Source organism: Nyctibius grandis, chromosome 2, assembly GCF_013368605.1.
Source record: "Nyctibius grandis isolate bNycGra1 chromosome 2, bNycGra1.pri, whole genome shotgun sequence".
Classification (NCBI taxonomy): Eukaryota; Metazoa; Chordata; class Aves; order Nyctibiiformes; family Nyctibiidae; genus Nyctibius; species Nyctibius grandis.
In genome coordinates, this window is record NC_090659.1 from 124,309,219 (window position 1) to 124,381,307 (window position 72,089).

Consider the following 72,089-nt stretch of genomic DNA (forward strand, 5'->3'; position numbering starts at 1 on the left):
ACCTTATTGCAGTCTACAACTACAGGAAGGGAGGTTGTAGCGGAGTGGGAGTCGGCCTCTTCTCCCAGGTAACTAGCGATAGGACAAGAGGACACAGCCTCAAGCTTCACCAGGGGAGGTTCAGGTTGGACATTAGGAAGCATTTCTTCTCAGCAAGGGTCATTAGCCATTGGAAGGGGCTGCCCAGGGAGGTGGTGGAGTCAGCATCTCTGGAGGTGTTTAAGAAAAGCCTGGACATGGCCCTTAGTGCCATGGTCTAGTTGACATGGTGGTGTCAGGGCAATGGTTGGACTCGATGATCCCAGAGGTCTCTTCCAACCTGGTTGATTCTGTGATTCTGTGATTCTGTGACTCTGTGAGCTTGCAACATGGCTGCAGAAGCCTGGCTTCATTCCTAGGGAGATTCACGCAGCTGGCATCCGATAAAGACACCTGACCCTTTTATTTGTCTTTTACGTCAATAAGTATATGTTTTTGAGGGGTGGAGGAGGGAATCATACGTTAAATTCAAGACTCATGTAAGTTTTCTGCCTGCTCAGTCCTTTAGCATCCATAAAAGAAAAAACCTAACGTACAACGTTATGGGCTCATGTTTCAGAAATGAAGCATCCAATTAAACGAGTCAGTCTTTCCCAAACAGCAGTCTTTCTACCCTTCCGTTATAATCAAGTTCTATTATTTTGGCAAAACAATATTTTTTTTTTTTTTATGAAACAATAAATTCTCAGTAGTCGAACCTAAAAGCAAACAGAAGTTGAAGCTGTGGCACAGAAACCCATGAAAATCCAAAGTAATTGTGGCTTTTAGTTTCTTGGTTTAACCCATTCACACTACATGTGGCCCTGAGCTCCTCATTGTCCTTAGTGCATTAGAAGTCTCAGGGACTCCTTGCTTTTTTATTACCACAAACCAGCAGCATCCTACGTAGTTCAGAAGACACTGGTGCCACCTAAATAGTAATGGAAAACTAAAATTGTGTGCTAATACAGGACCGTAAGGGAGAGGAAGCAGGAGCGAGTCCCAGAGTTTCTTTCGCACCATCCTCCATGGTGACTCCTCTCTGGCCGAGAGAATACGGACCAGCACAAGGCCCTAGCATTAAGAGGAAACTTTTCAAAAAACGGATGGTTTGTGGAAGAACAGGATGAATTCGAACACATCATGACAGCAAAGCAGGAACGTCACTGCCACAAACTCGGAGGAGCAAGAACATAGCCAAGACACCATGCTCAGCATGGAGCGTGTTGTGTCAACACACAGCTAGGCTGGGTCCCTGCCAAGCCAACCAGAAGGTATCTACACTAAGCTCTCTTGGGTTGGATTATTTATGTTTTGGTATTAAAATCTGACAAATAAACCTAACAATATTTTTGGCAAGACTCCAACAGCAGCAACAGTGAGTGTTATGTTAACATAAGTTACTACTTACTACACTGCAGTACACAACACATCTGGCCAAGAGAAGCAGAAGACAAGTCTGCTGGACAAGCCAGACTAGACAGTGTGAATTGCAGGAACAAGACTGCCCTGTTTCATTGGGCTTCTTGCAGTCGTTTGGTTGCAACAAGGGACACACAGTCTACAACAAAGAGTATGATATGAAGATGAACAGGATGGGTAGAACACAATAAAAGGAGGGCTCAAATCATAAGCATTTGAATTTCGACAAAACAACAAAAAAGGTTAGAAACAGAACAAAGGAATCGTAAGTCTATCGGAGAAACAATCACCATTTTCCATAGGAACAAAACCCAGGCTATCCAGGTGCATCCTGGCATTCCCACTGCCTGTTGTCTTCCAGGGCTCACGAGTGATCTCAAAAACCAACGATGGAGCTGTCAACAAGAGACACTCCACAGGATGTTGTATGAAGTGAGGCGTCCAGAGAGAGTGAAGTATTTGCAGCGCAGGCTTCATCATTTGCAGAGAATAGTGTAGTATCACCAAGAAGCACACAGACAAAAACCAAGGCAAAGGATGAAGACATGTTAGATTCCCCACAGGAGACTCCACAGGTCCTTGGAGGTTCGTATCATTTCTATCCTTGCTATCACAGAATCACAGAATCATTTTGGTTGGAAAGGACCTTTAAGATCGAGACCAACTGTTAACCTAGCACTGCCAAGTCCACCACCATGTCCCTAAGCACCATAAAATCTCATCACGTCCAGGACCCTTCACACATCCCACGGGACAGTGGTAGTGATTGCATGGTTGGTGTCACCACCTCTTGATGGCATGATTGACAACCTGAAGTTTAGAAGTTTGTCAGTTCACCTGCTGAGCTCACTAGTCCTGGGCCAGAAAAGAAGTCCTCTTTCTTCCTTCCTGCTTCTCAATGGCCCATAGGCTTCATCTACCTGTGGGGTAGCTCACGCGTCTCTCCAAAGACAATGCACACATGCAACACAACATCAACATCTTGCTTTGTGCCATGCAGTCAGCGTGCCACACACACTCCTCCCAAACGTCCCATCCCACAACAGACCTTTTTTCTGTGTGGTGGTCTCTGAGGCATGGGAATCCAGATCTTCTAGACCTATGGTGAAGAAGTGGCCTCATGCTTTTCCACAGCCATCCTAACCAACTAAGGAATTTCTTGCTGATTTCCAAGGGGGACTTTGATTTGACCTGGAAACCTCTATTCATTATGTTACAGCCATCCAGCTAATCTCTATGCTGCAGAGATTAGTGTAGCATGATCACAAAGTCTGAAGAAAAGGACAGCGAAGAAGGGAAAGGAAAATAATGAAGTCCTTTGGCAACCACACAAAGGACATCTTTTCTGCCAGAACCAAAAACAAGTGTGTGATTCATGATGAAAACAAACCTCACTGTCATAAGGAAGTTGCTGGACGGGAAAAGTGATTTTCTGTAGCTTTAAGAACAAAGTTGGAGAATTTAAAATTTATTTTCTAGAGGTGGAAGGTGAGGAGGAATGAAGTAATGGGGTGCTTAGCCCACTTCAGTCAGGAACTTGATAACTTTGTTCTACTTTGAGAACCTTTGTGAGCTTTGCAAACAAGTGTGCCACCACCAAATCAACCATCTGAGCACAAACCAGGGCTAACCGTGTCTCACTGTAACAGGAGCTGGAGCTCTCAGTAGGGGATTTCAGTAGCTTCCCTCCAGTTGCCCTGCTGGCACCTGCACACCATCGTTTCCCACGTCCCACTCACCATCCATAGACACCACATACATCCAAGGCAAGCAACTTCCCAGATCACTACTTCTGCTCAACTCTTGCAAGGGGCCTAAAGCTTCAGGGCCAGAGTTGTCCTTGTGTCTTCCTGCACCTTAATTGAGAGAACGGAAATGATCCAGGTTACATTTACCCTCAAGTTCTAAGTTTGCAACCCCCATTTTCCAACCCCAGTTTATTTCCACTTGAGGTTTCTGTTTTATTTCCACAATAATCTTCCATAAAGCACTCGTGCTAAGCCTAACCCAACGGTAACTCCGAGCTCCATGGTACATTCACCGTGTCTGATCAGACCAGGCAATTGCTCACTGAGTCCGTGCAATAATATCAGTCTACTTTCATAACAATTATTTGTAATAAAGCCACTTGACAAGAATTATTTGTAATAAAGCCCTATCCCGTGCCCTCTGTACTCAGTCAGCTCTGGTTTGCAGCATCTTCCTGGATTCTCTGTCTTAAGTAGCTTTGGCAGACATTTATTATTATTTTGGTCTCCTCAATCCCATCTATCGCAGGAGAACTCATCCACCCCCCAGGACAAATTCAGAGGGAGGCACTGAAGCAGTATCAGCAACCGAATGAGCACCTCTGCTATGGAGACAGGCTGAGAGAGTGGGGGCTGTTCAGCCTGGGAAGGAAGGCTCCAGGGAGACCTTCTAGCACCTTCCAGTACCTGAAAGCACTACAGGAAAGCTGGAGAGGGGCTTTTTACAAGGGCAGGTAGTGACAACACGAGGGGGGAACGGTTTTAAACTGAAAGAGGGGAGATTTAGATGAGATATTAGGAAGAAATTCTTTGCTGTGAGGGTGGTGAGACACTGGCACAGGTTGCCCAGAGAAGCTGTGGCTGCCCCCTCCCTGGCAGTGTTCAAGGCCAGGTTGGATGGGGCTTGGAGCAACCTGGTCTAGTGGAAGGTGTTCATGCCCATGGCAGGGGGGTTGGAACTAGATGATCTTTAAGGTCCCTTCCAACCCAAACCATCCTGTGATTCTATGAATGAGTTTGTATGTCCTCAAGGCAAAGCTAGCCAGGCTCCATCCTGACCAAAATCGCTGCTTTACAGGGAAGGCTGCCCTCCAGTTCTCAAATTCGTCCTTCTGGGCTTGGCATGTTGCACATTTACGTGGTAGGTTTGAGCAAAAGCCATAAATCAGAGCTAAAACCACGCCGTGGTCATGGATCTGTATTATATATTTTCATGCACAAAGGGGAGGAGGCGGCACAGTGCTCACCTAACAGCTATTGCATCCAGCCGCAGATTGATGCAGTTGAAAAAAAACATTTCTGAGCACCCAAGTCCTTCTCTCAAGACACTTTTATAAATATTAAGAAAAACTAGAAAGTGGGAGCTCACTACAGGGCTTTGTTAGTGCCTCGTGTCACCGCAGCCCGACGTGGCTGCAGTGAGAATGTGCGAGTAAGAGTCCGGAGAGGAAAACAAATATGCCTATTTCTGGGAACACTGCAGCTACAAAACTTTGTTCTCACTAAACTTGTGCTACTTCCTACTTCTTGTGGTTTGTTCTCATGCTGTTTTTAACCTCTTCTCAAACCAATATAGTATTTCTATTCCATGTCCAAAACAAACCAAGGAAAAAACAGAAAACACAGCGCATACAAAAAACAATTGAACAGAAACCTTTTCATTCCCAAAAGGATTTTAGCCACAATTTAGGTCAATTCTTTTCTTTTTTCTTTTTTTTTTTCCCCCAAATGAGTTCACATGTTCCTATTTTAACTTATTACAAAAAAAAGCAGCACCGTAGTGCCTCTAAATGAAGAGTAGGCTCTATTTTCCAGTTCAATAACAAAATGGTCAGGTTTGTGGGGAAAAAAAAAATCAGATAAATTTCTAGCTAGACAGTTTGCTTTAAAGATCATTTTTCTTATCTCTTTGCTACATCCTCATATTAAGAAAAAATGGTCAGATAGGATGAGAAGTGGATGTCCCTCAAGTGCTTTGAGAACATGCGTAACTGATGTATGCAGAGAAAAAATACTTTTTAAGAGCTATTGAAGCAGCACTATTTTTTCTTGACCCTTTATGTTGGACTTTCACTTCAACCACGGTGGGATCCTGTACCATGCCCGCTCCAAAGACCCTTCACGCTCAGTCCTTGCTAGGCTGGGATATCCCTTAAGGATGCCCTTTAATTCCTGAGTGCAGATGGCTTGCAGGAGGCTGCAGAATTCACTAAGCACCAGAAGAGAGATGGCAACATAGGACAATACATCCTACCATCGTGGACTATTGAAATAACTTATTATTCTGATAACCACTGAATAACTTCTACATTTTGATCTAAAAGCAACACGATCAAATGAACATGAACCAGCCACATTCCCAGCTGCAGCGGTAAAACACATCCACTCTTCACTGTGATGATGGAAATAACTTGCATTTTTTTCTTCCGGTGACCACCCTTCTCAGCAGATGCTTACAGGAGAAGGGCTGAAAATTGATGAAAGGAGAAAAGGTCCCAAAGGTGTAACTACAGAGGGAAGAGTGTCTTCTTCAATGTAAGAAGGACATGGAGCTGTTGGAATGAGTCCAGAGGAGGCCATGAAGATGCTCAGAGGGCTGGAGCCCCTCTGCTATGGAGACAGGCTGAGAGAGTTGGGGCTGTTCAGCCTGGAGAAGGGAAAGCTCTGGGGAGACCTTCTAGCAGCCTTCCAGTACCTGAAGGGGCTACAGGAAAGCTGGAGAGGGACTTTTTACAAGGGCATGGAGTGACAGGACAAAGGGGAATGGTTTTAAACTGAAAGAGGGGAGATTTAGATGAGATATTAGGAAGAAATTCCTTACTGTGAGGGTGGTGAGACACTGGAACAGGTTGCCCAGAGAAGCTGTGGCTGCCCCCTCCCTGGCAGTGTTCAAGGCCAGGTTGGATGGGGCTTGGAGCAACCTGGTCTAGTGGAAGGTGTCCCTGCCCGTGGCAGGGAGGTTGGAACTAGATGGTCTTTAAGGTCCCTTCCAACCCAAACCATTCTGTGATTCTATGATTCAACAACCTGTCAGGACAAAGAGAAAGGCAATTCCAACAGAAAAAAAAGAAAAAAAAAACAAAAAACCTCACTTTGGGCTCAGGATCAGCAATGCTTTATGCACACCTGGTGTTCAAAAGGCACTCCCCCTCCCTCACAGTACCCCAAAGTAGCTGTTTATACTACAGGCTCTGCTTTTACTGCTTATTTCAAAACAAACCTTTGCCATTTCCTGACCAGAAAAGTTGCACTTTTAATTCTGTGCTAGAGACTTTGAAAGTCAAGAGACTGCTGCTTTCCACTATAAATAGCCCAGGCTCGCTATGACATCTCACTGTGACATTTAGTTCAAACAAGGAAAAAAAACCTTGTCAGGAAACAAACAAACAAACAAACAGAAAAGATACAAAGAATAAAATGAAATTTAAAAAAAAAAACCACAAGATAATGAGTTCTTGTATCTCTGGGAAAAATTAATTTCTGGATAATTTCATAACCTTGAACAAAGTCCTGTTTTCCAGTCTTTGGGACACATAGACACCCCAAAGATCCTGACTTGGGAGGAGGCAGATCTTCTCCATGTGGTACACAACAGCAAAACCTTATTCCAGCCTCTCTGGCTATAATTTCGAACTATTTCCTGGTATTATTTTCATGCTCCCAAAAGCCCATGGCTATCATCCCTCCAAGCGGCCTTGACAATGGTTGTAATTGCATTTATTTCCCAGAGCCCTGAAAGAAGCAGATTTTGCATTGCTTGCAGTTGAAATCCTCCCACCACTCAAGTCTGAAGCCGAACATCCCAAGACAAGCGTCATGCCTTGGGCCAGGTTATTGAAAACTTAAAACAGAAGTCATTTCTCAAAGTACTTTATATCATTGGTTTTGCAACCATTCGGGTTTCTGGGCAGAAAGGGGGATCTTCTCCATGTGTTTAAATACCTGATGGGGATGTAAAGATGTAGCCAGACTCCTCTGAGTGGTAACCAAGAAAAGGACAAGACATAATGGGTATAAACTCAAACCCATGAAATTCCACTTAAATACTAGGAAAAAAAAAAAAGAATGTGTGGGTGGCCAAACACTGGAACAGGTTGAGTTTCCATCATGGGCGATTTCCAAAAAACCCAACTGGACATGGTCCTGAGCAGCCTGCCCCAGCTGACCCTGCTCTGAGCAGCAGGGTTGGACCAGACGATCTCCAGAGGTTCCTGCCAACCTCACTGACCCTGTGAGTGCACGAAGAACCATTCCCAACCCTTCGCTGTGTTCAGGTCTCAGGCACCGAGAAGTTTCTTGCAAGGAAGGGATGCGAGCATTCCCATTCTCTCCATGGAAATTATGGAATTTATACACAGTTTCATCTTCTTGCAAGAAGACCGGGAGATAGCAGAGCAGATTAGAGGTCTGAATTAAACTTACGGGGAAAGCAGCTTCCTAGGAGCAAATAGAATTAGGAAAACAGAGACCTGAAATAGACACCAAGCAAAACCCTGCACATTGGCTTGCTCTGCTGTTAAAAAAGGCTGCAGTACCAAAGAGTAACTTGGCAGTTAAGGATTAACTAGTCCGCAGGAAAAGTCTGGCCTGGCCAAACATCCAGCTCAAAGGGTTTACGCTTATGGAGACAGTCAACGGCCATGGTGATGGCTACAGGGCAGCAGTGACAGACTCATTGTCATCTCTAGAGACAACCAGCCTGTTATGCGCTCCATATGTATATATATAAAAAAAACCCATCACCCTTAACAGCAATAAAAGCCTGTGCAAAGAGACTTCCAGAGTCTTTAGTTGGCCTCTGGTAGAGACTGACATGAAGGACGTCCCAGAGTACTGGAGTCCTACAAGCCTCCAGGACAGTTCTGGCTGACAGCTGTGAAAAGCTGGATTTGTTACCATAAAAGACAGGAATTCCTGAGTAGCATTTGCTCTAACGAGTAACAAATTAGACAGGCTCTCACACTAGGAATTTTCGAAGTTTTAGCAAAAGCTCCATCACAGAGGATCCATGCTAGGTAGTTTGGGCATTCCAGTGACATGATTAGATGATCTTTAAAGGTCCATTCCAACCCAAACCATTCTATGGAATCTAAATCCACTACGCAGTCCATGAGAGACAGGCTGACGTGCCTACCACCCTCTGAAGGGTTCAATGATAACCCAAGCCCATGGTCCTCATCACCCACCCCCAGTTAGGCGATATAAGTATCTTTTCTTTATGACAAAATCCATTTAATAAAGGCAGCTATAGAAAATGAGATCCCAGAAATTTTCAAAACTGCTAAAAACTTACTGAGAGATGGAAAGCTGAGAAAAACATTGAGATATCATCACAAAAAATTATGTTTTTCAAAAGCGGCCAAGTACTGGGCAAAACCAAAATCATACGAAGTTTTGAGTAGGACCTGATCTGGAGTAGTATTTATTGAACAATTCGAACAGTCCCGGACTCCAAAAATAATTCAAGCTCATGCTGTTCCTCTTCAGCCCCCAATGCTCAAAAAACTCTTAGTATCTTTCCTGCCCCAAATAATTATAGAACCATAGAAGGTCCTTTCCAACCAAAACGATTCAAGATCATCGAGTCCAACCATTAACCCAGCACTGCCAAGGCCACCACTAACCCATGTCCCTCAGCACCACATCTACATGGCTTTTAAATCCCTCCAGGGATGGGGACTCCACCACTGCCCTGGGCAGCCTGTGCCAGTGCTTCTTTCAGGGAAGACATTGTCCCTGATCTCCAATCTAAACCTCCCCTGGCACAACTTGAGGCCATTTCCTCTCGTCCTATCGCTTGTTACCGGGGAGAAGAGACTGACCCCCACCTCGCTACACCCTCCTTTCAGGCAGTTGTAGAGAGCGAGAAGGTCTCCCCTCAGCCTCCTTTTCTCCAGACTAAACACCCCCACGTCCCTCAGCCGCTCCTCATCACACTTGTGCTCCAGACCCTTCACCAGCTCCATTGCCCTTCTCTGGACTCGCTCCAGCACCTCAAGGTCTTTCTTGTAGTGAGGGGCCCAAAACTGAACACAGGATTCGAGGTGCGGCCTCACCAGTGCCGAGTACAGGGGGATGATCACTGCCCTAGTCCTGCTGGCCACACTGTTCAAAGACATTTTCTCTAGAAATGATTTAACAAGTTCCCAGGTACTCATTATCCTATTTACAACACTTCAGCAACTTGTCACCCAAGTACAGTGAAAGAGAAAATAACCCACCACAATCACAACCCAAGATGACCAATTACCTCCACTTGCCAGTCCCAGCCCCAGCTGCCTCAAGGTACCACCAAATGCTATTTTTATTAATAGTTTAAAACCTTAAGATATCAACGCAGCTGTCAGTTCATTACCACCATATGAGATATGAGGTTACTGGATTTCAACCTGCAGCCCCTGTGCTTCTTGGAGCGAAGACTCCAAGTGACACAAAACGACACTCCCTGGTAACCCTAATTAATTATCCTCAACCTTGGTATTGACTTTTTCAAGTTTCCATTTCTACACCTCTATACCAGAATAAAATGCCCCTAATGACAATTTATTCTTGCACAGGAACCCACAAATACATCTTAAGGCACTTCTTTCCTATCTTTCTCTTAGCTAAATTTAGGGCTTAACATCATTTACCAATGTGTTGCATTTCTACTGGAAGAAACCAGATGCACAGATTTTCAGGACAGACTTTGGGTAGGGGAAAAACTCTAAGCCCCATAGCACGGAAAGAAACTTCACACAGGCTGTTAGCAATCATTCTTAATGGTTTACATCAAACCTAGGGAAAGGAGCAAGTCTGGGGCACAGCATAGACACACAGGTGCTAAACATACTATTTTTGCAGTACAGGCAAACCTATAGTATGATTTTTCTAGTTCCTTATCTTAAATTATGATCAGTCTTTTCTGGATCGAACATTGCCAGGCTGAAACCATCTGCCTTTGCAGGGTACCTATGGGGATGCACAACCACCTTCATCTGTGAAACCCTTAGACTTCAGGAACTATTTATACACTAGAGACAAAAGCACATAGTCTCAGGTTTCCCTGACTTTTGATTATTTTAAGGGTCTTAGGTGGTTTGGTTTTTTTTAAATCCCATCTATTTAGTCATTACCTGCTAATTCCCAGCACCAAAGATTATCGTCATCACCACAGCTCACCTTCCTTCTATTCCAAGGAGGGACATCAAATTCATTTCAGGAAGGAAGATGCAGCTTATTAGCGAGAAGGGATATGCAAATGTTACCTTACACACTGATGTTTTATTTTTAGCAGCTCAGTGATATTTATAGGGCTGTGAGGAGTGGATACACGGCTGCAGTAGGATGAAGTCAGTATCCCAGGGGCAGGTATGAAAAACCTGCACATCTGCAGGGCAGCACAAGGGACAGGCAGTGCTGCCTGGAGTTCAGGAAAAGGGGGAGAAGGTCAAACCCTCTGAGCATGTCTTCTTACGGTTGTTCTTAAAAATCAAGTAACTAGGAAAAAAATTAACATCTTGACCCTAAATTTTAGCTCATCTTGTATATTCCTTATTAATTTTTCCGTATTATTAAAGGTATTTATACGGTGACGTGCTAGAACAGACAAGTTAAAGAAACAAATCTGAAAAAATTCAGCTCAGTTTGGGAAAGCATCAAGTTTCAGGAATGAATGCATCGATTACAAAAGTCCTTTTTCTAAATTTCTTACACAGCCCCTAGATACCCCCACCACGTGCTCCGATTTGCCCATCTGAAAACAACTACCTCTCATAGCAACACTAAAACCTTTCATGTTTTTAAGAGATTGGCTGTCTTCAAGGAACTGTCAAAGAGTTCACTGTAGTTGTTCATTCCTTTGCTGTAAAGTCACCAGTAAAGATGCAAACAGAAAAGTCTTACATAAAACATTGAAATAAATTGGACCAGAACTTAACAATGTACTTAATGCATCAGGAGTGCTGAATTCTTGCTATCTTGGTAATTCTTAGTATCTCTTTTTGGCTGGAAAGAGCATATATATTCGCTTCAACCCGAAACCATAATTTAAGGCAATGTTTTTGGGCAAGACCACTTAAGAAAAATCCTGCTCTACTTTATATTCTCATGGTCTTTCAGTCCTAGATATGCTGGGGACACTTAAAGTACTGTAAGACCCCAGGTGACAATGAAAATTTGATACAAGCCAGGAGAACTGTGTGCCATGTGCTTTGGGCTTTTCATAACTGTGTATGAAAAACTACAGACTAGGCCTTACACGCTGGTATCCACAAAGCACAACAGACTGTCCAGTCCCACGGGCAGTAAAATCTGTATTAAATCGCTTTTTGTCATTTCAGGACTTAAGATCATTACTTGGTCACTCTTGTTGGTCACTGTTATTTTACTAAAACAAGAGTAAAAGCTCCCAAGTGACTGTCAAAACCTGAACCACCTCGACTGGCATAGTGGTAGGGTCATTTTTTTTTTACTAGAGCAAAAAATACAGTATGTTTCATTTCATATATACTATTCTCTTCTCTCATGAGCACTAAGTACAGCAGAAATCAAACTAATACCTACTCCAACATAAAGGTAACGCAAAAATAATTCATTTCCTACTCCACTAGTCCAGCATCTGCCCATTGAATTTATCAGGACACTCCTCCACCATAATAAACTACATTATTTTGGAACTAATGCTGATGGAAAAGAAAAAAGAAGGAAAAATGTGTATGAAAGTCATAGGGGATTGATTTAAAAGAGAAGTCAGGTTAGATGAAAAAACAACAGCACCATCTACGGGTTACTGCGTGTTCTGACATAGGTGGATACTCGGGACAAGTAAGATAAATGGGTTTTTAGGCTTTGTATTTTTAGTTTTGAGTTAGTCTAGTTGGAATTTAATCTTCACTACAATATCAACAGTAAGATCACAGCTTAAAAAAAAAAAAGACTGACGCAAAAAGCTGTATTAGACTTTGGATGAAATCTACTTACAGTAGTACTTCAGCACCAAAAAGTGGGCAGTTAGGCTGATAGATGTATATACAATTAAATGATATGTCAAAGTCTTAAAATGCTTAGTTATTTATAATGAAATCTATACAAAACAGTTAAAAACATGTTTTTATATACATTTGAAAAAGAAAGTATTGTCTTCATTAGCAGAATGTATTAAAACTGGTTCTCTTATCCCATCTGAACCCAACCCTCTCTCTGTGGCTTGTTAACCACAAAAACCCCATGTATTGCTTCAACAATTCAAGGCTGATTTCCGAAACCTACCACTGTACACTGATTTAAGCTTTTAAACTCCCCAAATGGTTACTTTAGAAACAGCATGTAAGAGTAAAATCCAGATTTTTAAAAGCCTTAGCTCACTCCTAAATTCGGAGGTTCAACTTCAACAGATGCTGAACCACTTATCCCCAATTTTGACAAACTGATTTATAGCAAAATACGTCCCCCCTCACCCCGTTTGTGTTAGAATTAACACACCTGCCTGTTTCACAGGAACTTTTTAAACAACTTGGCCTCACTTTAGATTTTATATTTAAATAAATAATCAAAGATTAACTAGAGTAGATGAGCATTTCATGTGCTTACGGCACAAAGAAATGCCTTGTACATCATTACCCTACTTCTTGTAAAGCGTGAAAACAAAAATCCACTAGCAAATCCACTTTGCTACCAGTTAGTGATTTTGATTATTCCCAAACATTCACCAACTAGAATTTGAAAAAAATAAACTGTATTTTTAGGCTTATGAAAAAAATCTTAATTCTTAAGTGAGCACAAGTGCAAGAAAGCTAACCAATTCCAAAATTCTTGGGGCTTTTCCAGCACTGTCAGAGACACTTTTTCTCTCACATGCTATTTAAAAATACAAGTATTTATTAAACATTCTCTTTTTTTGATGGTGTTTTGCTCAACAGCTAATAAAAAGACACAGCAAAATAACGATCCCTTTTCACTGAAAGCTGTTTCAGCATCTGGGCAAGAGCTTCAACAGCACGAGCTGTAGAATTCATTGCAGCTTTGCTTTTTAACAGGAGTACATTCCACTGTCACAGGTTTACTAAATCTCGGTAACTACATCTTGGGGGTTTTTATTTTTTTCTGGAAATAATTTTTAAGATGCAGCTTTTGCAATACCGTCTTGTTAAAACACACTGATGCTTCAAGGGTCCAATGAACAACTCTAACAGGCAAAGTGCTCTAAGACATCACAATACAAGGGCATCTTGGATACTCAAAATCCCAAGATATTTTAAAGTGCACTCCAGTGTCCCAATTCCTTAGGATTGCTCAGCAGAACTTTGAGAGGGGCTGGGCTCAGTGCCGTCCTCTGTGCTACTGTCCACATCTTGCTCCATTGCCGTCTCCTCATCGTCGAGGCGCTGACTGGTGAAGTTGTTGAGCTCCAGGAGCCCGCTGGGTTCCACTACCACGTTGGAGCTGGAGTGACAAGGGATGGAGTAGTGAGGGATAGTCTGGAAGAAAGAAAAGATTGAAGTTTTAACACGTGCTGTTTTCACAGGTAAACGCATCTGCGCAAGCGCGGGTACTCATGGAAAAGGGAAATTCGGTTTCCAAGAGCAATCTTCCCTAGCTAAGGCTCTCTGCATGTTACATTACGTTAGCTGAAGCTTCAAAGCACCCTTTCACGGGATTAGGTTGGGAAAGATAAAATTTGAATAATCTTGCTCTTAAGGCACTGATCTTGGCCTTGGATCTTCACTAAAAGTCTGTGCCAGCATAACCAACAGCTAAACCACCAATGCCCGCCATCCATCACTCCTCAAATGCAAAGCAGAGAGAATACTTTCTTCAGCCTTATCTTTTTCTTATCTTTTTCAGACAAGACATTGAGATATAAGGACTAGTTATGTTTTCTGTACATGATACAATACAAGCTCTGGCCCTCCTCAGAGCTGCAGCAGCAGAGGCTGAGGAAACACAATGGATCTAAGCTATTTCTTTCTGCTTATACTTTCATGGGTTCTAGACACTAAATCTAAAACTTTATACAACTGAAATTCTAGGCAATATTTTACTTTTGAAACAGTTCGTAGCATGCCACAATGATAAACAATACAAATTCTCAAAATATACACATTCAAAGTAAAACAGAAATCTACTTTTGTCTATTTAGGGAAATGAGGACTAAAAATGAGTACAAAAATGATGGTTTCTACAAAAGCAAAGTTAGCTGCAATGAAGATTTTACAAAGTAGCATGAAAAATTTGAAAGCTCTGTACATAAATTATTTTCCCACATCAGAAGCATTTTCACTGCAACACAAATACGATACACAATAAAACCATTTCAATCCGCGCTATCATTTGTGTGAACATATACCACGTCAACTTGTCTACAAAGATTCATATTATACCACTGTGAGTCCTTGGATGACTTAAATACTTCCTCAGTTGACATTCTGACCATGTATTACATCATAAAACATCATATTTAAGACAGCAGAATGAATGAAAACATCAATCACCAGTTAGGCAATGACTCAAAGCATTCAGGGTAAAGATCAACAGTCATTTTGTCTCAGAAGTGGTAAGACTGGTCATAAGAGAAGTTAACAAGCCTTCTTCTGAATCCAGACCTTATTTGCTGAACTTTCCCAGTACACAGAACCCCACTACTTCATTTTTTGCACTAATTTCATACTCAGAGGTAACATTAATAGATAAAAAATTCTAGATCAAAGTTCCACAGTAAGTGTTGAAGGTCACATTTTTAAGCATTTCAAATAAAAGTACTTAGTAAAATTAGATGAGCTTGGTTTGTTTTCTTAAAAGAAAGGAAGACACTGAGGACACAGTGAATGATTCAGTGCTACAGAAACTTGAGCTCAATTCAGGAAAAATTACACACTTTGAAGCAGTAATCCATCACAAGCATAAGAGTAGAAAAAGAACCAAAAACTGGGGAAGGAAAACAAAAATACTCAAACATTGTTCAGTTGTTATCATCACATTAGACACGAGTTTGCTCTGCTCAACCTTTGCCTTATTTGCTCTCGTCTTCTCTTACCTGGATAACAATTTCTGATGAACTCTCTTCAGCTTTCTTTTGTGATATACTCTGAATGTGTACAAACTGGTTTGTTGTAGGCAATCCTTGCGCATCGAGTTTCCTCTCTGTTAAAGTAGGACCGACAGCAGCAGGACTTGAACCGGATTCTGTACATGTCTGTTGCTGGGGGATGGAAGTTGCCGTCATCCCTACTGCAGTCACCCTCGGCACCTGGGTACAAGGTGACGACTCTGCTTCGCTAGCGAGTTTACTAGTGGACACGGCCTTGTTTGGGGGATCCACTATCGTACGTTCTACGTTTGTATCAATCTGAGCTTCCACCACAGACACTCTCAAAATATCTGCTACTGCTGTCTTCGCGGATGCCTGCATGGGAAATAGGCTGGTAACCGGCAATGCCAGTTCGGGCACAGAACTGCCACCTGCTACCTTTGAAACAGGAGGCTGATGCCCCTCAAAAGTTATCTTTGTAACAGTGGATCCTTGCGTTATAATTGGATGCTGCACCTGAAAATCAAATTTTTGTTGTGCATGTTACAGCTAGATTTTTTTTTTTAATTGAAAATCTAATCAGTATTTCCAAGGACAGTATGGCATAAACAACATACTTGCTATCAGGAAGACAGTTGATACTCGGCGTTTTAACAAAGGAATTAGCAATGATACGGTAACAGTTAATTGAAGCCTGGGGAAAAGCAGCTTTTTAGGCTGCTAGAGAAGGATTGTAGCAGTATAATACCACAGCAGCCTCGTTTTCCTTTGGGATTTACATCCCCATGTGATGTTTGTTAACCCTCTTGTTTTCACATGTATTCTTGAAAGGGCCAAAAAAAATTTGTACTTTTCTGGAGTTAGTTAAAATATGTATTTTTTTTTTTCCACGTTCCTCAGTCTTTACATTTTTCCCTCCCAAGGAAAATCACATTACTCCTGTACATGAAAACCATATAACTTCAGGAAGATGTAAACTACAAAGGAAGACGTACAATGGAGTGCCTTAGGAGACTGCAGTGTATTCACCTTTATTTCCACAGAAATAAAAAGTGCTATGGGAAATTAATAACGTGTCGTATCTAAAAATTAAAAGAAAATAATTAGGGACAAATTCCATGCACCAGCGGTGGCAGAAATTCATAAAAACTGTCCAACAAAACACGTTTGTGAGCTCTATGGATTTTTCCCCTATAACATGTGCTTCTCTTCCCTAGTGTCAACCTTCTGATGGGGTAATTAATACCAGCGGAATGAGGAGTTCTCTCTTGCCAGGACAAAACACTGCTACAGCGACAGGGTTGGTGTTTTGATTTTTTTTTTTTTTCCTTGAACAGCGACGTGTATTTTGCATGCTATCAATATTCCGTTACCTGGCTTGCTGGCTGTTTCTCTGAAGAGGCAGGTAGCTGCATTTGACTCTGGGGGGGTTGGGGTTGCACGTAGATTTTTTGTGCCGTTGGTGCCTGTTGCAGTTTGGGCAGCTGCTGCGTGGTTTTTACTGCAAGCACCTGTACTACAGTTTGCTGTGGCTGTGCCACTAAGGTAGGGAGTTGCCTTTCTTTGGCCATCATGTGGTGTGGGGGGTGCTGTGCATCTGGTTTGGTCTGTGCTTGCTCTTGCTGCAGGGGGGTTAGCTTTTGATGCCTTATAGAAAGCTGGGGCATTTGTGGGAGTTTGTGCTGGATTTGATCAGCCTGCAGGTGGATTGTCTGCTTCTGCTTAGTCTGGAAACACTGCAGAGTTTTCACTTGCAGTTGAGTCTGTTCCAGCTGTGGCTGACTCAGTTTTTGCTGTTTTTGTGCCTGCGATTGTGTCAGGGCAGATCTGTAAAACAGGCCAGTCTGAGGATCTAAGGTGTCCATCTCTTCCACTTCTCCTTCCTCAGTTCCAAGTTGTTCACTGTGTTTGGTAAATGCAGTGTGACTGCTTAAGGCCTTCAGAAGAAGAAGTTAAAGTAAGTTAGTAAGGAGAAATATAAATTATAAATATAAATTATAAGAATACACAATCTAAAAATAATTTTTAACGTTTCAACTGGTCTACTTTAACTTAATTTACCATTACAGACTCACAATTAATGTATAAAAAGATACCCTTACATGGAGATTCCACAATACGTAAGCAATCAATAGCTATTTTTATTATGTTAAAATGTGGTGCGTCACTATGTGACAACATTAGCTGCATAATTAATCCTCAGTGGAGATTACGGAGCTCTCGCATGTGTCAGACTAAGGTTCAAAGCCCCTAAAGTTGCATGGCAGTTGAATATGAAGCAGCAGGGATTAGCAGGTGGTTGAACCAGTAGCTCCTCATTAAAACCAGAGTGTCTCTGCACAATAAATTCTTATTCTGCCTCTTGAGAGCCTAGTCATCTTCTCCATGATTTCTTCTGCAGCTCCCCATACACCTACAGTCTACTCTATTTCAGCAGAGATCCTCTCTTCCCCTTCCTTCCTCAAAATTTTATTGCGATTTTTCTTGGGCATTGCACAAACATTGTTTGATTTTTTGAGGGATCTGAGGGAGCAAGAGATCTACGTTACAATGCTTTGTATACCATGGTGTAAACATATTAATAAATGGCATTAGCAAGATGAAGCAGCCTATTCAAACTCCCTGATGTGGATTTATAACCCTAACACAGTACTGCCCTGGTCCACAGCTGAAGTTCCTAGAACTTAAAAGCACTGCAAAGCTGAGCAGGTCTTGAACGAAGGCACTGGAGTGGCTTCAGTAAGATTTCACCACAAGCCACACTGTTTGTGTGAAGTGTTTGGGATCCTCACGGTACTGGTCTAAATATGATCCTACCTTTTGATTCAGAGAAGTTTGCCTATCCACAACTAAAGCCCTCAAATGAAAAAGACACTGTGTGGTCTGTGTACTGACCAGATTCTCCTTCATCCCTCTTTGCCCTACACTAACAAGAGCCTAGGCCCTTGCAATACAACATACAGAAAAAGCAGCTTACTGCTGTTGAAGAGATGACATACAGACAGCAAGAACTCATGTAGGAAGCACTATCTTTTCCACAGTGGCTGTTAATACCTCTTACTTAACAGTCTCAAGCAATCTCATTAACTGCTTCCCTCTTATCCCACCACCCTCACCATCAGAACAGGCAATATTAAAATTAAGTTACTCATTTGCCCTTACACTTAGAATTTTCAGTGGCAGCAATGGGACATATTCATTCAGAACAAGCCCTGGTCCAATATAATTCATACAACCTACTGCTGTTTAAAGACTGTTGGGAAAAGAAAGGGTACAACCTGCTGCATGATATGGGTAATTGCGCCTGTGGAGGATGCGGGGATAGATTTCACCACGACAGAAGTCTGCGTTGCTGTCTGCGACTGAGCCACATGCTGCAGCAGAGTCCTCTGGGGCTGAGATGACTGCTGGTGGGGCTGGGACCGATGGCTGACTGCAAGTAAAGAGGTCAGTGGCACTTCTCCAGAACTAACTGCAGTAACTTCGACTATTTGCTTTGCATTTAAGCTTCAACTGAAAGCATATATGAGTGAAATAAAGATCTGAGTATGAAAAACATCTTTTACTGTATGCTAGCTTCAACCTTAAAGTGTAGATCTAGTCTGAGAAGCCTCTTAAAGTAGCAACTCAGGGGTTTTGCTTTGTCTCTGTTTCCTAAGTAATCACGCTTGGTCCAAACCTCCTCTGTCCTCCCTCTCCCAACACACCAACTTTGCAAGCAGGATCTATACTCAAATTTTCAGCTGGGTTCTTCACACAGCACCAGCATAACACTGTAGAGCACAAGTTATTCTGTGTTTTTTATGCTGTCAAAAGCACCTGCACAATTGACTGCAATTAAAAACAGCAAGCCTTGCTCACTGAATTTCTACCGCTGATAAACCGCAAGAAACGCTCTCCAGAGCATAGGCTAAGTTTGAAAGATTAGCAATTAGATAATGTTTGGATATTATGAAAGCAAGTGAGGTTGATCAGAAATCACAGACCAAGAAACGGAGACCTTGTCATGGGTCTATGTTACTTTTTAGAACAGATCCAGCATGAGTTATGGAGCTATGGTGATGGCTCTGTAATTACATAGTGGATTGACAGAGAAATTATCTTCTGCTGAGAAAAAAAAACCATAAACCATTCTATATTGCAGTCACTGGTAAGACCTGAACTCATATTACTTTATGCCTGTCCATACTTATATGCAAATATTTGCTTTAATTAACTTTTTAGCTATAAAATAATTAAGAACTGAAGGAGAACAAGCAAAGCTGAAATTCAGTTGTAACATAACTTACAGTTAAAAAGTTTCTAGTGACCTTCTTGAAAGTGAAAAGAAAGGTCATACTTTGAATTAATAAGATAATTTTACTTTCCCACTCCAAGAAAGGAGCTGGACTATATTGATACCGGCCTGCACGCTGTGCCAGATCCGTCGTGGATATCCCCCAACAGTTCCTGCACAATTGAAAACTTCATTTAAAAATAAAGTTTCTAACCTATATGGTTGTGTAGATATTCTTCCGAATGTGAACCAATACAGTGTTGTCTTCCTGAGTCTGCAGACAGACAAAAAATGGTGACACTAAGATGTGTGAACCGCTCCCTTCATCTCACAAGGAAGCACATGCTGAATCCCAGCTCCCATATCAAGTGTGCCTACTCCTTTGGTCGAGGCGCATGCAGGAGATTTCACAACCGATTTACAGACTGTTTACTACCTTACTACTGAATTTTTAGCAGAAAATACAGCTACGTGGATTACTTATGAATCCTGAGAAGCACAAATTAAAACAAAAACTCAATTACCTGCATTCCCTGGCAGTGTTCACAGCAACTGGGGGAAGGGACAAAAATCTAAGAGCAAAATAACCAGTTTTGTGCTGTAGCAGAAACTGCTGCTAGTCAACACCCAGCAGCCTGTGCCTCTCTGGTAGATTTCTCTATATCAACTCAAGGTTTATAAAAATCTCAGTGTTTCAAATAGTAATCAGAGCTCAAGGAAATCTTAGACTTTTGTACTTTGTATGGCTTCTAAGCTGCAGAAAAGGACTTAAGACTACAAAGATAGCGACTGTATTTTCCTGTTCTCCCTGCAAAGGGCCCTATTTCACAGCGAGACCCAGCAAAAACTGGAATCTTGAATAGAAGCTCAAGGCACAGTATCTCTGTCAGTGAAGATAACTGTTAATTGGAGATCATTTTAACACTATTTATTGTACCTTCGAGCTTGTTTTAAAAGAGATCCAAGGGAGCACGACTCAAACATTCAAAATTGAAGCCAGATACAGTAAGTGTTATTTAAAAGAATAACAATAACATCCCCCCTCAAGCTCCAATTTCACACAACTTAAATTTAGACCATACAAGGGATGGAAGTGAAGGGAGGAGGTACAGAGCAGGCAAATGAAAAATGAAAATATCAGATTAGACATTTAACACTAAAAACACTGGAGTTCCAGATACATACCTATACAATTTAATATAATCAAGTTTTATTCCTCTTTTCCAATGCTGATTTTCAACATACTTTTGCTTTCATTTTCCAAATAAAGTAGGGAGAACAATAATGTGGACTTAAGAAATTAAAATTGAAAACAGGTAATTTGGTCCTCTCATGTTTGTATGGGAAGTGGCTCACACCTCGGGTTCTGGGGTAGCAGGGAGCATCAGAGAGACAAGGGAGTCAAGGACTTACACAAAATGGACAACCAGAAAGGAGTCATCAAGAGTTTAAAAAGTTAAGAGCTGAATCCCCACCATAATTTTAATTTTAATAATTTATTTGTTTAAAAAGGTGCAAATTTATCAGTTCAAGGCCTTCTAGAAAATGAAGAAACTAGGGACTACAGTAGCATGCTAAATGCACACCTGGCTTAAAAAAACCACTTAGTCCTGGTAACATTTTGCAAATATGGGTTAAACTAACTCAAAGTCTGACTCCTTTCAACACGTACAAAAAATAGTATACAGTTCCTGTAACTTCATTTTCTACTTTTTCCTTACTAGACATTTTTCTTAAAGACAATTGGGACAACCTGTCCTCTCCATCAGATCAGGGAACAGAAAATCTGTTCAACTAGGATGTCTTGAAGCAACAAGTTTCTGTTAGACACATTCTCCACTATGCCCCAGAAAAGCACATGCAATCCCTGTCCCCTGCACAGGGTCTCAAGAGTAGAAGACACATTTCCTCTACAGTAAATTATAGTGAAAATATAAAAATGAAACCCATTGTAAGAAAACTCCAAAATTAAGTCCCCAGACTTTAACTGCAAACCCACTATCACACTCCCTTAGTCACTTACCAGTTGTGATATATTCAGCAACTAATTCCGACTCTACTACAGCAATTGAAGGACTTTCTGGAGAATGTCTCTTTTCTTGGGTCATCTGGATTGGGACAGCCATTTGGCTCAAGTCAATGGTAGGCTGCCTTGGCTTCGATTCTAACTTTTCCTTCACTGCTTTAAAAGAAAAAAAAAACAAACCATAAAATAAACCTCCAATATATAAACCTCCATAATAAAATAAACCTCCAATAAAAATTTGCAGTAAAAGTTTAATTAGATAGTGAACATTAAATAATAGATTCAAACTGTTACAGGATAAGAAGGAATCAAGCTGATTCAAGATAGGTGCTTTTCAATTACAAAACTTACTGCAAACCTGCTGCTTAAGCAAGTAATAAGCTTTGAAGTTATCCTAAACAACCGCGTGTGCTTTCACACCTGTTGTCTGCTGAAGTTCCAGCAACGCTTTTATCGTGGAAGTAGCTGACTGAGATTCACTGGATACATCTTGGTAAATTATTGTAGGGCTTGTGTCCACGGCAATTTCATGTTCTGACCAATCTTGACTTCTTGAAGCAATCACATGGACTACAGGTTGAGAATCTGTTGGCAAAAGAACAAAGGCACATCAAGTCACCATGGAACCATTTTGGGTTGGAGGTCTCTTGTCCAACTTCTTGCTTTAAAGCAGGCCTATAGTTCAAAATTAGACCAGGTTACTCATTATCCATTAGCATTTTGAATACTGCCAAGGATGCATACTCTCATTCTGCAATACTTCAGTTTTTATTACGAGCGACTCTTGAAGTAAAACACTGTTGATGTTATAAAAAATTTCCAGTAAAAAAGAACATATATCTTATTTGTTTGTAAAAGCTTTGGTTTGAACAATCAAAGTTCAGCAGGTTTTTTTGTATGTTGAATTTGCCTTGGACTGAACTCTTTTTCAGAAGGTTTTAGCAGTTCAGGTGATCAACACAAGTCCAGCATTCTGAATTTACAGCTCCTAAATTTCATTAAGTTTCTTGAATCTTCAAAACTTTTAAAAATTTACTTAAAATGATAGAAAAGACCAACAGTTACAGAATTATAAAGAAAAGGTGACTGAAAGGCACATAAGTGAGTACATGTGTTTCCCTGAGAGACACTTGCTCTTATTTAATGCAGTGATACACTCTATGGTCACTTGTCACCAAAGGTTGGGTGTTATTTATGCCCTATTATTTACCCTCCTCTACCACATAAGAGCAGCTGCATCTGTATCATGGCTTGAAGCCATAGCAGCATAGCCACCAGGACTGCAAGTCTGATACATGTCCTGATACACATATATTTGCCTATAAAAGGACCAAAATTTATGTTAGTGACATGATAGCTTTCAGTCATGTAGTGGGGAGATGCTTCAACACACTCAGGAAAGAGGGTGGCTGCTAAAAAGAACCTGCTGCTCTGCCCGCCTCTGGCAGACTCCCCAAAAGAGGGACCAGGCTGCAGGTCCCAAGAATTGTAACAGCAAGTCAGATCCCAGCAAGAAACCATTATCTCCACTTTCCACATAGCAAATGAAGGCATATAGTAAATAGCTCATAAAAGATAAATAAAGCCATGAGGGAAGTTAACAATGACACGCACTGCTAACAGACTGGGTGACCTGTGCTAAAAGGAGACAACAGTGAGTTGTATGAAACTAGCCAGCATGCCTGGGAGACAGCCCATTCGTATTTTATGCGACACTAATACACACCTTGGGAGCTCTGGGAGGACTCTGTAGAAGAAGAGCTGCTATCGGTGTAGGTTTGTGGTTCTTCTTTCACTTCTGGGAGAGACGAGTTTCCTGTCTCAGCTACCCTTGATGCCTGCTGTAACGTTTCAGTCACCAGCTGCCTAGTTTGTTCACTCACAACTGTTGCTTGAAATGTCACTGGCTTTGGTTTTATGAGAACCTAGTTAGAAAGACAAATTTTGTGTATAGTAAGAGCACTCCAGAAAACAGATCTGAGCAATCAGACTACAGGGTGCCACTCAATAGATCAATGTACAAGACCTACATAATATTCGTAATTTACTGAAAAAGTCTACCTGTAAATTCAGCAGCTCTGATTATTAAACCACAAAGCCCAAGTAAATGGCAATGCACAAGAATGTACTTCTCACTCAGTGATTTGGAGTATTTTTTTCAGAGCTGGATACAGCTATGGTGTGACAAGAGAAAGCTATGCAAGTGAGCTGGAACATGCACTACACTGATAAGGATAAGCACCTCTCTTCCGCAGCCCACAATACAGTCTTGAACAATCAAGACATGCAAAATATTACAACTGATAAAAGTTTAGTTCTTTTAAACACTAAGTGCAACCAGAGAAAAAAAACTCAAACTGAGAGTGTCCAGATACTCTGTATACAGCCCCATTAGCTACGTAAGGTTGCAGGGACAACCTGAACACACATTAACCAGAAAATAACTTCAATGAAACCTCAGATCTGATGGATGACCTATGTCCAGACTCTGCATCTTTGTTTCTCACGATCTAACCATTAGCTGTAACACTTAAACAGGCACCTAGAGCCATGACCAGACAGTTTCAGCTATGTAAAAGGCTTAGTAAATCCTTTTTCTTGCTCTAGGCCTCCAGAAACAGTTAACAAATGCAAACACTGTGCTCAAGAATTCAGAATCAAGGCCACCTCATTACACCCCTAAGACTCATTCCCCATAGACATGTATTAATCCTGCAACAAATGTGGCAACACAGTGAAAAATTATTTACTTCTCATTAAAATTTAGGGGTACATTTCAAGACAGAAATGGGTCCTCACTGTACCTGCGTTTTCCCTTGCTGACCATAAACAATTTTAGTTGGGATGATTTTGGTGGCTGGCTGGACCGTGGACCCTATTCCTTTTGGCTGTGTAACAATCATTTTTGTGATGGGTCTTGTGGCAGTGATGATAGCAGGTTTTGCTCCTGCTGGCACTGCCTGAATAGTTTTCTCCCCCTGTAGAGAAGTCAAAGTTTAGAGGTTAACTTCGTGAAATTCTTCAGAGAGACCCAATTCTCTAAAAAAATACACAGTTATAGGTGAGTGTGTGTACCATGAAATCAACCTGCTGCTACAACTAGACTTACTTGATACAAAAAACATTCAAAGACCAAGAACAAAAAACCCTATGGCTTTGAATGGAAAAGCTACCAAAATCCCCTTTTCCATTACTTTACCTTTTGAGCTGCTCTGAAGGGGTGAACAAAAAAGAGTAACTAAAAGACACTGACGAAGTTGCTTCAAAGAATGCACATAAGTTGGAACTTCCCTCAAATCCTTTGCAAATGTTTTTTGAAACCTCTTTCTTCTGTTAACGCTAACTTTGGCAAGACATCTACAAAACTTGAATTGAGATTCTAAAACGAAAGTATTTAAATATAGATCTTTGCATTATCCTCATGATCAAGACATTAGTTATGTATGGACTTTTTTTGTTAAACTAAAAGTTCACTTATTACAAAAAATGCAGATCCACAGCTGTTTCATAGGAAACATTTGACTTTGGAATAGTGCTGACACATGACTAGACTCCTGATAGCTCAAGAGTGAAGACATTGAGCATGGGTTTTTTTTTTAGCTCTGCATAGTAACATACCAGCTCAGGAACAAAATTAGTTGCCGGTTCTCCCAGTATTCCTAGCAACTCCCATCACATAGCTAGAAATCCCATGAACCATACTTGTTTCAGAAATATCATCACATTCTGGTGACCCCTACTGTGTAACATCAGGAGATTTCCACTTGTGTGAAAATACAGCTTTAAGTTTCATAAACTAGGAAAGTTTAAAATATTAAAAAAAAAAAATCCTAAAAGGTTTAAAAAAAAACCCCTTCCTACTCAGCTCTGCTACTCAAGTAGACTTTCAAAGATTACATGATTAATGCATTAAATCTCACAGTTCTATCTAGGAACATAAAGCATGTTCATAATTTTTATTTACTAGCACTTATAGGTAAGACCAGTTGAAGCTGGAAACTTGATTTTGCTCTTAGTATGCATCAGGTTATCCAAAAAATAACTGCACTGTTTATTTCTGCCCTTTACACACAAGATAAAGTGTTGGAGATGCAAGTTTCTAACACAGGACTATGGTTCTCGCTACAGTACAAACAAGGTAAGATTCTAGTCATTTTCTTCTACTCAACACCTTCAGGATTACAAACTCATTTACCATGGAAAAAGGGCAAGCTCAAAAGTTTTTATTTTCCTTTGAGAACACTCCCAGCTTGTTTTAAGCATCTTTAATATCCTGCAAAACGTACTTGCTTTTCAAACATTAAGGCATGCTGTATCTGTTAAGGAGCTCATGCACAGTTTGCTTTTAATAGGGACTTCAGCAGAATGAATGCAGCAGCCACCACACAGCCTGTCCCTTGGCTATCGATTTGAGACTTGAAACTCTCACTTACCCCAGCATTCAACAGCGTTGTGACAACATTTTTGCCTGGAAGCCCTTGAATTGTAGTTCCTTTTCCAGTAGTCTTTTGCACAACAATCACATTGGGTTTGGATGTCATTGGAATTGTAGTGATTTTGGTTGTAGTTCCTAAATTTTTGTGGGAAAAGGAGTAATGTGCAGTTTATCACTGTAGAAGCTGGTGAGTTATATAGGAATTATTGCATTTAAATCTGACAGCACAACTAAAAATTAAAAAAAAAAAAAAAAAAAAGGGAAGCACCTGGAATGGGAATTTAAGTCACCCAACTCAATATGTAAAGATTAGATGCCCACTCTACAAATCTTTCACCTACAGTGAAAACATGCATGCCCAGGACAGAGTTATTTATTCTATATTAGGACGGTCAACCCCTTCTCACAAATTATGTGTATAAACTGACTAGTAGATCTAGAAATCTTCTTAACAACTCATCATACCCACAACAGGCTAAAAAAGTTACTTGTTCCCAAAGAAGCTAATGTATCAGCCCTAAATATCATTTTGTAGAAATCAGGATCTGAAAAACTGAGGTACCTCTACCAGACTACACCCCAGAGCGGGTTTACGGATAGCTTGGTGCAGCACCTTCCAGTGACAGGAGCTGGCTGGTGCCGTGTCAGGTCTTTGCTAAGCACCAACAGCAGGACCTCTAAGGAATTTAAAGATATTACTAGACAGGATGAACAGACCCAGCAGATCTTGCTGTACATGTGCACCTAGCTAGGAAATGCAGCACATCTTCTCTGCATGAGCACTGTTAAAGTCCAAAAGAGACACTAAGAAATTGTGACTGGTGTGAGTGTGCTTGGTCCTGGTCCTAAAGAGACCCTATGTTAAGAGGCTATACTGGCAGAGAGCATCAAGGCTGGTCAGCAGACTAGCAAAGATAAACAGCAGGGTCTGCATGAGGCTGGGAGGAAAAAGTTAGAACATGGGGTAAGGGAAAGACAGGTTGACACTGATAAAAGAAGAACAAGGTAAGGTGGAGACTGCAGAGCTGAATTTAACATACACAGTTCATTTTTATTCTGGTTCTTTGGACGTACAGTGGAGTAGAAAAGGGCAGCATCCAGATTATAAAATGCTTTAAATTGGGGCTACTACAGTTTTCTGATCTTTCTGTCCTCTAACAGAGGACAATACAGTAATTCTCCTCCCCTACATTTCTCTTTTCCTCCCAGGCTTCCCTCACATTACATGTTTCCTTCTTAAACACAAGAACTACTGCAATCCTTAAGAACACTTTACCTCCATAACTTCTACCCATTATTTTCTTCTTCACCCTCAGCTATTTTTCTTCTGAACTAACTTCTCCAATAAAGGTCCTAATAATTATTTGAGCATGTAGCCCACAGAAAAGCCCTGAACAATTACAGCAAGTCTAAAGTTACTTTTGAAATAAGTTTTAATATTAAAAGTACTCATATGCCTACCAGAAACAATATTACTGCTGATAATCTTCCCTCCCAGCGTAGCCAGTGACTTTGGTACTACAGTAATGATGCTACCACTTGTAGTTTTCACATAAGTAGCAGCCCCTGGAGTTCCAGCCATCCGAGCCCCTATAGAGGGGCTAACTGTTGGCCGTGTATATGTTGCTTGAGTTCCTGTTTTAAAGAGAGAACAAGAAAGTTCGCTGTTAGGACATGATCCTCTACTAGTATTTGTGGAAAAATAGGTTAGTTTAGGAAAAAAAGCATTAGATTTTATTCAAAGACCCCAACACTGCAATTTAAACCACCCTTTACAATCCTCTTAGTACTTTTTAAACCCACAGAGCAATATGCAAGTATATACCAACTTTAATTTAATGCAAGAGTCTTCTGAAGTGTTTTACCAGATGTTCCATGCCTGCCATATTTTAATTTACATCCTTGTGCCTAAGATTTTAACTTTCAATACGTATTTAGATTCTGCCTGTATGTTGGCCACTTGCTCCTTTAGATGCCCAAGAGTTAGGCATCTGATGACATTACCAGAACTGACTCCTTCCTCCCTTGAAAGACACCTGTACTCTCACTTCTCCCATATGACAAATTGTTTATAAAGAACACCACCAAGGACTGATCTAAATATCACTCTAAGAGAAAAATATAATTTACAATGATAATGCAATTTTATGGATTTAGCATTTAGCACTACAAAAGAAACCTCCTGACATGGTATAAATGCTGTTTTTTCAGACCTGCTCCTTCTCAGAATGGAAACAGAACTGAGTCCACAAAAGAAACTTGCTCAAAATAATAATACCAGTCAACAGCTACACGAACATTGTAATTCCATTCTGCTTGCACTGCTGCAGAGAGTGCACTACAGACCTTAACTACTAAAGATCACAGAGCAAACCAGTTTGTTATAACAAGCCAGCCATGTGTTCAAATCCAAGAGACCACAATACAGGCTTTACCAATCAAATGAACTGCAAAACTGCTGGGGTTTTTTTATGTACTTAAGAATGGTTTTGTGAAGTACTTCAAAAGTTAAAAAAAAATAATATTAACCATTAGTTTATGCTAATATTCCCAACACATGCTAAAAATTCAGGAAGTTAAGAGTTTTCTGAAAACTAGGATAAAGCTGCCTTTCAAGTATTCCTCATACAAGTTTACAATCTGAACAGTCTGCATTACTCCTGATCTTTAATCAACAAGAAAACACAAATACAATTAGATCTCCAGAAAAACAATGGGAGTTTAAAATTCAATTTACTGGCCTTTTTATAAATTCACTGCAGGACTATGAGCAAGTCACCTGTCTTTTAAAGTCCATATATGTAAAATAGGAATGATGCTGAACTATCTGCTTGAGATACCTAAAAAAGTTAACTTAATGTAAATCATCTAATAGAAGGTGCTACAGAAGTGCAAAGTATCAGTATAATTTGCAAGAAAACATCCTTTAAAATAAACCTAGTGGGGAAGGAACAATCGTGTTTTTGTGTACCAATTCAACAAGATCACTGCAAAAATCCTAATCTAAAATAAATATCAACAGGATTGTGAATGTGCTGTTGTGCTCACTGTTCACAAGAGAGAAGTGCTTTTTTTTTTTTACCCTAATAAACCATGCTTGATCACCTGTATGTCTGGGTTTACCCTCCCTTCCCTTCTCAGAGTCATAACTTACCAGTGGGAGTAGTGACCAGTTTAGTTGTCATGACAGTCCCATTACTGCTAACCACCATAATAGGTGAATTGCTACTGCTGGGCAAGGTCGCTGTAACTGGTTTGGGAAGGATTTTACTGGGCTGCACCTGTTGAGTGATTATTTTAACACCTAGGAAAGGAGAAAGGTCACTGTTAAAATACAGGCACGAAAAGTTACTTTCTGAAATGCTTTCTCAGACCAAGTCCTAGTGGGCAAGTAGCCTCACAAGGCTTCTATTCTGAGCCCATGTACTCTTGATACTGAAAATAATTTTTTTTTTGTTTAGGTTGGGTTTTTTGCTTGGGTTTTGTTTTTTTTTTTTTGTTTTGCGAATAACAAGGCAGTCATCATCTTTGTCTTTCATGTGCCTGTTTCAATTCCTAGCTACTCCCACTCAGGCATGGGATTTCATTCCATCATTGATTTGTTGTAGTGATTTTTAACCTTTTCTGGCCCATGATTCAAAAACCAGAATGCTTCCCAGAAACCAACAGGTTACAACCAATACTGAATTGGTTCATATAAAATGAACCCATGAAAAGTGAAATAGTTCTTCATCAATTTAGTCTGTAAATTCTAACGTGTCTTAATTAGCCTAGTTGACTTTCATCCCTCTGAATAAATTAAAAAAAGCTTTCTGCACAAAGAGTTTTAGTGGGTGTAAGGAAGCAAGTGTGACACTGGCTAGGCAAGGTTGCTTTAAGCAAACTGCGTGCTCTGCTGTTGATTTATTGGTTATCTTGAAGCCACAAAGGAATTGGGCTGAAACAAGTTCTGAGTAGAATCAGCAAGAAGAAAGGATGAGGACACCTTAGTACAGCAAGGATTCTGCTCCCTCTCTCTCAATTTGTGTAGTGGAATGGGACCTCTGCAAGACTCACTTCTCAGTTGCAAACCAGGAGATTCATGTCATCTGTTGAAAAGTACATCCAGGACACTTGCATCTTACATTCTGTCCCATGACAAGGTAAAAGTATTGCATTGCGAAACATCCAGCCTGAATTAATCCCATCTAAATGCAGGCACTTATATTTGTACACAAATATTTATAGGTGAACAATTCTGTCCACTTGGGATGTGAAACATCTGCCAGAAATGTTTTCTTTTTCTACGCTGACTATAAAAGCAGTATGGAGTAAGTAAGCTCCAAACTTAAATAATGAAGTCAGGAAAGAGAAATTGAAGCCTTTGCATCATCCAGACACAAAACTGGATAAAAAGCAAAGTCTCTGAAAATTGACTCACATCTTCCAGCAAGAATAGGTATCAGATGGTATTTCCAAAGAAACTTTAACTAAAAAGAACACTGAGCCTAAACCCATGGTAGAAGGCAAGGAGTGAAGCTCATATTGATCAAATATTGTTCAGTGACTGTGGGATGGAGGCCTCTTATCTGTCTTCATAAGTGGATATTTTTTCTTAAGCAATGGTCCTATAATCCAAAAGGCAGTTTATCAAAGGACAGGAGTAGGGCTGGTTTTTTTCATTTTATGGTCTATTTTAATTCTTTGATCTAAATGCTATGAATATAAAATAATAATTTTACTGACATGATTAATATAAAACATGGACATAAAAATACTTTGCACTTTTATAGCACTTCTTCCTTTAGAATTAGATAACTTTGCAAGCTTTACTTCCTACTACACCTTACAGAGTAAGGTAAGAACTGTATTCTACAGCAGAGTAAAGCCAACGTAGAAAGACTACATGACTTGCTCAAAGTCAACTGAATAAATTAATGTTACAGAAAGAATCCAGTCCAATTTCCAGTCTCAGATCTAATTGTATTCGTTTTGACAAATACCTCACAAAAGTAGTTTTGAGTTCTGGACCCAAGAAAAGAATTAAAACACGGATTAACTTCTTTTTCCAGTCGATACAGTTGAACAGCTCTTCGATCTTCAGAAAACTGGTGTCTTCCAGGTTGCCAATCACGTTACTTTTGAAGATATTTACATACCTTTCCATCTCTAAAGACAAAACATTTATTCCTAAAGCACAGTCTGTATACACCTGAACCAAACAAGAAGAGTGACAGAACCAAATTCTTCAGTTATTATTAGCGAAAAACATGAAGACATCCCTCACTATCTACTGATATCCAGGTTTAACGTCAAATCCTGTACTCAAGTAATTATGCCTTAATGATAGCTCCCCATGCACATTTTGGGACAGAATTCTTCCCTACTTCCTTGAGCTGTGGCTAGACTTCACCAATCAGCAAGACAACCCAAGATTAACTCCAACTACCTGATTCCTGTTTGATCTGAATGGTGGGCTTGATGCCAGGTGGCAACTGAGATTGCTGTGGCTGCTGTTGAGCTACAGAAGACTGCACCAGTTGTTGCTGCTGCTGCTGTTGTTGTTGCTGTTGTTGCTGCTGCTGTTGTTGTTGCTGCTGTTGTTGCTGGGCTTGTTGTATTTGGTGCAGCTGCTGTTTGGGAGACTGTTGATGCTGTTTGGGAAACTGTGCTAAGATCTGAGTTGGATTCCCAACCAAACCTTTTGGGGAAGGTAGTCTGGTAGAGGCAACTTTAATTGCTGATGTAGACACTCCTGTGAAAGAGTAAATGGTTTAAGATTGAACAGTGCAACATGAAAGAAAAATATTACAATTTCTTAAATACTTTTGCATTTAAACTGTCTTTACTGATGAAGATGCACAGAGGTACATGAGTAAAAAAAGCTCCCACATAGCAGAAACAAGGGATCTTTATATGGATTTTCAATGTGGCAGCAGAATAGCAGCTAATGGAAGGACCACAACCCCAGTCTACTTCCTCCACCTTTTGTAGTACAAATAATTCACAAATATTTTCAAAGCCTGATCCTTAAGCTTCAAGAAAGCAAAATATTTATAGTGAAAATCATGACGACAGAAAGTTTGGATATGAGGATGACAAATATCAAACCCATCAACATTAGAAGGGAGCATCTGTTAGCGAGCACAACACTATTTTAAAAGATTAAATCAAGTAAGTATGTAATTTAGAGAACTGTGGAATATGCATTTTTTGTGCTGATAGGTTAGGTGATCTTACAAGTAATAAAGTGATTTTAAAAAGTCTGCACTAAGATGGAAAGACAACATTCCCAAATAAATCTTAACACTTATTCCTGTCATTCCTTTACATAGTTGTCACCAGATTTCCAGCAAAATTTGGCTTCATCTATAACTCTAAACTGCACATCCATAAGCAGCAAAAAAGACAAAGTTCATGTCTTATGAAGGTAGTTTTTAAACCAAGTCCCAGCTGTAGTGAAAAATGGCAAGAAAAATCTCTCTTATTTCTCTACATTTACAGATGGCAGTGATAGTGACAGAAATCATAATAAGCTATAATTCTGGCAACCTAAATAAGCAATCCTCTTCTCACTGCATCGTCTAAGACAGTTTCTCCATTTCCTTGGTCAGCTGTTTTCATTCATGAATTTAACTTTCTTCAGAGTTGGAGGGATTATCAGTTTATGCCACAAAACATTTCACCAGCATCTTCTGCAGTGACACTGATAATCTTGGGAAAAAAATGTTGAGAGATATTCCACCTAATAATATTTTAGAATTAGCTTCTTCCATGATCAAACCCAACTAAAAATCCACAGTTCAAACAATATGAAATTCTGCTGTAAGCCCTTCTGCTCTGTAGATCAATATCTTCAGGATCTGATTAACGGAAGCAATATGGAAGGCAAAATACCTCCTCAGCCTTGATTTGGTTGTCTAACTTTTTGTGGAATGGAATAAGAATGGAAAATATGGACCAGGAAAAATTGCCATGTGACACCTGTCACTGTCAGGCACAGTATTTTTCAAGTGCTGGTCACTGAGGACTTTTCATTCATCCACAGCTTCCCTTCCAAATTATTAGGTAGTGGCTGTGAAGCTGAATCAGCCGAGCTAGCACACATAGTTGGAATGAGAAATCAGAAACCTAAGGATTTTAATCCAGGCCCACTCAGGTCTTAAATTTCAAGGACTCGAAAACTGAGATGCTGATAAAATGCACATACAAAAAGGTGTAAATGCTTCTCTACCTTTCAGAATTGTCACCAAGATTAGTTACCACAAGGAATATTCTAAAGCCTGGGCATGTCAAGCTTAAGTTGTATTTATTTGATATTAATTTTGCATGTTTTTGTAAATCAGGCTTTAAAAGAAGCAATCGTTTCCAAATATTGGAAACATCCATTTTCCATGCATCAGATAAGAGTTCTTAAATCCAATCATTTTGAGGCTACAGTGTTTTAATGCTGCAAGTACAATCTTTTCAAAATAAAAAGCTATGCCACACCATCTCACCACAACCTCTTCAAAAAGAGGATCTGCACATTAATTAAGGAGTTCAACAAGAACTTTTGTGGAGTATCTTGGATTAGTTTCATCAGCAGACTTTCACATCTCCCGTGCTTTACTCATCATGTGTAAACATGAAGTGCATCTCCCCTATGCTATTCTCAAAGCAAAGTCCAATTCATCAGTGAAAAAGCTTCTATAAATATAATGTTTTTGCCATACCTTGTGCTACCGTTGACATAACCACTGACGGTGTTGATGATACTACAGCAGTCACAGCAATAGTATTTGCAGTACAGGAGGGAGTGGAACAGCTACTGCTGCTGCTGCTACTGACCAAAGAGGACTGAGAAGCAGTGATAACCACTGGTTGCTTTTGAGTAGTTGAGGCAATGACTGATGTTGGGACAAGTTTCGTAACTGCTGCATAGTTGTGGGACTTTGAAAGGATGTTGGGTACAAAAGTTGAGCTTGGAGAGGTGGTTACTATTATCACCTGAAAGAAGAAAAAGAACAAGAAATTCATTTGTTCTTTGCATTTATTTAAAAGCTTAAAATTTCAGTAATATATCTGTCTATGTGTATTTAGTTTTAGGGATACATGTTTATTAAGACCATTTAAGAGTGTCATATTCACATTTGCTGGCAACAAAAAAATGCAATTACTTTGAAGAAGTGGTGATAAACATTTCCTTAAAATTAGAAGGTGTTTGTTTTTTTTTTTTGAGGCAGACAATTACTTTCTAATTAAAGTAGAATTATCTCATATCTGAAGGCAAATAGACAGGAATGAACTGCTTGGCTTTGTTAAACTGGGCCAGGAAGCCTGAAGCCCATTTTAAATGAAACTGAAAAGACTTCAAGCAAATTTTAAGCACCATTCTCCCAAACCTTGCACATACATCAAGAAAAGGCAATAAGAGAACAGATGATTTTTTTTTTTCCCCTCTTTAACAATTAACAAGCAGTTGCTGAGTCAGTAATGGGAAATATTTTTGATCCACAAGGCTGTAAACAATCAATATTTCATCAGTGAAAAACCTGGTTTAGGTTTAAAACAGTTTCTGCTTTAATTAGCGCTCTCAATAACACGAAATTCTTCCTTATCTGTCTGAAAACCATTTGTCTAAAGACAATAAACATTACCCCTAGTGCAATTTACACTTACAATGGCATGAATCTGATTTGACACAGAAAAACCTAGAATTCATTATAACATTGGAAGTGCTCTCTTCTTATGCAACTGACCTAGAAAGCTAAGCATTTCTTAGGTATTGAATATGGGGACTGTTTAAGAGATTCCTTTTATTCTGCTTGTATGTACCTCCTTGTACTCACAAACACACAGTTAAAATAGAAACATACAGAACAGAAATACAACATATTTTCAGTTCACCCTGCAAGAACATTGATAAATTGTTTCAATAATGCAATTGTCCCAATAAAAATTTCATTTATTAAAAACCTTTAAAATTAAAACTTATTAATGATTTGATGTAACAAAAGCAGAGAGAAAAAAAGGTACAGAAGGAGTAAAGAAAACCTGGGTCAGCTCAAACCAGAAGTCCTATACTACTACCCAAGGACTACTGAAACCTTGCCCGATAGAGAAAAGAAATAATATGATAATGGCACCAGAAATAGACTTAAGTGACAGATCAAGCAGTAAGAGATTAAGAGTTTATAATCTGTTAAAACAAAAAAAAAAAAAAAAAGAGATAACCCCATGGATGGAATAAAAGCAGCAAATTTCACTGCCATGGCTGCCTCTGCCTCTCCTTTCCCTCCAGTGCTTAGTTTTATGGTCCCCACTATTTAGCTAAGCCTTTACTATCCTGATCTGAGGAAAAACAAAACCTCACTACCTCCACGAGCTACAGCAGGTTGGCCACAACTGACCAATGCCTGAAGGACAAGGTTCCCATATCTGCTCTCACGTTTTCTCTGCATCACTCGCATTTTTGCCTAACCTTGATTTAATCAAAACACCCTTCTGAAATGGCTCTTAGGCTATGACCATGCAGATGAGCTGAACATGACACAGCTTGATTCTGGTACGAGGCTTGCAGGTGAAAAGATCCTACAATGCGCCTCTGGAGTTCTACCCTGTTTCTTAAATAGTTAACACTAGAAACACTTCCCAAGTGTTTGAATTTTAGGGCCAGCTCCATTCCACCTAGGATAACTAATATAGGAATACAGTCAAAGGACAACTTGCAGTTAAAAAAGGCAGATTATTCACATTAAACTTCCTATATAATCCATAGTGCAGCAGGGCAAGTTCAGCATCTCTACAAAGTACAGATATGTAGGATGAATCTGGGCATGATCACAAACTCCTGAACACCATTGTTCTTCATTCAAATACAGAGATGAAACCATCACTTAATAACACTTCATTTAATCATGCAAGTAAAAAAAGCTCGTAAAGCATTATAGTTCAGCACTGATTGCTGTCCTGAGACTAAGCAGCTTTGGGTCTCTTTATTCTGCTTCTCCTTTCAAAATTAAAACAGCAGAACAAAGATTATTGATCATCACATATAAAGTATATCCAGAAAACAGAATTTTCAGGTAAAAATATAGAAGCATTAAAGCTCAAATCACAACAATTATATTTTTGACATACTATTTTCTCGTGTATATTGAAATGATCAAAGTAACCTCATCGTGGGTACCAAAACTGCATTATATCTTTTGCAGTGCAGCAGAAAGACTGCCTGATTAAAAAAAAAAAAGAAAAAGAAAAAAGTTGTTTTTTTGTTGTTAATTTTAATTGTTAAGGTAAAAACTAATTCCTAACATACATTGAAATTAGTTGTGCCAGCTCTATTTTGAGAGACATCAAAACCTAGCCCCTGAAGAGATAAAGGCAATAACTGCCAGAAGCTTCGCTAGCTAGATTCCTCCTGTGTCCTATACAGAGGACTTTATTATAAGAGAACCCAGAAATCAGAGCTGTGACATTATTAGTTGTTATGACAAATCTTCCTCCAGCCCACTAAAATGTCAAAACAATTCAGAAAGCTGGCATGCAGAAACAAAGAATTTCATTCATATCCAACAACCTCGCTCACATCCAACTGCACTTGTTTAAAATAGCACATTTCCAATTTGAGTCTAAGAAATCTGACATTTAATTTAAAACTACTAAAAGGGATTTCTCCCACCAAAACGATCCAGTTACGTATTTTTGCATACTGAAATCCAACAAAAGAGGGCAGTGTGACAAGTTCAGACACAAACACTACTATGGCTTCCTAATGAAGCAAGAGATGATTTTCCTATCATTGCAGATTAGTAAGAGAGTCATATAATACTATGCAAAGCAAACCCTAAATTTTCCACGTCAGAACAAGCAGAGGCACAACTGCAAAAAAGACCCTATCAACAGCCCATTCTCTTTCTTTTGGACATTTAACACACTCTAACTACCACGATGTATAACACTCATACTTCATACAACACTAAAGACGTTTAAGGCAAAAAAATTCTTCCTGCACAGAAGATGAGCGTAACAAGAGCAACAGGATGGGTAGGTTAAGCCCTATTCTAGATGTGGATTTGCTGCATTGAACGCAGGACATTTTATTTGATGGTTTATGCTCACTCACAAATTTCTGTACACGTCTTCAGAGATGAAATTTGATTTAGGACACTGTTAAAGAACTGTGAATCCAATGAAAACATCAAAGAGCTCTGAAGTGGCCAGAAAGCAAGTTCTTTATTGCACATTACTTCAGTCAATCTTCCTTGATTTTAAAGTTTCCAAAAATCAGGACTCTGCTAATCCAAACAGAGTCATAAAACAATTAAGAAGACTAATAGAACAAATACTGTGTGAAGGTTTGAGCTCAATAGTCAAATTCTCACAGTTGGAAAAAAATGCTTGTTAGTGGCCAGCCTACCATCATTCTGTCGGTATCAAGGCCAAATTAATTCCACAGACTGCCCCCCTCCCCCGCCAAGTCTGCCTTAATTAATAACCATACCAAGAATGAACTTGGTCTGAATCATTCATCTACTTTTAAATCTTAAGAACAAAAAAGCAGACACATCTGAAATGCTTCCTAAAGCATGGGAAAACAGTCATGCCATAGATCAGGCACGTAAAATCCGAGTCCTATACAAAATTTCAATACAAAAACCTTTTCCATTCTGGTGAAAGTTGGGCACACTCAGCTGAAATAACACAACTGATTTTGACCACCATAACGCTGTTAATGTAGAATGAGAAATGGCACACTAGTACTGAAAGGAAAATAAAGCCCCCCCAGTCTTTGATCAGCTCCAAGAATAAGCTTTATAGACCCCAAAAAAGTAGTCTCTAGACAAAAGGCTTGGCAATGGAAAGCCCATGCCACCTCTCCTAGAATTCTAGTACTGCAAAGAATAATTATAAATAAGGAAAATAGAAATAAGAAAGATTACCTTTGACCAATAGTTGTTACCATCTGAAGGCTGTTCAGTGGCCTATGTGATCCAGTTCTCAGTGGACTAGTGTCCATATCACAAAACCCAACACCACAAATGGTACTAACTGGCAACCTTGTTGGCAGTCTCACCAGAGAGGCCAAGAATTGAATGAGCATGGAGACTGAATCCCCTCTCATCCCTAGAAGTGGTCCCTTCAGGTCAGGGTTGAGGCACATTGGTGGGGCAGTCTGGGGGAAGCTTGCACTCCCGCTGCCTGTGCTGTACCTGTTCTGTGGATAAAAAGAGGGCTTCAGTCTCCACGGCTGTCAATCCAGGTCCCTTCACACACAGGTGAACTAAATTCATACAAGAGTTTGGTTTTCTCTTTGTTCTTTTTAAAGAGGGATTACCTTATCTCAAGTGCAATCCTTAAAAAACAGCTAGACAGTTCATAGAAAGGAAGAGTCAAACATCACATCTTATTCATTGATAAAACCAGAATAAAGTAACATTTGGCAGCTTCCCCCACATACCTTCTGTGTTGTCGTGTTTGTTGTCTGTGTTGAGGGCTTAGTGAAGGTTATTTTCACAGGCGACATGTGTGGTGGTAAGGAGTTGGCAATGCTCTGCATTATATTACTCATCTTGGGGCTGCCACTTACAGGCACTGTGATCGTTTTAGTGACAGGAGTCACTGCCTTCGGGACTTCTTTCAGGAGAACAGGGGAAGAACTAGAAGAATTCGTTCGCCGTCTTTTGCGGGGCTTTTCATCATCATCTGAGCAGCTGACACCTGGAAAAGAAGTACTTTTTCTAAATCATATTTTCCCCGTCTGCAGCTCTCAGTGCTTTCTAAAACATTACAACTTTCTGAGTTTTATACCCACTTTCAAATAAGAGAAAAAGAAGTAAGAGTATAAATTATTTCTTATGGTCACAACTAACCTGTACCACACCACAGATGGTCTTAGACCTTGATATAGACCACACTTAAAGAGCCATAAAGTAAAGAAACAAACCCTTCCCAAGCTACTCAGTTACTGGGTTACTTCATTCAGTTTAAGAGATTAAAAGAACTAAGAGCCAGTACAGGGACTTCATTCTGTCTCCAGAAGTTTGACCAATGAGACTACGCACACAAGAGGTTTGGGATAACGTCATGTGCATTTCAGTTTAAAACTTTACGCTACACTGTTGTTGTTGTTGCTGGTTTTGTTTACAGCAACTGGACTACTAAAGTTTATCCTCCTGCAGTCTTCTCCGATTTCAACCTTTGTACTTACTTTCATGTTATCCTTAACATTACAGTTCTCCCTTTCACCTCAACACAGCATCTTGAGATCCTTTCTTTTTTTTTTTAAATGATATACTTTAACTGTGAAGGTCAAACTTCACTTTATCAGCTTCTGCCTTGTTTGGTGCATTTTGTGCAACAGACATAAAACAGCACCTAACATATAATCATGAAAACAACAGAAATCCGGCCTCAAATGTGTTCATTTTCCTCACAATCATCTACTGCACATGTAGAAAAAAAAGGTATGCTGCAATATTCAGCTGAGCAATGGGTAACCCTTTCTGAAGTGTGACCAAACAGATCTTAAACTCATATAAAACTCTCCTAAGTAGGCAAAAGGCTCATAAATTGGTATACATTACAGAAAGGCACAGTTTAATTACCTTGAAAATCTCTTATAGCTGTTGGGTAGCATTTATGTTTACCAAATTAACCAGTGTTTAACAATCAAAAAACAGAGATATGCATAAAATATACAATCCCCCTATACAGAAGACGACTGAAGATGATGTTTGGTATGCCTGGGGCTTACAGACAAAAAATGCTGTCACGGTAGAAAGCAGTCTTGCTGGCAACCCAGGCAACCTTGGTTGGCAGACAATCTCTAATTAGGGTCAAGATCTAATTACAGCCAATCTCTAATTAAAATAACTAAATATTCTGGTATTCAAAAAGTGAAGATGCAGGAATTAACATGGACAAGAAAGTGCCCAGTAGCACAGCAAGTGATTTCTGAAAAAATGGGATTCTCTCTTAGCACAAGTACCAACTCATTTGCAGGTACACTTCACCAGGCCGACAGTTGTATCCACACAAAGGATGGGAAACTGAGCTAGAGAATGGAAGCAAAGGCTCTATTTTAAGTTTGCTTTGAGCTCCAAAAAATAGTTTTAGCTGGCTGTAGCAGTAGAGATGTTACTGTGAGTGCACGACGCAAACTTATAACTGCGAGGTCACTAATCACACTGAGAACGTGGAGGCATTTCAGAATCTACCTGAATGAAAAATCCACATGCAGCTAGGATATTAGGGCACAGCTGTTATTTTGGTGGGTCACCAAAAAATACTGAAAGAGAAAGCTATTTGTTTGTGGTCCTCGTTCACAAAAAAAAAAAAACAAAACACCAAAACCCACCACCAAAACCAACACCACAGAAGTAAGATTAAACCAGCAGAACATTATTTTATGTTAAGTACAGCTCATTTCATCTCCTGTTTTCACTGCTGGGGTGCTGTAAGAACATTATTCCTACAATTTCATGTTAGAAATGGCATTTGCACAAAGTTTTCCACAAGCACTTAGCTAAATGGTAATACAGCTCGACTGTAACTCACATGTGACAACCAAGGAAGCAGAGGCACGGAGAGGTTAATGGCTCAATCAGACTGTGACTTGGATAAGCTCACACAACAGATCAGTGGCAAAGTCATGGCTGTAACTCAGGCCTCCTGAGTTTGCTCTTAAGCAAGTTTGTTAAAACTAACATGACTGATATAACACATTCTAAAAGCCACGATTCCTTGGAAAAAAAAAAAAAAAAGAACAAAACGAAGCGTGTGAAGTAGGGAAAAAATAAAATCTAGGGATGGACAGAATAAAAATGAGAACCTTCCATCCCTCTATCGTGTCTAGACTGGTTTTACACTCATTACCATGTAATAATTCAACAGAGGTCTAAATTAAATTTTTAAGAGGTTAAGAACATTTTCCTCTGAATCTTTAAACTAAAGCTGGGTGATTAGTGCATTAAATCAGAAAAGTGAAAAATCTTAATGTAACTGGTTCTGTGAGTTGATATAGCCATTAAAGATGGTGGCTGGCAGGTAACATTATATTTATGTACAATGTGACATTTCTGACTAGCTACAAGTTTATACAAACGTGCATGTATAGCGTAAAGATTAAAATAATTTTTTAAATATTAAAGGTATCCACAGCAAGCATAAAAATGGCATTTATCAACTTCACAATTAATCTCTGTCACCTGCATTTTGATAGATACCAAATAAGGGCAGAAGGAAACATTTTTAATTATTAGTTAAATAAAACTACCTTTGATGAGCTGGGCTATGTTTGAGGATGTATTCTTCTTTTAGAGCTAGCTGATAATTATTAGCCAAAGAAAGAAGGGGGTGGGGGGGAGAAACAAGAAAAAAAGACTGTTTCTAGACGTTATGCCCTGGATTTCCAAACTGAAATACCTGACAATGGGTATCTGGTGGGATTTGGTAGGGAGGTTGCACAGTTGCCCAGGAATGCAAGCCTTACTGAGATTCACTTCCAAATAAATCACAGAATGGCCAGGCATAGTTCATGTAAGCATATAACTGCTTGCCAAACTACTGTATTCTAAAAAAGTCTAGGTCAACTGTGAAAGCGGAAAGGAGGGATCTTTTCTAACTCAAATAAGTGACTAATATGCATTACTTAAGCAGAAGGAAGAAGGAATTCCTCTGCAGAAGCAACCAGCAGAGCCACCTTAAAGAAAACTTCTGAATAAACTGGATTAAAAATCCTCTGATATACAGCAATTCCTGTATTTTATTTTCAAAATACTTTTCACTCCTGTTGTCCTTGCTCCTGTAACACAGGAGCAGTAATACTCCTGCTGCTCCCTGCAGCATTTTACAGTGAGTAGATTTATCCTGAACATAATTTCTCTGAAAAAGGGAAGCAATAAATCCATTCTTTAGACTAAATGAAGGCATAAAGGCATTAAATGACTTGCCCAAGGTCAGAGTGTTTAACTCAGTCCATGCTTCAGTCACAAGACTGTCCTTTCCTTTCCCTTTTGTTAATCAGTTGCTAGTATCACTTACTTTTGACGTAAACAGTACTTCCACTTGGCAAGACGACTACATTGGAGGCTGGACTGGCAGGTCTGGGGGACTTCACTGTTGCTACACTGCCACTTGGAACAGGGGTAGATGTTGGGGTTGAAGTGGTACTTGTGTAGGAATAGCAAACCACCACTGAAGAGGAGAAAAGACACCTTCCATATAACTGAAGTGCAGAATCCCATTATCCTATCACTATTTTAACAATTGAAATGGAAGCCAAATATTATTGGGTCATTATCCACATCTTTGCCTCTGCAGTCCTGTTACTGCTGAATACTCCCCAGTCTGACCTAAGCATGACCATGGAATTAACGGCCTTCAAAGACAACACAGAAATCTAACCTCCCCTCCTCCCATCCCCAGAAATCTATGCTGCCAATTCTAGATTTTTAATTTGTATTAATCTGATGTTTTACTTTATAATTTGTTATTTTTAATTTTAGCATTAATTCAGTGTTTCAATCTTTCTGCTTTTCTGTAAATGACCATATCTAGACTAGTAACTGACAGAAAATAGCCAGCGCCTCTCCTCAACGGTACATCAGTTCAAGAAACGAAAATATTCCTTCAGTAATGAACAACTGATTTTGCTAATCAGCTTTTTTAAACTGTTGCTTATTAGATCCCGTATTTCGCACAAAACCAGAATAAGACAGCCTATTTCAAGAAGTGTTACATATTCTCTAGTTGAGTGAAGCATAATTCAAGCCTATTCAGCCAAGTTAGATGGAGTGTGTACTAGCATTATTAAAAGGCACAGGGAAAGCAGAAAGCAATCTTTTAACTTGTTGACTTGCTATGTTTAATCTGAAGTAAAAAAAACAAAAACACAAAAAGAAAATCAACAAAATTTTCTTGACTTTCACCAAAACCTCCTTGCATTCTTAAGTGTGTTCTGAAACACCTTTCATCACTTATAGAACTTTACAAAATGTTACACCATCAGTCCAAGCTTTTATAGTTTCAGAGCTTAATTTAACCAGTGAATTTCCCCCTCATTTCCTGGCAATTTGTTGGTTGTTTTTTGGTTTTGTTTTTTTTTTTATTTCAGTTTCTAGTGTGTTCACTAAAACAAAGCTGTCAGATTTATGCTGCACATGCTGCAAAGGCATCTTTTAAAAAAAAAGATTTTTTTTCATATTTCAGTGAATCCTGTGCAATAAGAATGATTTCAGATTTTTTTTTTTTAAATATTTAACACCTAAAATCTAAGACAACAATTTATACTGTGACGTTATTTTTATATTCCCATAGATTGCAGTAGAATCCAGGCTTTCTCTCACCTTCTTTGTTTCCAGTTTCTGCAGGAACCGGAAGAGATGCGTTGTGCTGAACAGCTGCATTGGCAACAGCGTTAGCGGTAACAGTAAAAGCTGTTTGTGGAACAAGCCGTGGCATCAGCGGCACCAGTCGACGACCTTCTATAGACCATTCGGAAGAGCTATTTGGTCCAGACATACTAAACAGAAAGGTATTCTGTTGAGTTTCCAAAATATTCAGTACTCTTATTTAAGTGCCTTTTTTCAACAGTGAAAGTCTAAAAAGCAGTTTCTAAAGACATACTAGAGCAATAATCTTCAACTTTCTTCATTTCATGAACGTCCTCACATTTTTCCCACCTGATGTAGAAATCCTCACATAGAAAATTTAAGAGTTGCTGCTTCTTTTACTGTTTTGTTTTACAGGGCCCTTAAAGGGCCAGAAGTCTGTGGATGTCATGTTAAAAACCCCCATATTAGATTAGCTACTATTCAGGTAGAGCTGGTACACTCTGTACTTCTGGGTGACAAAAGTACCTAGACATCCAATAGATTTCATATGACTACTGAAATTGATTATGTTACAGGGAAAAACCCTTGGCTTCTAATGCAAATCTTGTTCTACCTGAACAGAAAAGTTTCTCAGACTTATTAAAGTAGTCCCAAACAAGGTAACAGAACATTAAATGATTTAAATACACTCTGTTCATCTTCCTCAACAGAAACTAGTCTGCTGCTCTCATTCTCTCTTAACCTTAGTACTTACACAGAAACTCGAATGTTTCCAAAAACTGCTGTTCTTATCTAGATGGAGAAGTGTTTCTGTTTGTGACTGTTTTACATGAGTCATTTGTCAAATCAGCAAAAGTAAAATGGCAAATTATTTTTCAATGCTGTTATGTACTTAAGCAAATCAACCCATTTAATGTATTAATATATTCTGAAAAAGAAGTTCTCACGTGAACTATTGCAAGCAAGTTGCAGCAAAAGCTACCACAAATCACTTCATAAACGGCAGAGGATCTGCTCTGTTTTTAAACCCTGATACGCTTCAGTGTTCTTCATACATATTCATATAGTATAAGCAGAGCTACATCAGCTGAGGTAAAAATACATCTTTAAAATAAAAAATAAGGCTACAAATGTTGCATATAGCAACGCTAGCAAAGTCGGCTTTCCTAATGAGTTACAGAATTATTTCAGTCAAATACTGTATTACCAACCATCACTTACAAAGAATTACCACAGGAAAAACAAAAAGATGCAGCACTTCACAACTGCACCTCGTCTAGATTACAATATCTCATCTGTTTGAAGTTCAACACCTCAGGATAAACTTCATGCTTGTTCTGTAAAATGCTAAAAACAGAACTACGACTTAGAAAGGAAACTTGATTTAAGAAAAGAATTCTGATTTGACAATTAAATGCTTATTTTTCATTTTTTTCCCCTTTCTTTAAAGCAGTGTAAGGAACTTGGTGGTTTCTGTTTGCTAAACAGCCTATTTCTACCTCTTTAAACTTGAACATTATAAAATGTTAAATGTCCTTCTGCAGCACTAAACCAGTATGCTGACTGTAGACAATTGCTACCTCCAAGTGGCCTGCTATTTGTACAATTTCCTTTTTTTCTCCCCATAACACCTAAGCTACAGGAGTAAAACTTAAAAAAATGGTTATAACACAGAAAAAGAAAGAAAAATACAGACCCTTACAATCCAGCTCTCAATAGTAAAGCTGTTAAGTAACTATCAAAGATACGGAAGCACTTGCCCTCTTGCTCCTCCTCTCCACCTCTCCAAATCATGTGGAGCTTGTGAAAGCAAACACAAGGAGGAACCAGCCCAGCTGATGCCAGCACAGCAGCTGCATCAAGCTGAGCACAGTGGACACTGATGTCATCAGTTAGCTTGCTGCAGTTTTTTTACTCTGACCATTTTTTTCCCCTCTGTGCTGATACACTGTTTTCCACTAATCTCTGCCACCTCTTTCCCTCCCTGTCTCTTTCTATGTAGTTAAGTCCCTCTTAATATAAACTTTCCAAATGGGTTTAAACAAAGTTAAAGGTAAAGTAAAAAGCAATAAAGCAAACATGTTCATCCTGCTTACGGATTTCTCTATTTCCTCTACTCTCCGTTTCTTCTGGTCTGTCTTACAGAAAGCTCTCCATGACAAAAGACTGTTTCTTATATTGTACACGAATGGTATGCCTTCAGATCCAAAATGCAATGTTACTAAATAACTGTTTCAAGTTCCCTGATGTAAATCTGATACAGTAATTCCTTCATCCATACACTGTTTTAACTACTGTTTCTTAAACCACCATCAATCATCAAAAGTTCTACCATTCAGTTAAGGCATAATGGAATTTCCAAAGGGTACCTTTGGAAATCACGTAGAAAATGACCTATAACTTACTTGTGTGCAATAGTCGTTAGTCGTTCATCATTTACTGCTCTCCGAACTTCAGCACGATGTCGCTCTGTTGAAATACTATTAGAAAAAAAAAATCAATCTATTTTAGTCAGAGGGAGACATGAACACTTATCTAAAACTTCTAGCTAAGATGAAACTTATGAATAATCCACTCAAGAGACAAAAGGGAACGGGCATTTACATTTAAGAGATTGTCACTTAACTTTTGCTATCACAGTGAGAAAGAATGAATGTATTATTGTTCAAAAATATTACTGAAGAATAAAAAGAGCATTACTGTTCATAAGGTACGCCTGCAAAACAGCTAGAGTCCAACCTCCTAATGATAGCAATAAATTTAAAGCACATGGTAGAAAAATTTGCACAGAACATGCAGCGTTCTTCCTTGATGTAACTTGGGCCCAAAGACCTTGAAGTCCTACCTTGACAAAAGTCCAAGCTAGCGCACACTCATGAGCTAGCTGTAATGATTCTAACGCTCAGTATCTCCCAAAACACCAACACAACAGTAAAGCTCCAACCACAGAAGCACATTTGTCAGGAAAACAGGTCATCGGTTCTTATTTTAAAAAGGTCAGGGTTACCTAAGCACTTTAGAGAGTTCTCCAAGAAGATCCTTCTTCTCTTTCGTAAGGTCTCCCTGTGCACGTAAGGCACTGATGACACCTGCATATGCCTCCAGTTCTGAATAATTAGAACAAATAGTGTTTCTATTTAATGCTCACAGCAAAGGAAAAAAAAAATGTTATTTTCAGTATTACTGACAGTATTCTATTAATTTTCAAAATCATGAAGAGGAACATGTCTTTCAATTATTTAGTGCTTTTCAAAAGAGATTGATGATTTAGAACTCTCTCAGTCAATTACTCTGCAGCTCACAGCTTTCCTATGAAACAATTGTACCATCACAGAGGATTATCTAGTTTACAAACCCAACTGAATATTTCAACCTCTCTCTGAGCTGACAGTTCAGCCAGAAAGCTTGAAGAAACAGTCCCCAAATCTGGAGAGCAGCTCAGAATTCTCTAGAAACAGGAGAAGAACATCTTTAAAACATATAATTTCTAAAAGTTCCATGGAAAAGCTTAGCTTGAAAAAGAAATACCCTATCAAAAGAGCAAGTGATTTTTTCCTAATGCTTTTCCTTAATTAGCACAGAGAACATCAGCTCTAGTTTGTTAAATATGATCATCAGAATCTTTTATGCCCATTTACTTGATATGTACAACTGCTCGAACCTGAAAAGAATGCAACACACTGAATTAAACCTGCTCAACACAAAAGAAACAATCCAGCTGTTCTTAAATGTAGAGCCACCACGAAGATTAACTCACATAACTCTGATGTAATGTAAATTTATAATTCCAGGTAACCTATGTAAACGTTATGCCATCGATGTTTTACAAAATAGAATAGTTAAAGGCTACTGAACCTTCTGAATTTTGTGCTACTCAGCAGGGTGAAAATACACCTAATGCAAATAATGGAGTCTGCTGATTTGCCAGAGAATGACTTGCTATTCTAAGCTTAGCAGAGTTTAAGGAAACGTTACTGAAACTCCTGCTTTAAACCAGAAATACAAATTCTTTCAATATTTACATAGGTGCCTTTCAGCAGCCAACCAAACCAACCCCACAACAGATCCCAGTTAACCAAAAACAAAAATAAAAGGGGCAGGCCAAAACCTAACACCTCTGAAGTTTGCTGCAAAAGAAAGACTGATGCTATTCTGAAAAGCTTTCAGATTAGGATTCCAAAGAGCTAATTTACAAATCAAATCAAGGAATTGTGCTGAAAAGAAGTCCTGCTCTCCTGTCCGGATTAAGCAGACAAAACACAAAGCAGAGTCGCTTTGGTTAACTATGCAGCCTGCTCAGGGATGCTGAGTGACCTACAGAAGCATTTACAGCTTCAGTTATAAAACATTTGCTAATTAATGCAATGGTTATTGCTAATATCAACATTTATTTAGACAACCATGTTACAATATTTAAGATACTAATTATTTTCCTCTGTTAACAACATAAAGTAATTCTCAGATACAACTGTGTAATTATTTAGCAAGGGTGGATTTTTTTTTTCCTTTCTGCATTTTTAATATAGATCCTCTACACCAGAGCTTTAAAAATGCACAATCCAGCTTTTTAGAAGCTAGTAAAGATTACAGAACAGCTATAACTAGCTTCCTCACCAGTATGTCTACGGAGCAATCACTAACTGGTGTGCTCCCTTTCCAACACAAAACACATCAAACAGCCAAAACAGGTTTCACAAAAAAATACCCTTATTTCAAGTGTAAGGTGCCACCACCATCCCCTTATTCATTCATAAACCACGAACGCCGCAGGACAACGCTCGGTATTGCCACCTCAGGATGCATTTCAGCCTCCCCTACACCACTGCACTTCGCTCGTTACGGATTACCCCACCACTGCTGAACGGTCAAGCAAAGATGATGTTGGCTGAGAGCTGGAAAAGTGGGACTCTATAAAGCAGATGAGTATTGCTGGATGTGACTGTTAGCCAGCTATTAGCTCCCACTGCCCATGCTCCTTCCCCCTCCAGTCTTGTGGTGCGTCTGTTGAAACTGAGAGCTTCTCTACCCTAGAGGAGACACGGCTGCTACAGGCTCTGATCCTCTGTTACACTGGCAGGGCCCCCTTGTGGGAACACAGCTCATGCCAGCACAAAAAAAAAAAATATTTCTTTTTTTTTTTTTCCTCAATTTTTTTTCCTGTCAGCCTAGGTTATGTCATTGAAGGAGGTGTAGCTGCAGTTCTGTTTGGCTCAGCTGCACCAGCACGGTTCTGCCAGCACGCCACCGTCAGCTGGGGTGGAAGTTTTTTTTCCACGCTCCTAGCCAGCAGAGCTACGTTAACAAAATTTAGCAGCACAGATCCGGTCCAAATCTTCCGGCATCCTGCACTTTTTCCTAGTTTTCATACTTCTTGAGCCTCGCTTAAGACGTAGGGCTGTCACCTTAATGGATGTACAGCTTAGTTGCAATGTCGTGTGCAACATCTGTGTCAACGTCTGCTTCCACAAAATACAAATCCCAGATTCCCAAGAAATGAAACAAAAAGTGCAGAGAGGGAAAGTAAATTCTCAATCCTCAGAAAATAAACTGGATGGCTTCATAATGTACGAGAACCTTGGCACGGTTAAGAAGTACAGCACATCATCTTTTAACATTCAAGTAAAATGAGAACAAGAAAAACTGTAACTTGACTGTCACAGGAAGTTGGAGGCAGTCTCAACTTTCTTCCTGACATCTTCTCTTAGATCATGCTTCTCAGAAGAAAGTCTGAAAAGAAATCTAAGGCTTTTTTCCTTTCTAATACTACACATCCTTAACTAAATAAAAAGAAATTCAGTTCTAACAACTCAAAGATGACTGCGCAAGATCAGATCAACGGTCTAACAAAGGATTCTCTCTCCTGTGGTAGCCAACAGAAGATGCAAGGAAAGAGCAAATATTTTTATTACCTTCCAAAATACAAAAGCATGGCTCCTTGTACACATGAATTTACAAGGACAGAGCGCAAAAAGATCTCCCAATATACATCTATTGGGCAGGGGTCTCAGATACTGAAATGCATTTGAAACAATGAAAAAAGCTCCTGTTGTTATGACAGTTAAGAGAGAACATTGTTTTCACACTTCCCTGATAATCTGCGTCACTGCAAATCACAAACCATCACCTTTTTTTCCCTCCTGTTTCAAGTCTTTACGATAGTACCTTTACTACTTGCACTCAGTCCCACCATTAAATCAGGGTTCCATGATTTTTTTGGTAAAGAATGGTGTCTAATACAGAACTGAGAGACAAATGGAGACCCTCCTCTCACAGAATATCCCATTGCATGTTAATAATTGTAAAAACAACAGCAATGTAACACTGCAACATCAAGGCAGAGATGGAACAGGACATCCATGAGAGATTCTACCAAACCAGAACAATTCTGCTCTATTCATTTTACTCAGGCAGAGAGCATCTGCCAAACATCATTTTAAGCCAGGGCTGTCAAACCAGTGACACATGCAAAATGCAGGAAATGACTTGTAAGTTGCCTGTAGACATATTGAAGTATTTCATGGAAGCAGCAGGCAGGCAAATCTTAAAAGGGCAAACATACAGACCCAGAAATTGTATCTTACTGTACCCAGTTTGCGAAGGATCCTCTTGCATTCATCTCTGCTGAGATCCAGAAGAGTTGGCCACACCACAGGCATCTTTCCCTTCTGTCTGCGCTCCCACAGAGCTCAGCCTCGCTGAAAAAGGAATATAAATGCAGTAAGTGCAACTCCATCATTTATTGATTTCCCAAGCCGATTAACGCAAACTCTCCTCAGCCTGCTCACAACTCCACCGACACAGACACATTCGCTCCCACCCCTGCTCCAACCTTTGTAATGGCATGCTTTGCCATGCAGGAATTCAGCAGTTTCGCAAGGGCACGGACCTCCTACACTCTTTTGCTCAGATCCATCACCAAAGCCTTTTTACCGAGTTCCCTATCTCCTTCTCAAGCCTTTTTTTCAGGCTCAGACGCTCTCCGAATTGATGTTCAAGTCTCCTCCCTCTCTTTATGCACAGAGCACCTATTATAAGAACTCTTCCAGCTAACCGCACGCCCCCCTTCCCCCCAGGGAATGCATTTCGCTCTAGCCTATTATATGACAGAACAGCAAAAACACCCAGAAAATTTGCTTTCCACGTACCAACACCATCCCCCCCAAAAAACCCAAACACGGGAACACCCCCTCGCCCGATCGCATCTCGGTGAGATTCCGGGGGTGGCGGGCGGGGAAGGAGGGCGCATCTCCCCGTTGCAACGAGGATAATAAAGGAAAAAAGGAGCCGGAGGCGAGCGGGGCGAGCCGGCGTGTGCCAGCCCGCGGCGGCGGCGGCGCGATCCCCGGTCAGGGAACGGCACCGCGGGGCAGGGAGCGGGGGGGGGAGCACCGGGAACAAAAGCCCCGGCGCCGTCGCACCTTCCAAAGCGGAGCTGGAAGGAGGGAGGATCTCCTATGGGGGCGCCCGGAGGCAGCCGCCACCCGCGGACTCTCCAGGCCCTCGGGAGCCAGAGGCACTGAGTCCCCACCGGGCTCGGGGGCGACCACCCGGGGCCCTCCGCCGGCAGGAGGGAGGGAAGAAGGGAGAGAGCGGGCGGCGGCCGCTGCTGCTTCCCCGCCGAGAGGCAGCGCCGGTGGCCTGCAGGCGGGAGACGGGGCGCTGCCCGCGGGCCCGGGCCCGTGAGGGGGCGGCGGGTCCCCGCCGTCCGGGGAAGGGGAGCTGCCCCTCTCCCTGAGGGGAAGCGCCTCGGGCAAGGCGGTGAGGCGCGACGGCGGTGCCGGGGAGCGGAACCCACCTGCCCGGCTGTGCCTGGCACATCGAAAGGCTCCTCGGCGGCAGGGCCCCTCCTCCCCCCCGGTGCCGCTCTCGGGTTTGTTTAGTGGCGACGGCGGCAGCAGCGCTTCCCCGGGCCAAGATGGCGGCGGCACACACTGCCCATGCGCGGGCGCCGCGGAGCACGCCGGGAGTTGTAGTCCCCGCCCCCCCAGCCACCACCCTCCGCGAGTGAGGGAGATGGCAGAAGCGGGTGCCAAGATGGCGCGGGGCGGGGCGCGTCGCGCATGCGCGGCGGCGCAGGGCACGCTGGGAGCTGTATTCCTCTCGGCGGTCGCGGCCGCGGTGGGGAGCGGCGCCGGCCGTCCCGCCATGGCGCGGCGGCCGCGTACGGGCAGCGAGAGGGGACAAACGACCCTCCGCGGCGTGAAACCGCTGCGAGCGCGGCGTCCCACATAGCCCTAAACTTGAGGCATTAACGCCTGACCGCTGCTTTTTGGGAAGAAATCTGTCAAGGGCTGACATCAGCCCTGACGTCATCTGCGCGTTTCCAGCTTTCTGACTGAAAACCGGCGCCGCTTCCGCGGGGGGCTGCGCCGGTCCCAGTCACCGCGCTGCCCTGCGAACAATAAGGTTACAAAACCCACGCCCTAAAGCCGCCCTCGCAGCCGCTCCGGGCTGTGTTGTGCTCCCCGCGGTCACTCATCCGGGAGCAGAGATACCAGACGGTTTAGTAAAAGTAAGCCTCAAAGCAGGCCCTAAAAGGCCTCTGTGTAACCTTCAGACAGAATCAACTTTTCTTTCAGCAATTTTCCTTTCAGCTAAAATAACAGTATGTTCTGAAGCCAACGGCATGTTTTGAAGACAGGGTCTGCTTCTGGGACTGATAACGCTTAGAGTTATCGTCGTCATCACTGATTCTTGCTTGCGCTTAGTCTTAGAGAACCCAAGGTCTGTTAAATTCCTCACTAATTACAAAGAAGGGCCAGGGATAAGCAAGGCTGTGAACAACATCTTTGTAGTGTCTTAAATGACTTGATTCACAGCTCTGACGCCAGGAGCAGAGATAAATCCTGTAAGAATCAGAACAGCATCTTCTCCTTGGAGCTACCTGCATGCGTCAGCAGAAAGGCCTCAACCACGCTTGCGCAGAAGCGGGGTTATACAGCGGACAGCATCACTATGGGGGGGTTCCGACCAGTAGAGACCACCAGAGCCCACCCAAGACCCCTACCCCAATTTAGTAAGCATGCGCAAAGACATTACATAATATATTAGCATATGCATAAGGTTTCTTGGAATAGGTGGGCTTTACTTGGAATTGTATGAATATTCATTTTTCTATAATGTATATAATGAGTGTGCTTTTGTCCCTCGGTGTGCAGGCTAGGAGGAGAGATCCCCCATGCACCCAGCGCTGTAGTAAACCAGTGTCAGCTTTCTAAACTATCATTTGGTTTAGAGAGTTTTCTTGGTTATTATTTTCCGGTAACACCAAGAGCCACCAGCACCGATTTCAGAGCCCTGGGCCTGGTGGCTATTTTATCTATAGCACCGATTATAACTTTATTTTTCTGCAGATTTCCAAGAAAAGCAGTAATTATCTCTCTTTAAAAGTCCTTAGATCAGATGAGAAATAGAAAATAATCTCAGGGGCGCAGCTGAAGGTTAAAAACAATGCATCTATCTGTTGGTGGCTACGTGGAAGAAAGCAACAAAAATCTGATCCATAAAACTGCTGGCAAGGCGATGGCTGGAAAATCACACCAAAGCCCCTTCAGGGTGAGCTTTTGCTTTCAGGTCTCCATCTTGCAGGGCTTCGTTTTTGCTGCAGGCATTTGTTTTCCACGCTTCATCTTGCACGCTTTGTGGTTTTGCAAAGCAACTGGGCACCCTGGGGACAGACAGTTTGATGAAGAGGAGGGCAGGGCTCCTCCTTATTCTGCTTTCTCCCAGAAAAATCTTTTTATAGTTTGCTTTCAAAATGCCAGAAACAGCTGGACATTTGCTGAGGTGAAGACAAGGCGGATGGATGGTGTGCGTTGAATCGCAACACCTATTTCCAGACCTGCAAGTGCTGTTATTTCCTCATAACTATAATAAAAATGTTTCTTCCCTGTGATCATTGATGAACATTTTCTCACTTGCAATTTCCTATTGTTCTTCACAGCGGTATAAATCTCAAGTACTTGAAAACAATTACGCTGAACAGTACAGGCAAGCTTGAACAATTTTCCTTTTTTTTTAATGCCTTCTTAAACAAGAACCAGCTGAAGGCAAGTAGCAACATCTCTGCATAGTATTACCTAATAAAAATAAATGTCCTCAGCTTTGCACAAAAACGAGGAAGATTCAGACCAGGTCAGTGCCAGACGCTGAAGCTTTGCTTTGCAGGTCAGAGACACCACTGCAAACTGATGTGGAAATGTGTCTTTGATTTGGATTACTCTGGTCAACAGGAACAGGCAGGACAGCCTCATCGCTTACCAGAATAAAATAAACTTTTTGAGGTTTACTCATCAGTTGTAACTGAGATGCTCTAGCAGAGTATCAGTTTTATTGCGTCTGAGGTGTTTAACAGCTGGCCCTGATATTTGTAGAATAAATCGTTCCATAAGCAAGAAACTACCAAAACCTCTGTTTTAAGAAAATTTATTTACAAAGGTGTAGATTTTAGATGAATGTTTTCTTTGAGTTTATGTGTTCATTAACGCACTCTGTTCTCATACACACTTTCCACGGAAATCTCTGCTAATGCAGCTCGGAGTGAGCACAAACATTTTCTCAGCTCTGCTCAGCAACTACATTTGTTAAACTTTATCAGATCGATTTGCTATTTTTTTTTCAAATATTTAATTTATTTTCAAATGTGGATGAAACTAGCCAACAGGGTCAAAAACATTTATGGCAAGGTGGACAGGCACACGCTGACACTCACATACATGCAGATGTGTGTACTCAGGAAAATGGTATACGCTTCATTTCCTTCAGCACACGGAACAGAAGAGAGATGTAAAAAATAAGCCAGTTATGTATGAAGTGTCTGAAGCTGCAGTTTTGCTGTGTTTCTACAGATGTCGTAAGATGATTTCCAAGAATACTTATTTTTATTAAGGAAGAAGACCCAGACTTGGAAATATGCGAGAGACGTCCAGAAAGTCCAAAAGCCAAATTCTACTTGTAGTTATGGCACTGTTGCCATTTACTTCAGAGTAACCTACAATCAACTCTCTATTACCCATAAAAATGGGAGGGCTGAGATACTGTGGACAAAGGAAAAAAAAAAAAACACACAAATAATGAGTCCTGAAAAGCATAAATAACCTGAACCAAGACCAGAGCTCTGCGGTGGTCAATCTACTGGGATGGATCCACCAAGGTTGTCCCTGCAGAGAGTCATAGAATCACAGAATGGTTTGGGTTGAAAGGGACCTTAAAGATCATCTAGTTCCAACCCCCCTGCCACAGGCAGGGACACCTTCCACCAGACCAGGTTGCTCCAAGCCCCATCCAGCCTGGCCTTGAACACTGCCAGGGAGGGGGCAGCCACAGCTTCTCTGGGCAACCTGTTCCAGTGTCTCACCACCCTCACAGTCAAGAATTTCTTCCTAATATCTCATTTAAATCTCCCCTCTTTCAGTTTAAAACTGTTAGAGAAGCAAAGATGAGTCCCAGCAGATGCACCAGAGCTACCCCCAAGTCCAGCAGGCTTTGGTCAGGAGGGCCTTCATGAGGCAAGTGCCCCATCACACAAAATCACATCTACTCTACTTATCTATGAGCCCTAACCAGTCCCAGGAGCAGCACAGATCTCTCCGTAAGACTAAATTAAGGTTATCTGGACTCAGAATGACTGCACGCAGCCAGCTTGGGTCTTCTAGCCTAATTCAGCGAGGTCACCCGAGACAGGATTTCTGTATGTCCGATGAACAAAATGTCAAAGAGTTTTTCCAGTTATATACTAAAAAAAAGAAAATAAAGACAATATGATTTAGGCTTACTTCATTAATACAGAAAAATGGCTCAATGTCCCGCGGGTGAACTTTTCTCGGTAAATTCATATAAAATAAACGGATTCATTGTGGGTAAAGGAAGAAAATGCAGAATGTGAAAATGCCAGCGTTTTTTCTAGCCTTAGTTGCTTTCCAGATGTTAATCACTTTTTTATTTCTTATTACCTACACCCTCGGTCTCTGAGTCACCAGTTAATGAGGCCCAAAATTACAGAGCACTTTCTGACTGTTCAGAAAGCAAAACACCAGAGAAACTTGTCGACAGCAGCAACGTTTCATCATTTCCTAAGGAGGCAAGGCTCAACCGTGTAAAAAAAAACCAAGGTGAAAGTAGTTTGTAATAATCCATTTTATTTTGCAGACGGGGCAAGCTAAGAACTCATGTAATTTAAACAGCTTCAAGCAGTAAATCACTGAATTTTTGGAGCTTGGCCATATCAGGCTGGTACCTTGGCTGTAAATGTGTTAACAGCAGCTCAGCGTTAGCTCTCCTGTTACAGCCGGCAGTGATGAAACGGGGATCCATCAGGCCCTGCAGTGTTCTTCATCTGATGGAGAAGAGGAGGCTCAGAGGCGACCTTATTGCAGTCTACAACTACCTGAAGGGAGGTTGTAGTGAAGTGGGAGTCGGCCTCTTCTCCCGGGCAACTAGCGATAGGACAAGAGGACACAGCCTCAAGCTTCGCCAGGGGAGGTTCAGGTTGGACATTAGGAAGCATTTCTTCTCAGCAAGGGTCATTAGCCATTGGAAGGGGCTGCCCAGGGAGGTGGTGGAGTCACCATCTCTGGAGGTGTTTAAGAAAAGACTGGACATGGCACTTAGTGCCCTGGTCTAGTTGACATGGTGGTGTCAGGGCAACGGTTGGACTCGATGATCCCTGAGGTCTCTTCCAACCTGATTGATTCTGTGATTCTGTGATTCTGTGATGGTGACTGAGGGAGCAACCCTGCACAAGCTCTATCACCTCTCTTGTGCCTCCGTTTCCCACTTCTATAAACCATTTTAAAAAACTAATGATGATGGTGATGTACAAAAGCCACGCATTATTCTTTACAACAGCGTACTGCTGAGTATTCTTTTCAAGAATTTGCTCAATTAGATGCATTTCAGCAAAATTTCTTCCTCCTTCCAGTAAGGGAAAGAAACATAGTGACCATCAAGCACTCCTACATTGTATTACGTTCTCTACAACCTGACATCCTCAGAGCTCCCATCAGCTTAAATAATACGATTCTCATCAGTTATAGGCACTGGTCTAATTAATTAAACTTTCTGGGCACTTACAGTATAATTTATGTCTCACCACACTTCCTTCTGTTCCCTAAGACAATGGAAGGGGGAAAACAATGAGCTGTAGCTTGGAAGCATCAGCAGTGAGAAGGCCCAAGGGAGCAGCAGTGATTTTCACGTGGAAAAGGCGATTTGTATGCAGCCCAGGCCACCAAGACAAAGCCGCTGGAGTTCTCACTGGATTATTAGCCGCATCTCCACTCGCATCGGTACAACCTGATTGATACAGACTCCCATATAATCCTTTTTTCTTCAGAACAGCCTTTCCCGGGTAGGAGAGAGGTGCATCAGCTTAGTACTAGATGACAACCACGCACAGCTACTGCTGCTGCTTCTTTTCTGCCTTAAACGGTGAATTTTCAGCTTCCAAGAGCCTTACACTGGTAATTTCAAAAGTAAAACTGGAAAATTTCAAAAGTAAAACTGGAAAATAAAGGCAAAAAAATATTATTTTTATCAGTCTACCAGCAGCTGAGAAAAGAAGGAAACCTTTTATTAAGGGTAAGAAGTAAGGAACACTTTTATTATTTCTTGGTCTTTTTTTTCCCTGAGTTAAATGGCCAAACCAATGGAGTTTCCACTTCTCTTAAGAGGTTATTCAGTGACTCAATACGCTTTCCTGACATAAGCATCTCTATTTTAATTTCATTCTATCACCCTCAGACCACTCCTAAACTCTCTCTTCCTCCTCAAATGCTTTCCCCTCACATTTTTTCTCCTAGTTGAGATAAGAGCAGAAGCCTCAGCAATGCTTAGGTGCTGGCAGCTTGCCAGATGAGCCTTTTATATACAGCCTTGTCAGATACAGGGATTGTCACCCAGGACTATCTGTATTTAAATCCACAAAGATATTCCAACTCCTTTCACTGAAAATAGCTTTGTGTTGCCAGTTAATAGAGATTTTTTTATTTATTTTTATAAATAATACATATTATATTCAACATATGTATTTATTTCACAAGTCATACAGCTTCAGTGCTGAAAGTACCTAAATTCAGCAAGGCTTAAATCCATCACAACGCCACCGTGCATCGAGCTGAGCACCTATTTAAACACTTCGCTGCACTGAGGCAAAAACTGGATTATATAACCTCAGATAAAGAAAAAAAAACCTTCATTGTGTCATTCTGCAGCATATCAAAGAGCAAATTAAAGTCGGTACTCTGCAATCCAGGGAGGCAGATGCAAACCTCCATCCTCTTTGTAGCATTGCTGTATTGGTGAAGAACGTATAAACTTGCTGGGAAGAAAGCAAAGGAGCTTCTCAGAATAGAAAGCGTGGGAATAAGGCAAAGTATTAAAGTTATCGCTTCACGGCACAACTTGTGTCCTTATCTATGGTCACATACGAGAATTACAAACCACAGGTAACTCTAGCACACTTCTGCAATTCAAAGAACATATCCCAGATTAGCATTTGGCAGAATTCAGCCCCACCAGGACCTGATTTGCATTGTATTTTAGGGGAGATTGCATGTTCTCCCTCAAGTTGCACTTTTAACCCATCAACAGACTGTATTCATAGAATCACGGAACGGTTTGGGTTGGAAGGAACCTTAAAGATCATCCAGCTATAACCCCCCTGCCACAGGCAGGGACACCTTCCACTAGACCAGGCAGAATCAAGGAGACTTCAGGAAGTTAACTTTACGCACAAGTCTTTGCATTAATTTCATTAGGAAAGCTCATATGCAAATATATACACTTTTAGAAGGTGACAGCCGTAACATGCTTGTGTAGTGATCCACGTGATGTGGTATCAACAGAAGCTTCGGTCAGGAGTAGCAGTTCAGAAGTGTGTGCCATGGTTAATTTCTTTTTAATACTGCCATCATAACGTTCAGGTTTGTTCAGAACCCTCAGAAGGAGTTTCAGCATGCATGTGCTTTTGTTTGGTGAATCAATTTGGAGGAGAAAAGGCCCTTTGATCTTGGGCAGAAGATACAATTTTCTTATTATTTAAGGGTGAAGAAGTTATTTTTTTCCTACTGAAACAGGTTTCAAGTGTTTTAAAACTCACACTAAAATTATGCCATCATGCTCCTAAACTACTACTGCAACTGAAAATTATCCTGCTCTCTTTTTTTTGTGTTCCCTTGTGTCAACATGAACATTTATGCACTCTGCACCGCAAATCAGATGGCAGTTACCTGAATTAAATCTAACCTAAAGGCAGATGAGTGTATTTAAAAAAAAGGTTACTTATCTGATTAACTCCCTTATGCAGTTCGCTGTATATGAACTTCTGCGATTGCCCACTAAACTGAAAGCAGTCAGGTGCAGCTAAATTTATCTTTAGCACTGGCTTAAATGACTAAACTACTTAAATGAACTCAGCTACGTGACGAGTTAGAATTCTGGCAAAGAATTAACACCAATAAAGCGATGCTATTGAAACTAGTCCAGTGAAATATGCTTTGAGACTTCTAGTTTGAAGGGCACTTGATGACAAGGCTTCCTCATGTAAAAGACAGCTTTTGTCCTACTCATGAAACAAAAAAGCTGACAAGATTTGAACACAGACAAAAGGAATCAAATGACTAATATTTTTGTTTTTCCCTAATGCACTTTTTTGAAAAGACACGTACTTTGGCTATTTCATCTATTTGGACTCTGCTTCCTAAAGCCCAACTAATCTCCATGTGATTTTAAAGATATATAAAACGTGTACAAAAGCTGAATTCTTACACCATACCACTATTACACCTGAAACAATTATCATGTGCCATCAGCATTTATATGATTCACAGCTGCTACACCTAGTTCCTCAAACTGATTCTTTTTCTTCTTCCAACTACCCAGTTTTCTATCTCCCGTTTCTTTTTTCACAGAATCCCAGACTGGTTGGGGTTGGAAGGGACCTCTGGAGATCATCTAGTCCAACCCCCTGCCAAAGCAGGGTCACCCAGAGCACGTTGCACAGGGTCGTGTCCAGGCGGGTTTTGAGTATCTCCAGAGAAGGAGACTCCCCACCCTCCCTGGGCAGCCTGTGCCAGGGCTCTGGCACCCTCAAAGTAAATAAGTTTTTTCTCATATTTTCTTATTTTCTAAGCTTTTTTTCATTTTTACCTATAACAGACCTGACAAAGTCTTCACACTAGGCGTACTCCCTGTTTGATTACTTTATTGCTTAAAACACTCGTGGTTTCTCTCAATATCCATCTGTGCTGCAGAGTAATGACATCTTCCTAAAAAGCAAAACAGAAGAGACAAGAGAAAAAGCTTATGACTGCATTCTACATCCTCAGTTCATTTTTAAGGTAAACATACTCTATGTACCACACAGAGAATCACAGAATGGTTTGGGTTGGGAGGGACCTTAAAGACCATCTAGTTCCAACCCCCCTGCCACGGGCAGGGACACCTTCCACTAGACCAGGTTGCTCCAAGCCCCATCCAGCCTGGCCTTGAACACTGCCAGGAAGGGGGCAGCCACAGCTTCTCTGAACAACCTGGGCCAGCGTCTCACCACCCTCACTGTAAATAATTTACTCCTAATATCTCACCTAAATCTACATTGTTCTCCACCCCGCAGCGGCCCAGCGGTATACACGCCGGCACTGCCCACCACCGGGGCCTCTACGCATGCGTGGCGCCGCTCCCTATGCGCAAGCGCGCCGCCGGCCCGCGCGCGCTCAGCGGGACGGGTGGCGCCGCGCCGTTGACGCATGCGCATCGCTCATCCCGGCGCGGCGCATGGGCACTGTCCCACGGGCGGCCGCGCGCGGTGCACTGTGGGAAGGAGGCGGCTCTTGTCCCGGCGGAGGGTGGCGGTGAATCCTCCCGGCCGCTCACAGCAGTGTGGAGCCGCTTCCCCCTCTGCCCCCCTCCTCCCTCCCTCCTCCTCCACCCCACACACACCCCCCCGCTCCCCTCCCCTCCCTCCGGCCCGCGGATTTAAAGGGGCAGCGGCTCCAATCCGGCGGGGGGGGACCATGCCGAACTTCTGTGCGGCTCCCAACTGCACCCGCAAGAGCACCCAGTCCGACCTGGCCTTCTTCCGCTTCCCCCGGGACCCGGTCAGGTGAGACCGCAGCCGGCACCGCCTCGGGAAGGCAGCCCGCGCTGCAGCGGGGCGGGGGGCGTGCTCGCCTCTCCCCTCAGGCCCCCCGGCCCGCAGCCCTCCGCTCCGCCTGAGGGGACGCCGCGGCGGGGAGGCGCATCCATCCCTCCCGCTTCCCCGGCAACCCCTCTCCGCGCCTCCTCACCTAGGCGGGGGGCTGCCGCGGTACGGGAGAGGGAGGGTCGGCGGCTGACCGGAGCGGGAAGGGGAGAGGGGGGGGTGTGAGGGGCCGGCGGCCGCCCGGAGCTACCGGCTGTCCTGGCGGAGGCCGCGCTGTGGCGCCGGGGGGGCGGGGCTCCGCGGGACCCTCCGGCCCGCGGCGGGGAGGCGGGTGAGCAGCTGCGCATGCGCCGGCGCGGCCGCCGCTTCCCCCCCCCGCGGTGAGGGGGGGCTTGTGGGAGTGATGGTGAGAGGCTGCGGGGCCGCTGCGGGGGGTGAGGGTGAGGGGCTGCTTGGCCGTGAGGGGAGTGGGGGGCTGAGGGTGTGAGGGGCTGCCTGGCCGTGGGGGGGGGTCATTAGACACTGGAAGGGGCTGCCCAGGGAGGTGGTGGAGTCACCATCTCTGGAGGTGTTTAAGAAAAGACTGGACATGGCACTTAGTGCCCTGGTCTAGTTGACATGGTGGTGTCAGGGCAACGGTTGGACTCGATGATCCCCGAGGTCTCTTCCAACCTGATTGATTCTGTGATTCTGTGTGTTGAGGGGCTGAGGGTGTGAGGGGCTGCTTGGCTGTGAGGGGTGTGAAGGGGTGCCTGGCTATGAGGGGCTGCCTAGCTGTGAGGGGAGGTCCGCATCTATTATGGGTGTGGGTCAGCGATGAGATGTATCCTAGACTCACAGAACGGTTTGGGTTGGAAGGGACCTTAAAGATCATCTAGTTCCAACCCCCTGCCATGGACAGGGACACCTTCCACCAGACCAGGTTGCTCCAAGCCCCATCCAACCTGGCCTTGAACACTGCCAGGGAGGGGGCAGCCACAACTTCTCTGGGCAACCTGTTCCAGTGTCTCACCACCCTCACAGTCAAGAATTTCTTCCTAAGATCTAATCTAAATCTTCCCTCTTTCAGTTTAAAACCATTCCCCTTTGTCCTGTCACTCCATACCCTTGTAAAAAGTCTCTCTCCCACTTTCCTGTAGGCCCCCCTGTATGGCTGTTAGAGGTGTGGGGTGGCTGGAGGGGTGTAGGAGCAATGGGATGAGGCAAGGGAGCCCATGCATTGTGGGGAGCCTGTGCAGGGCCAGCACTGGTTCAGGTGGTGGAAGTCTGTCAGTCGTACTGTGTGTACTGAGGTGATGTGGCGCTGGACGACGAGGTGTGTGCGTGAAAAGTAGGACACTGGTATGACAGGCAGCTGTCACGGGATTGCAAGGATGATGGTTAGTGGTGAAGCAGCATGAGGAACAGCAGAAGTGGTGGGATATTCAAGTTCCCAATGAGTAAAAAACAAGGGTGGTGCACTGGTAGAGCAAGAAGTGTGTGAGTAAGAGGCCATGGAAAATGCCATGAAAAATAAATCATGCACTTATATGTGGAAACCCCCGTGTAGAAGCTCACCTTTAAATCTAGGTAACACTCTTAAAATCATTTCGCTTAACTTGCTCCTCACAATTTTGGAAGGTGCATAGGTGCTAGACCAATACCAGTTATCTCTCTCCTAACAGCAGGCAAGTAAGGCTGAAATTTTTGACGATTTATACATGATATTCACTTGCTTCCTTGAAGCTGCTTGACCTGATTTTTGTATGATCCATATTACATATATTTATGCTTTTAATGAAGACTGAAATAGAAATAGTTTATTGCCTAGTCTTAACCTTTCATTTGTGTGATTTGCTCCTAGCGTTGTCTCTTTCCACCCTCTGTCCTGTCAGAGCCACATGTTCTTACACAGTCAAAGGAACGACCGCAGTTTGTGTGGAATTGTAGAGATTTGGTGCTGTCTGAACTTCAGTCTTAATTTATAAGGAGTCCATGCTGTAAAATCTGAGCCAGGTCAAGTTGTGCAAAGTTGGTCAATATGTGACAGTTTGTTGTATGAGGAAAACACCCCTTTCAGTTTGTAATTTTTCTGTTTAAAGACATTAAGGGGAATCATGGACGTGGTTTTAGGAAGCACGTGCTAGCTTGCGTTTCTACAGCGTGCGAGTAAGCATGCTTTCTGAGTGCATGACTACTTCATAATCCCCTTGAAGTAGTTCAGGGTGATATGATCAATATTACTGTACCAGAATAGTAGAAAATCGAGTTAAAATTGGCTCTGAAGGACCATCTGGACCTTTCCACTGCCCAAAGGAAGGATAAGCTATACCTAAAGTGTTTCTGGTGTCTTTGTCTTGCTCTTAAAAACATGCAGTGACAAAGATGATGCTTTCTTTAAGTTCTCTACAAGTTTTTTCCCTCCCTAACTTCTTACACCTTTCTCATTTAAACCTATGTTAAAATGTCTGAAGTTGATCATATATTCTCTTTTAACCTTGTGGCTTTGTAGACTGGAGGATGTTAGTGGTTTATTCTCTGGAACTACAGCAGTCATCTGCAGTTGTGAATGACAACGTCTTGCTTGTACCGCTTGGTGTCATAGAAACCTCTTACTGTTATAGGTCAGACTGGTCTGGCGAGCAAAGTACTTTATGCCAAAAATGTGTTGTTTGTACTTGGCAGCCTGCAGTGAGAAAGCTCACTATAACAGCATTACAATACATCTTTAAAAATAAATTTTAATTAAAAAAAATCATTGAGAAATGCATAGTGCCGGGTAAATTGTTTCTACTACCTTGCTGTTTTCAGTTTTTCCACACTAACTGAATAATTGCCTTTAGGTTTTCCTAGTTCAGTGCTCAGCAGTTCCAGTTAAGCACTCCAAGCCTGTGAGAGCTAACCAGTTATTTAAGACCAGCTTCATTTATTTTCACTACCTGAGAAAATGAGAAGGGGTGTGCAGATTAGGCTTTGAAAAGAACCAGCTGCATTTAATGGATGATATGTAGTCTTTTCATATCAAACATTAATGTAAATAAACTCTGTTACTCCAATAAGGATGCATGTTTTATAGTTCTATATAGTCTAGGCAGTGGTCCCCACAGTAAGATCTGTCTGTTTAACCCTCATCTGTGTTTCTGACTCTGTTCGTCATGGTGGTTTGAGTTTAGGTGAGATGTATTTAGAACAAAATAGGGCCACAAAGATGATCAGAGGGATGGAGCACCTCTTCTATGAAGAGACACTGAGAGAGTTGGGGCTCTTCAGCCTGGAGAAGAGAAGGCTCCAGGGAGACCTTCCAGCAGCCTTCCAGCACCTGAGGGCCTACAGGAAAGCAGGAGAGGGATTTTTTACAAGGGCTTGGAGTGATACGACGAGGGGTAATGGTTTTAAACTGAAAGAGGGGAGATTCAGATTAGATTTTAGGAAGAAATTCTTGACTGTGAGGGTGGTGAGACACTGGCCCAGGTTGCCCAGAGAAGCTGTGGCTGCCCCCTCCGTGGCAGTGTTCAAGGCCAGGTTGGATGGGGCTTGGAGCAACCTGGTCTAGTGGAAGGTGTCCCTGCCCATGGCAGAGGCGTTGGAACTAGTTGATCTTTAAGTTCTCTTCCAACCCAAACCATTTTATGATTCTATGATTTCTTAAGCAAGGAGATGCTATTCTACTGCCGTTGACCAATATTGAGGTAACATAAATGGTTTACACTCAATGCACCGCTAAATAAAATGCCATTTGAGCTTCCATGAGGTGTCAGCAGATCTCTGAAAATGTGAAGTTTGTGACTGAAGAAAACCTTTTTAAAAGCTAATGAGTGATACCTGAGCAGTGGTGTAATACATTTCATTGAAATGGCTTTTAATTTGTGCCAAATACTCTGCAACTAAAGCACTTTCACAACAGTGTACAGTGTGCCTTAGTTGAATGCTAAAAGAAATAGAGACATTTTTATACATAATTTTATTCTAAAACCTTTTTAAATGCTGCTTGGATAACACCATGTGGAGCTGTGTTGGGTGATTTCAGGGGTCTGGCCTCCGTTTTCTTTGTTCTTCCATCCCTTGTTCCTTGGAGAACATTCCTTTTGGAGCCAAACTCGTAGCAGGACTGAAGGGCTGAATTCAGACTCAGATGGAGTTTGCATGTTTGAGTCCAGTCACATAACCTCCACCATCTCCCTCTAGCCCTGTAGCTACCTGAGAGAACGTCAGCGCTCCAGCCATTGCCAGTAGAGCTTCCTAGATGTCCAGAGCTCCGGTTTCCCATCTGCTGCTTCGATGGGGTGAGGAGCTTGGTGTCATCACTCTGATCTGGTCCCTAGCTATTACTAGTATCTACTTAACTTGTTCTCTGGTTGGCAGCAACATCAGAGGTGAAGGGATTCAGGCTGGTTTTTGTCTGTCCGCGACAACTGTGGGCCAGTTCTAGATGCACCATTGCTGCCACCAGTTTGTCCCTGTGTGGTTGCCAGGAGGTGATTCAGAGGAGTCCTCCTAATGTGAGGAGCTCTGACTTTGCTCTCTGACAGTCTTCCTCAGCTCCCCTGACTTACTGAGAGAGGCAGGTAAGACCACTGGCATCAGGCTCTTCCTCTGGATACCCCTCTGCACTGAAACCCTCCCCACTAACTACAGGGAGGCTCATCAGCCTTTGTGACAGCCCGATGTGATCACCTTTAATGAGTTATCTAGTAATCAGCACCCACTCAGAAAGTATGAGAGCCACATTCAATATAATCTGCATGCTAAGTCTCCTGTGTAAAAAAACTGTGTTTTTAGTATTTGGTTAAATGAAGAACACTCTCCTGTTCTCTTGATGGCGTGATTGTACTGGAGTCAGTACTGGGCCCAGTCCTGTTTAACTTATTCATCAATGACCTGGACGAAGGAACAGAGTGTACACTCAGCAACTTTGCTGATGACACAAAACTGGGAGGGGTGGCCAATACACCAGAAGACTGTGCTGCCATTCAGCGGGACCTGGACAGGCTGGAGAGTTGGGCAGGGAGGAACCTCATGAAGTTCAACAAAGGCAAGTGTAGGGTCCTGCACCTTGGGAGGAATAACCCCATGCACCAGTACAGGTTGGGGGCTGACCTGCTGGAAAGCAGCTCTGTAGAGAAGGACCTGGGTGTTCTGGTGGACAACAAGTTCACCATGAGCCAGCAATGTGCCCTTGGGGCCAGGAAGGCCAATGGTAGCCTGGGGTGTATTAGGAAGAGTGTGGCCAACAGGTCAAGGGAGGTTATCCTGCCCCTCTACACAGCCCTGGTGAGGTCACATCCAGAGTACTGTGTCCAGTTCTGGGTCCCCCAGTTCAAGAAAGATAAGGAATTGCTGGAGAGAGTCCAGAGAAGGGCTACAAAGATGGTCAGAGGACTGGAGCGCCTTTCTTATGAGGAGAGACTGAGAGAGCTGGGTCTGTTCAGCCTGGAGAAGAGAAGACTGAGGGGGGATCTTATCAATGCTTACAAATACCTTAGGGGTGGGTGTCAAGAGGAGGGGACCAGACTCTTCTCAGTGGTGTCCAGTGACAGGACAAGGGGCAATGGGCACAAGCTGAAACATGGGAAGTTCCATCTGAATATGAGGAGGAACTTCTTTACTTTGAGGTTGGCAGAGCCCTGGCACAGGCTGCCCAGGGAGGGTGGGGAGTCTCCTTCTCTGGAGATATTCAAAACCTGCCTGGACGCAACCCTGTGCAACATACTGTATGTGACCCTGCTTTGGCAGGGGGTTGGACTGGATGATCTCCAGAGGTACCTTCCAACCCTTAACCATTCTGTGATTCTGTGATTGCAGTGTCCAGGCAAGAGTGCAAGATCTGTGGTGCCAAAAGACTAAGCAAGAAACAGCATTTTTTTCTTACTATTGTTCTACGGCACTTGCTGTCACTGTTATTTTTGTACTTTGCATGAATTAAAAATTAAGACGTGCAAAGGTTCTGCCAGCAGAGATCAGAATCCAAGATTCGCCCCTTTCATCTTCACAGTTGCCCTTTATTGCACTTGGTTACAGTAGAGGTGGTGGTGAATCCACTCAGAGCTGTGGATTTCCTCATTTGAGCTGCCCACTGAAACGTCTGGCAAGACAACCTTCATCCCTAAAGTTTTGAATAATCACTAATTATTTTTCTTCCTCCTTCTCCTGCGAGCAATAATTCCTTGTTTGCAGTCAAAAATGTAACTTTTCTGTGTAGGTTCCTGGTCCTTTGTGGATGTTGCCAACATGTAGCAATTAAAAAACAAAACCAAAACCAAACAAAAACCCAACACAACAGTTTAAAATATGAGTCCATGTTGAAAAGTATGTAGCAAAGTGATGGATTGTAAAGTAAAATAAGTCACTGAGGCTGTAGTGCAAGTTCCTTCTCCTTTTTGCTGTAGAATTATTGTGATTTTAGCGTAATTCTTTATGATGTAGTTGTCTCTGACGTTCTTGAGTTTGGGGAAGGATTTACCCTAGGAGGAATGGGAGCTTGTGTAACTGCTCTGTACGGTTAGAATAATGAACAGATCATCAGTTGTGTTCATGTGAAGGTTTTTTTAGTCACCTGTATTGTATGTTTTTAACTCTCTGTTTACTTAGGTGCTGTTGTAAATTGGTGGCTCTGTGATGCCATGAGATGTAAGCAAGTGCATTAATATAATGCTGCTTCAGAGGATTATTTTTGTGGGAAGGAAATGACTTTTTTTTTTAAACTTTTGAATACAGTGATATCAATAGCTGCTGGAGTCTTGTTAATTTATATATATATATAAATTTTTACTTCACAAATAAAATAGCAGATGAGTTTTACTGGAGTAGCTGTGCAGAATCAGGCTGTGCATGTTGTTGCTTGAAAATCCATAGTAAGAAAGTGATTGCATAGATCCCTTTGGGAGAAATGTAAGCTGACTAATGCATTTGCATCAATTACTGCAAGTGGTTTACTCACCGGAGGAAACAGTATCTTGCATATCTAAAAGGAGCCCTATTAGTAGGGGAAATGTTTCTTTAGCATTGTGTTATATCTTGGAGAACTAATCCAAAGCGGGAGAGGGGCTTTTTACAAGGGCAAGTAGTGATAGGACTAGGGGGAACGGTTTTAAACTGAAAGAGGGGAGATTTAGATGAGACATGAGGAAGAAATTCTTGCCTGTGAGGGTGGTGAGACACTGGCCCAGGTTGCCCAGAGAAGCTGTGGCTGCCCCCTCCCTGGCAGTGTTCAAGGCCAGGTTGGATGGGGCTTGGAGCAACCTGGTCTGGTGGAAGGTGTCCCTGCCCATGGCAGGGGGGTTGGAACTACGTGGTCTTTAAGGTCCCTTCCAACCCAAACCATTTTATGATTCTATGATACTATGTTGTAAAAAAATGCATCTAGTGAAAACTTGCTTCAGAGCAAGTGTGAGCACGGTCTGTAGAATGATTGCTTTTTTAAATTTTTATTATTTCCCTGTTCAAAAATCTGCTCTAAGCTCCCCAATGACCACAATAAATAAATAAGAAAAATGCTGTATTTTGGAGGGAGGCAGAGAAGACAACTATTTTAATAGGTGCCTTCAAAAACTTTGTGACTTTAGTCTACAGGCACATCTCTTTCTTTTTTAACTTTTTAAGATTAAATTCTTAAGAATTAAATGGTCAGGTTTCATGAGCAACTGTGTTACAATCTGTTGTGTGTGTGAGACAAAGGCAAGAATGTATAAATTAAGGAAAAAGACTCCTGAATTTTAAAAATATTTGATGGTACTTTACAACTGAAGGTGTACAGAACTTTCCTTAGCCTTGCATAAAGGGCAGGGCTCATTGCACTCTGATTTTTGAGTACGGTTTGAAATTGTAGGTTTTGTTTTATCTTAAAACTAGCTGATTCTTTTGCTTGCCTGCAGGTGTCAAAGATGGGTAGAGAACTGTCGAAGGGCAGATCTAGAAGATAAAACTCCAGATCAACTCAACAAGCATTACAGATTGTGCGCTAAGCATTTTGAGACTTCGATGATATGTAGAAGTGTAAGTAAAACCAAGCCTTTGTTTATTGCGTCTTGCAAAATGTGACTAACGTTTTTCATCAGAATGCTTCATTTTAATCTTTGATCTTCTGGGTAAGTCGTCCCTGGGAAAACTGATCTCTTAATCGAGATCATTCTCACGGTCCACGGCACCGCACAGACTCGCAGGTGTTGGCACAAAGGGTGAGGTGGAAATGGGCAGTTGGGGAAGAGGAAAGCAGAGCTGCTTCTGCTGGTTTAATGTGTTTGTGGAGCCCTGGTCTTCACTGTAGTTCTTTCCTCATGCAAAGCAATGCTCATTATGTTTATTGGCACTGGATGTTACAACATTATATAAATGTATTGGGTGTAAGTATGTAAGTTTACATACCTCTAATTACTTAAAATCATTAATGCGCTGTCACTGAAGTGTGTACAAGGTGTGATTCAGTTAAATTACACTCTGTTGTGGCCAAGAGATTTAAATGTTCTTTGCATCTGTCAAGCTTTTGATTCCTGTTATATTTTATCCAGCTAAAATCATGGCACTGTTTTTACTGTTAATGAAATAGCTTTCAATTCTTCTTGTTAACACGATAATGCTGATTTTAACAGCTTAGATAACAGTAGGAAATGGTGGATTTGGGGCTTTGTATCAAGTTTTAATTTCCAGGCTGGATTCTACATTGATACATAGGTAAAATCTGTCCTTGAGTTAGGAAGGAGAATTGGAAATCACAGGTCAGACTTTCAGCTCCTGGTGGTGTTAGACATGACGGAGTCTCTGATTAGCCAGCATCCCAGAAACAAACGAACAAATGAATGTTGGAAGTAATTCTGAATCTGAAATGAAGCTTTATGAAACTCTGTTTAAAATGTATTTCAATCTAATGACAGGTATAAACATAATCAACTAAAATTCTGTACTTACTGGAAATTAGCCAGTTCAGCTGATGTAAGTTCAGAGTATATCCAAATACAAAATTTTACTTAAAATATTTTTCTTTAACTGCTAGAAATATTTACGTGACGATCTAGAAGCCTTTTCATCCTCCTGCTCATTTGACAGATACATTTTTCTTCAATATGATCTTTCACAGTAGTGTTTTGTGGAATTCTAATCTACATAAAGAAGCAGTTGAACGTTTTCATTCTGAAAATGGTTCTGTGATTGTTTCTAGAATTGTGAAATAAGTCATAAAAAACAAAGCTCAACAGTAACAAAAGTTTTCCTTTCTGATGCATAGATGTCGTCTTATCAAGAAAAAAAATCATAATATTACAGTATTAATTATTGTATGTGGGGTCTTTGATGTGAGGATAATGGGGAAGAAAAAGTGTTTGTGGTTTGGGTTGGGGTGGTGGTTGTTTTAAATCTCTCCTCTCATTTTCAGTGGTCTCTTGATACCCCAAAATGGGAATTGCATAGCATAGCTTTCTCTTTGTTTTGGAACATCAGAAAGTGAAAATACTTTTTTTTTTTTTTTTTAAAAAAAAAAAAAGGGGGGGGGGTGGGTCATGACATTTGAAATTCTGGGTTTTTTTGTGCACCCACAGTGAGAACTTCCTAAAGATATCCCTAAACTAGATGTGTGTCTTCTTACAGAGTCCTTACAGAACGGTTTTACGGGATAATGCTGTGCCAACTATATTTGATCTTACAAGTCACCTGAACAATCCCCACAGCAGACATAGGAAAAGGATAAAAGAGCTGGTAAGAGGTTTTTTTTAACATTAAAACAATAAAGGCAAGTAAGTTTATGTGAAACTTTTGCATAAGTGTTAAATAATATTTAGCACTTGAGTGTTTGCATTTTCTGTACTGCTTATTCTAGTATCTTTTTGTTGATTTTAAGTTAAATGCCCAAATATTATGCTGATAAAAATTTTACCTACTAAGGAAGGTTTAATGAATTAATCTGTAAAATTAAATACGTTGATCCAGAGCTGATTCTGTCTTCCAAATAAAGCGAACAGCTTCCTTTTTGCTTCCAACACTAACTGAATACAACTTATGCATGGTACCTTGAAATTCTTGCTACATATTGAATGTGATTATCAGTTCATCCATTTAACTTTTGAAGTCTGCACCAATTCAGACATGCTCGTTTTAGCTTATTGTTCTGGAAAGGTGATCCATGTATAAAACCAAGGTCAGGAAGTTTTTTGTGGTATGTGTCTTGTCGATATCTCTTTTGTGTCGTTTATAGAAGAAGGGCCTCTAAATCTCTGTGGTTATAAGTGTACTGAGAATTAAGAGGAATTCAACTCCTAAACTCTGCTTATATGTTGGAAAATTACAGCCAATTTCTAAATATTTCTTCATGAATTTGATTCTGTTTATTGACTGAAAATAGAGTTAAAGACAGTCTGTCTACTAACGGTACATGTTCATGTTGAAACAGAATTCTTTAATGGACTCTGTTTATTAATAATTATAAAATACATGTTGAACAAACTCCTAATATAAGTATGGGAACCTTAGCAGTAGTAGCAAACTCTTCTCATGTAGTTCATAGGTATGTGTTGTAGCAGCAATAAACTGAAGAAACCTCCTTTTCTTGGACCTTCTAGCACTTTTTGGTAAATATTAACCCTCTTAGAATGGTCTCATCTACAGTATTTGTCTCTGATCTTGATGTGGTTTAATATTTTAAGGTCATATGCTAGACATTACCATCAATGTAAGTTCTTTTTTTTTTTTTTTTTTTTTTGTAAAGAGTGAAGATGAAATAAGGACACTGAAGCAACAAAAGAGTAAGTGGGCAAAATACTTGAGTTCATAAAAACTTGGTTTACTAAGGCTGACAAGGTAGTGCAGGACACATAACTATAAATTTATATATATCAAGAGGATAATTGAGTTGTTGCTTGATTGAGTTGCAGCCAGTCTAAACTCATTCTGAAATACTCATTCAGTTTTAAATTGGAAACATTCTCCTTAAAGGTAATGGGGATAGTAAGGGAAAGCAAATGTTATGTTTTATTTGTGTTATCTTGATACTTACAGTATTTTACATTTTGTAGTTGATGAAGCTTTTGAACGGGAACAGGCAACTCAAGAATTGAATGAAAGCAATGAACAAAATACTGTCTCACAGGAAGGAGGAGAAGAACAAGAGGAGGAAGCTGTCCCCTTAACGCCGGAAGAAAGAGAAAACAAAGATTACCTTAAATCTTTGTTTGAAATTTTGATCCTAATGGGTAAACAAAATATTCCTTTGGATGGCCATAATGTTGATGAGCTTCCAGAAGGTATTTTTACTTCAGATAACTTTCAGGCTCTACTGGAATATAGAATAAATTCTGGAGATGAAGTTCTGAGGAAACGATTTGAGATGACTGCAGTCAATCTTGAGTATTGTTCGAAAACTCAGCAGAAACAAATGCTTGAGATCTGTGAAAGCTGTGTTAGGGAAGAGACACTGAGGGAAGTAAGAGGCTCGCACTTCTTTTCTATTGTCACCGATGAAGTAGTAGACATAGCGGGAGAGGAACATTTGCCAGTGTTGGTGAGATTTGTTGATGATTCTCATAATCTAAGAGAAGAATTCATAGGGTTTTTACCATATGAGGTTGACCCTGAAATTTTAGCTGTTAAGTTCCACACGACTATTACTGAAAAGTGGGGTCTAAACATGGAGTACTGTCGAGGTCAAGCCTACATCGTCTCCAGTGGGTTTGCTTCTAAAATGAAAGTTGTGGCTACAAGACTCTTGGAAAAGTATCCACAAGCCGTGTATACGCTGTGTTCCTCGTGTGCCTTAAATG

At 41.3% G+C, this 72,089-nt stretch overlaps 2 protein-coding genes across 9 annotated transcripts in view; one reads left to right on the plus strand and one right to left on the minus strand.

Annotated features, from left to right (window-relative positions):
• Positions 1–12,886: 12,886 nt before the first annotated feature.
• Positions 12,887–51,125, minus strand: EMSY (EMSY transcriptional repressor, BRCA2 interacting). Of its 8 annotated transcripts, XM_068395203.1 has the most exons (21): positions 51,025–51,125; positions 49,816–49,924; positions 46,237–46,336; positions 45,635–45,709; positions 43,242–43,417; positions 41,938–42,090; positions 38,354–38,613; positions 33,627–33,900; positions 31,361–31,666; positions 29,087–29,236; positions 27,394–27,567; positions 25,931–26,067; positions 24,302–24,475; positions 23,224–23,422; positions 21,918–22,082; positions 21,495–21,650; positions 19,686–19,745; positions 18,474–18,628; positions 16,569–17,132; positions 15,202–15,711; positions 12,887–13,645 (listed from the first exon to the last, which is right to left on the minus strand). In XM_068395203.1, exons 2-21 carry the CDS (start codon positions 49,883–49,885, stop codon positions 13,451–13,453), a joined length of 4,053 nt encoding a protein of 1,350 aa, XP_068251304.1. In that variant the 5' UTR covers positions 49,886–49,924; positions 51,025–51,125; the 3' UTR covers positions 12,887–13,450. The 8 variants fall into 8 exon arrangements, with proteins under 8 accessions (XP_068251304.1, XP_068251298.1, XP_068251301.1 ...); XM_068395197.1 differs by lacking the exon at positions 29,087–29,236; XM_068395200.1 differs by lacking the exon at positions 29,087–29,236 and having other exon boundaries at positions 15,202–15,570; positions 21,495–21,653.
• Positions 51,126–60,067: 8,942 nt separating this feature from the next.
• Positions 60,068–72,089, plus strand: part of THAP12 (THAP domain containing 12) — a 14,151-nt gene continuing 2,129 nt past the window's right edge. The window contains exons 1-5 of the mRNA XM_068424997.1: positions 60,068–60,330; positions 68,220–68,340; positions 69,925–70,032; positions 71,039–71,075; positions 71,346–72,089. The exon at positions 71,346–72,089 is cut by the window's right edge and continues 2,129 nt beyond it. Of these exons, the coding sequence (XP_068281098.1) occupies positions 60,242–60,330; positions 68,220–68,340; positions 69,925–70,032; positions 71,039–71,075; positions 71,346–72,089 (1,099 nt within the window). The 5' untranslated portion in view covers positions 60,068–60,241. The remainder of the gene's footprint in view (positions 60,331–68,219; positions 68,341–69,924; positions 70,033–71,038; positions 71,076–71,345) is intronic.

Coding starts and splice junctions, on each gene's coding strand:
- EMSY (XM_068395203.1), bottom strand. CDS start 49,885: ATGCCTGTGGTGTGGCCAACTCTTCTGGATCTCAGCAGAGATGAATGC. Junction 27,568..29,086: donor ACTGGTCACTACTCCCACTG/GTAAGTTATGAC, acceptor TCTTTAAAACAG/GAACTCAAGCAACATATACA. Junction 19,746..21,494: donor TGCTGAATATATCACAACTG/GTAAGTGACTAA, acceptor GTCTGTCTGCAG/ACTCAGGAAGACAACACTGT.